This window comes from Glycine max, chromosome 20 (assembly GCF_000004515.6).
Source record: "Glycine max cultivar Williams 82 chromosome 20, Glycine_max_v4.0, whole genome shotgun sequence".
Lineage (NCBI taxonomy): Eukaryota > Viridiplantae > Streptophyta > Magnoliopsida > Fabales > Fabaceae > Glycine > Glycine max.
The window spans coordinates 29555868-29627956 of record NC_038256.2 but is presented as its reverse complement, the minus strand read 5'-3'; the positions used below and the strand labels follow the sequence as shown (position 1 = coordinate 29627956).

Genomic DNA, 72089 nt, shown 5'->3' with positions numbered 1-72089 from the left:
TCACAATTTAAATTAATCTTGATTTCATAACTGTAACTATATATTTAAATCAATGACATATTTGTGAGCTACAACCGACAATAATTGTATAAATTGAGTAGGGATGACAATAGGTAGAATCTGGGTAAGATCCTATCATATCCGCCCACATACCCACATTTAAAAAAATAATCATATCTGATCCCATACCGTGCAGCTAGTAACTTCAATCTTCATCCTCGTACTCACTAGATACTTATATACTCTTACCTGCACCAATGACAAGTATTTTACTTATGTATAAAGTTAATAATCAATAAAAATGTCTTAATTAAAAAATTACTACAAGTAAATTGAAAATTTACACTTAAGTAACTCAACCATGATATTAAAAGTACCCACACATAATACTACTTATGATCCTATATATAAGAAACAATTATTTAATTCATCACGACCAATATAAGTGACTAAATTAGTTAATTTGTCATATATTTTAATTTCATTTCAATACTATCCATGACATTAAATGATTTAATAAATGATTATTTTTCAAAGATAATTTTTTAACCAACAAATATATATTGTTTTGTTGATAAATCAATAAATGCACCCACTTTCATGGGAAAAAGAGTGTATATCATTAATAGACCTCATAGTTAATTATGGGTAAAAATAAAATTTAGCAATAAAGTAGTATGATGTTTCTTATTTTTAAGACCAAGAAAATGTGGTATTAAAAACAAGCAAAGATAACAATGATTCCTCCAAACTTATGTCATAATTAAACAACATTAAAAATATAACCATCCAATATTACAAAATTTATTAAATAGGTTTAAATCTACACTACTAATTTGAAGCATCAAACAACACAAAATACCATTTCACAAGTCAATCTTAAAATAACTTGTTAGCAAAGTCATTAATTTATACATAAAAAGTAAATAGTAGTTCGATATTCTTATGTAGAATGTGAAGCAAATTTAATATAACAATGTTGAATTAGGATTCTTTATTCTTTGTTAGATTGTTATTGCTAGTCATAAAATTAGGAAATTATAATTATTTTTTAATTACATTAATATATAAAATATATGACATACATGTGCGGGGAGGGGTGAGATGGTACTATAGTATCCCCGCCCCATCTCTAGTCCCAATAAGCAGATAATTATCCTTCCTATTTGCAAATACTTTTATAGATACCCACAAAATTAGTGTCTATTTTGTCATCCCTATCCAAAAGACATTGTTAAGATGCACTTAAAGACATTGATTAAAAACAACACAAAAATAGAACAAAAGATATTGTTAAGATGCACTCAAAGCTTAGCCACAAGATGAATGATCATTTGATACAAGTGCATATATGTTGCTATATAAGAGTTTTCTACATTATCTAAAACATTTATTGCAAAAATATAAAAAAAATTAATTATAATTAACAAACTAACATTATTACTTACCTATAAATGTTGACTAAATAATTTAACTATTTAAATTTTTATTTATTTTTATTTTTAATACATAACTTTAATTAATTAACATGATTTTTATTTGATATATATGTATGTTACTATTGAATATAAAATATTAGCATTATAATTATTCTAGAGTTTAAATATTTTTTTATAGTTTCTAAAACAATATTTTTAGAATAATCCCTTTTTTAATATTTCTATTTTCATTTTACTCTTTATATTTAGAAAGAGTAAATAGGCATTTTAGTCTCTGACATTGTGGCCCTTTTGCATATTAGACCCTAGCTTATTGAAATGTTAAAAATAGTCTCTATCTTTGCATAAGTGTTGCAAAAATGGTCTTTGTTGTTAAATTCCAAAGTAACGCTGTTAGTGAGGTGCATTGTTGGCAATTCAGTGTCACGTAGACTATCCAACGTGGCACTGAAGTCTGCATTTACAAATCTTCTCTCACGCCCACTTGATTCTTCTTCTTCCTCAAATAAATTAGGGTTTATGAAGCTGCTATTCTCTCACGCTCAGTTGCTTTTTCTTATTCTTCTATCACACTCACTTGCTTCTTCTTCTCTCGTCTGTAAAGGTTATACCCTTTGCTTCTTCTTGTTCACTTGATTTCTCCATGTCTGCAAGTGGCAGTTCTTGTGCATTTTTTGATAGAACCATTCGACAATGCCACCATGGAAGACATGCAGCTATTCGAACTACAAGAACAAGGAGGAACCCAGGAAGGTTATTCTATACTTGTGCATTGCCCCAAACAAACCCAGATAACTGTCAATTTTTTCAATGGGTTGAAGAAGAAAACCAAGTTTCTAATCCTTCTTCTGTCATAAGAGAATCAATGCTAGTGGCTGATTTGAACCTACAAATTGAAGCTTTGCAGAAGAAAATAAGAAATTTAACAAACATTGTGTTGTTAGGTTTTTCATTTTTAATTATAATGCTAGTTTTAGGGGGAACGTATTTTAGGTAAAATTTGTAATAACATATGTTGATATTGTAACTGTTGTTTTGCTGAAGAATTTGTAGTAGGAAGAAATTTGTTGCTACTGTCAGTTACCCATTTTAATTAAATATAATTTGTTGCTGAAATTTGCAATTTAATCAATTCACCTAAACCCAGTTCAATTAAATATAATTTTTATTTATTAAATAAAATTTGTTGTTGTATAGCCAATTGAATTAAATATAATTTTATTGTTATTTATTAAATAAATTTTGTTGTTGTATAGCTTGTTGAAGTTATTGAAGTAGCAAATGTATGAGAAATTTTGAAAAACCAACTAGGAAAAAAAGCACTAAACCAGGTGGTCCTAGTCCAGCTCCAAAACAGTGTGTAAAGTATAAAAGAAAGAGAAGAAATAGACATTAAATCATGTGATTATTTTTCAAAGTCTAGAAGTTGATGTAAGGTTTAACAGTGGTCTTAGTCCAGAGAACTGCTAGCAAATATCATTTGACACTTCCTAAACCAGAGAACCAATATGGTTCACCCATAATTTCATTTCACATACCAAAGCATGGTAGTTACAAGCAATTGTTCAGCAGGGCAAGCTTTCACACCATATAAAGCTTTCACACCATATACCAAAATAGATAAGTAAAGCTTTCATATACAAGTACCATAATGTTTACATTGCTCAAGCTTTCAAAATATCCAACTACTGAATCCTAATAACAAAATAAAAATTAGTGATATACAACTACACATCCTAATAACAAAATAAAACAAGAAATGGGTCTTCAGTTTTCTTCATTTTTTATACTGCATCATCTTTATCAGCAACCTTCCTTTGTTTGGGTCTTGTTATGTTTAGCTTTTTCCTTGCTATTGGTGGAACAACATCTCTCTACTCACCAGCACCAGCATCTTTCTGCTCACCAACACCAGCATCTTTCTGCTCACCAGCATCTCTTTGCTCACCAACACTAGCATCTCTCTCTTCACCACCACCAACATCTCTCTGCTCACCAGCACCAGCGTCCACATTAATACCTTTCTCTCCACCACCAACATCGACATCAATGGTGATCAAGTACAAATAAATTATATGAATTAATTATAAACATTAAATTCCAAAATTATTCAAAATTATGGTAACCATGTTGGACCAAGTATAGATGAATTAAAACTTACCTTACTCATGGCCAGGAATAGGTACATCATCTAAATCATCCTCATTCTCAACAACTTCTGGAATTGGATGACATTCCAAGTACAACATCTGTGAATCTTCTTCTAAAATTGGATCTACTTCATTATGAAAATAAACGTTTATCTCATTCTCATTTTCCAAAGCATCCCTCACTAAGTATAATATATCTCCATCTGTTGTACAACTCCTTAACCCATGATTAAAATCTAAGTCCTTATCAATCAACCAAGAACAATCTCCTATATTGCTATACTTCTTACAAGCTTTCACCAGATCATATAAGATAAATGTGTTCATGCAATCTGTAGATATATCCTCTCAAACGTCAAATTCTTTGCCTATATATTCAACCTTTCCATCACTGGCACGTGGAGTGAATCTTCCTCCATGGTGCAATATTAAAGTTATATTGTCATTCATTCTACACAATCAGAAACCACAAACATTGTCATATATTAGGAAATGAAAAACCTAACTCAAACATAGGCACATCACACAACAAAATGCAATGTCATCTATAAAAACAGAGCATCATAAATCAAAATAATAAATTACCATAAACCTCACTGCGAAGCGCGAAGACAATGCAAATGAAAACCCTTCAACATATAAAACCCCAAATGAATCCACAAAAACAATGCAAACAAAAATGAACACAAAACAACCACGAACCTGACTGCCAAGCGCGAAGACTCACAATCACCAACAAAGGGAATGCAGTCGAGGAAAGAGCAAAGTGCAAACAGTTAAAAAAAACCCTACAAATCACAGTAAGACAGTGAAACCGCGTTGTGGGGGGAAATGCGTTTACTTCATTTTTGAATGCTTTTTAACCTAACTTTTCCTAATTTTTCAATTTGGTCCTTGCCACATGGGATTGCTGACATGGACTCAAACTTGCCACATGGGTTGCTTACATGGACTAAGGTTTACCACATAGACATTTGACTAACAGAGGAAATTAGATTTTAACAGCAGGGACTTATTTGCATAATGGATGTAAAGATAGAGACTATTTTTAACATTTCAATAAGCAAGGGACTAATATGCTAAAGGGCTACAAAGTCAGAGACTAAAATGCCTATTTACTCCATTTAGAAATGAATTTCCATAAAAAAAAAGGTTTACACTATTAACTAATTACAAGTCATTGATGGTGTGATTTTAAATATAATTATTGTAAAAGTTAACAAACTTATCATATATGATAATTTATGATTAGATGATCATGTAAATATCCTATACACTATTAGTACGCACTATTTAATCTTACACTTATCATAAATAATGTGTTTTTAGTTCCTCACTTAATTCCAAAAATATTAATTATATTTTCAGGGATAGATTATTATCATATTTAAATATTGTTGAAAAAAATATATTTAAGTCATTTTTAATATTTAAATTTTAAAATCATGATAAAAACATGCAAATCAAACTAAGTAAAAATCCACTAGGGTCATTAGGTGAATGGTTGGGATATTATGCATGATAAAACTTTAGTGTAACCATTGAAAAAAATTACGATTGAAAAAGATAAAACTTGTAAATTCAATTTTTGTTGTGATGCAAAAGTTAATTGTAAAATTAAGAGTGTCAAAAGAAACACGACTGGAAAAAATGTCTTCTACGACGGTTACAATGTACATTCAAAGACGGTTGAACTGTCTTTGAAGCCAACGTTATCAAAAGTCTTGACTTTTGAAGACAGTTTCATAAAAAATCATTTTAGAAAAAAGTACCCTTCTAAAACGGTTGTTAACTAAAAATCATCTTAAAAGAGTACTCTTCTAAGATGATCATTAGTTAAAAATCGTCTTAGTAAGTATACTTTCTAAGATGGTTTTTAAAAATCATCTTAGAATCATTTTTTTAAAAAAAATTAAAAATTAGTGAACATTCTAAGATGGTTCTATATTCTAAGACGATTTTTTAGAGAACCGTCTTAGAATGTCTTTTTTAAAAAACAAAAAAAAGTTAAAAAATTTCAGGATTCTAAGACGATTTTTCTAAGAATCGTCTTAGAATGTATTTTTTTAAAAATAATAATAATAATAATAATATCATTAAAATAATTTAATATCTTACTTTTATTCATAACACTAGCAAGAACCTGATTAGAAATAAATTACAAAATTCACCTATAGTGGTTCAAAGCACATGCAACATCATGTATGAATGCAACATCTGCTAGCCGTGATTAATCATAAAATAAACAATAGGTCCTGAAGAAATACACACCGCAACATATGTATATGAAAAGAACTTTTTATTAAGGCCTTGTTTGAATAAACTTCTTTATATACACTTATAGGAGAAGAAATAACAAGGTAAATTGAACTAAACTTTTCATATAAGCTAAAATCAACTTATATACTTAACTTTTTTATAAACATAGGCTAACAACAAAAAAGTGGAACCACTAATAAGATTGACACAATCAATTAATCAAGCTTAAGGCACGAAAGAAGTATTCCATTTCAAGCTCAAGCACAAATTAAAAATAACTAAATAATATTTTTTAAAATAATATTACCTTTTATAAAAATATATGAATTTCATAATTTTTTAAAAGATTCAAAAATTAAGCCAATATAAACCACAAATCTTATCCATTTACTTGAGCAAATTAAAGCCTTATTACTAATCCGGCCTCTACCAACTACACCCAAAGAGTCATACACCAACCCACCAATTAATCCTTCCTTCAAGCATTATCTCACAATGTCTTCAAACCTCACCATTGAACAAAGGCTCGAGTAGTTGCAAAAGGCAAAGGAAATAGCACAACCCCAACCATCCAAAAAGGCCAAAATCCAACGGGTAGCACATCATCTCTGAGACTGAAAGCATTTCACCAAGCATTACGTGTCGAAACTAATCTCATTGGGTCCCATCCATCAAAAAGGCTATTGAGTATTGACAAAAGTTTTAATGGAGCTTGAGTATTGCCTCTAAGTTCATAGACTCTCCTGCATGTACAAAAACTCAAAGCTTAAGTATGAAATTGATTAACAAGTACATATCAATAGCCTCTAATGATAAGTCACCTATGAACTTTCTTAGTCCTAGCTCTAACTATAATTCTATGATGTATCTTTGTCGAATTTGGGTCAGGTGCTGGTTGAGATATCTTCAATCCTTCTCCCTTCATAATTTCAATGTATCTGAAAAAAAAAACAGGTGCCCATGTTAACTCATTCTCTTTGACGAGAGCACAAGTCTGTCATTAGGTGATTGACTGTTTTTAAGAGAAGAACAAGATAATGACTAAGTATGTGTTTGGATCAACTTGTTTTAGAGAAATAATCCCTTATTTTTGTTAGCTTCTTAAGAGAGCTTTGAAAAACAAAAGTATTTCTTAGAAGAAAGTTGTTCTAAAAAACATTCTAAGAGGTAGTTATAGGTAAATAATCTATTAATGCACAGGAACATACCAGAATCTATTATAGCACTAGCTGCAATACTTGTATATGGTTCAATATGAGTCAATTTACATATTTCTTCTAACTCTGACCTCTTGTTCAAAACAAGTTCTTCCATTCTGCTTGCTTTTAGTTTGGCAAGGCTATTCACTTCTGTTGAAGCCTAAAAAAGGAATTTTCAATCTAGGAGCTCCATCTCCACAAAATAAATTGCAAAGAATGAAAAAAACAATAAAGGGTGAGGGAACTAAAAGAAGCTTCCAGACCTTCTCTATAATTTTTTTTGAAAGAACACCTCATTCAGTTATTTCTGATTCTAAGGTTCCAACATGAGAAGTAATATGTTGGTCTATCTCTGGCAAAGCCAAGTCTTTCAACAAGTCCCAACTTATTCCACCACTTAATCAAATTATAGTAACAATTATATGATGTGTATTCAAACCACATTTTCTTTTTAGATGGAATTAAAGGCTTGCTCTTTCAACAAGTCCCAACTTTTTCCACCACTTAATCAAATTATAGTAACAATTATATGATGCGTATTCAAACCACATTTTCTTTTTAGATGGAATTAAAGGCTTACTTCCCTTACCCTGTCATCCCTTTTCTATTGCCTCAGCCTCAAAACTTAGTCTCTCTTGAGTGAGCAACTTTTGACATATCACTAGCTAAGGTTCAGCTATACCCTTATCGTTAAGGTTCAACTATCCTATTATTATAATTTTTCTGATCAAAAGTATACATAGTTTCCATGTATAGAGTTCAATAAAAGACCACAAACATTCACATAATTGAAAGTTCCTGTAATTTATGTTCTTAATTTATGAGAGGAAAATATAAATTCTTTAATAGGAAACACACTAATTATTATCATTTATCACGTGAAACAAGTAATGGTTATGGTTTTAAAGTGTAATTATAATTTTTTAAAGGACAAATGATCATTTATTTACCTTTTAAATGATATAAAGGATCAAAATAAATTTTTAAAAGATTAAAAATTAAATTGAACTAAATAAAAAAATAGACCAAAATGGCCATTTAGCCTTTTTTTTAAAAATTGATTCACTTATCTAGTAGGGAAACATATTATATTAATAGCTACAATATTTTTTTAAAAAAAGTATTAATAATGAGTTGGCCTTTAATGGAACACACTAACCATTATAATTTAGCACGTGTAGTTAAGAAAAGGCTTTAGACTAATTGTAAATATATAGATTTTTTCGCATATGTTTCAGAGAAACATATGTTATATTAATAAATTGTTTCACTTATTAATAGTTACAATAAAATACTTTTTTAAAATTACTAATAATGAGTTAGCCTTTTATGGGGAACACACTAACCATTACCATTTACCACGTGTAGATAAGAAAAGGCTTTACGATAATTGTAAATTTATAGATTATTTCACTTATCTTCCAGAGAAACATATATTATATTAATATCTACAGTAGAGGACTTTTCCCACTTACTTTTCAATCCCGCCAAGCTAATACATGTTGATATCTCCATCTCTAGGTTACGGACAGAGAAGTTATTTAGTCTTTTCTTAGGTGCTTAGTTAATCAATTTTGATGACAATTAGAGCTAGTTTCACACTATTTTATTTTAGTTGCATTGATATACTCACGGTATATACATAACTTTTCCAATAGGCACATATCTAGCACGAAAAGCAGGAATTCACCCTTTCACAATAATTCCATGCCATAATATGGTCCATATCAGATTGGATTGAGAAAAACCTTAACAATTTAACACTATACAGATAATAATAAAAAAAAGACATTGTAGATTGTATCCATGTGAAAAGCTTAGCACAAACAAAGAAAACAAGGACAATACTCAATAGTTGACCATCATAAACAAACCTGTAAGAACCTTATGCTGAGAAAACATTAATGATCTAATTCTCAATGACCGACCAATACTAAACATGTTATTGTTGTCCCCCACAGTTAACTGCATGCACAATTATCAAATTTAGAAAAATTAAGAAACATGCATAAATCAGAGAGAGCCACTCTAAATCATTTGATTCTCTATATATTCTAGATAAAAACAAGGGTAAAGAACTAATATGGGACAATAGATATGACATTATCATCAAGATAGCTGAAGGATTAATTTACCTGCATGATTACTCCAACATTAGGATAATCCGCAAAGATATAAAAGCCAACAACATCTTATTGATAAAATGCTTACAACTCCAACTCCAAGAATGATTCCAACAATTAGACCGATTTTATTGTTGTTACTACTAGGAGGTTTGTTACTAACAGTAGGTATGAAATCTGTACAATATAAAAAAATCTATCAAATTCAAAAAATATAAATTTTGAATATCTAGCTGATAAGGGATTATGCATCATGAAAGTTTAGTAATTAAACATCTAAATTGACAATTATTTTTCATAGTATTACCTGGGATAGCATGGATGGCTTGAATTGAGGGCCCATAAATACCTTGAGCTGGTATGCACCAAGTACCTTTTTCAGTCCAAAAGAGATGAATCTCAAGATAATTTTCTATCACTTTGTATTCACAGTACAACTATTGTTGGAACTTTGTTAGTATTTATTACCAATAATGCAATTTTTTGACAACTAATAGCATACCATCGTTCTATTAGTGATAAATGCAAACATAACATTTAATTCAAATTAATTGATTTATTGTCCCTATAATCACGACCATGTTGTTTCCTTATTATAGGAGGAAATCAAGCTCTATCATTATGACTACCATTATCACTTTAATTCTATTTTATTTTGTCTCCTTGATTTTGGCTAATGATTGCCGCTTATTATTAGTGTATCAACTATTTAATCTGTATGTTGTATATGTAAATTGTGACAATAAAACGAATCTTTTCTTCTTGTATGGTATCAGATTTGCCTTAGCCTTACAGCACCTTAAACACGATCCTTCTATGGCACCCACCACTTCCACTACCACCATTGAGTTAAAAGAACTCATGGAATTCAACAACAATTTTCAGTTTCCAATTAAGCTTACTGCTACCAATTACCCTGCCTGGTACAAACAGGTTCGCTCTACTCATTGTTCGTGACCTTGAAGGCTATGTCACCGGAAAAATTGTTTGTCCACCTGTCACCGTTGGTTCTGGCGATGCTGTAGCACCAAATCCTACATATTCCTTATGGATTCAGCAAGATAAGCTCATTTATCTTGCTCTTCTTGGCTCGTGCCATTTTGAAGCACGATCTGTCATGGCTGCTGCCAACACTTCTTGCAATGCTTGGGTAGCCCTTGCACGTGCATTTTCTAATCGATCTTAATTTAGAATCATGTCTCTTAGAGAACGTCTCAGTTCTATCACCAAAGGCACCTCCTCGATTTCCACTTATCTACTGTTAATTTGCAATATTGTTGATGAGTTGGCTCTCATTGGCCATCCGATTGACGACCTTGAAATGGTCATTCATACTCTGAATGGTCTAGGACCCATATTTCGAGAGTTCACTGCCTCCATCCGCACTCGTGATTCACCAATTTCCTTCAATGAATTATATGATAAATTGGTGGATTTTGAGATGTATTTACAACGTGAAGAACGCCTCTCAACCAACATCCCCGTCACTGCCAATGTTGTTCAACATCATCAACATGATCAAGGTCGTGGGTACTTTTCCCATGGTCGTCAACACAACCATCATGTTTCCTCTAGCAACAAGAAATCAACCAATCTAATCACCTATCAATATTGTGAAAAGCCTGGTCACTCCACAAAGCATTGCTATAAGATTCATGGCTATCCAAAAAAGCCACGCCAACCAACTGCTAATGTTGTGCAAACAACTTCATCTCACTCACCTCCACCTTCATCTCACTCACCTCCATCCTCATGGCTCTTTGACTCAGGTGCATCTCATCACATCACTAATGATCTAACAAACTTGACTCTCAAGGATGACTACCATGGATATGACAATCTTCAAGTTGCAAATGGTAATCAACTTCTTATTACTCACATTGGCTCCACCACTATTCCCACTAATGGTTCTCCTTTAAAGCTTTCAGATATTCTTTATGTTCCAAATGTCACTCAAAATTTGATATTCGTCTCTCAACTGTGCCAAACTAACAAAGTTTCCATTGAATTTTTTCCTTGGCATTTTGAGGTAAAGGACCTACGAACGTGAGAGCTTCTTCAGCAAGGATTGAATGAAGACAATGTGTAGAGGTTTAACCCAACTACACCCAACCCATTTGCCTTCTTCATCTGCTCCAATTCATCCATCAAGCTATGGCACCAACAACTTGGCCACCCAGCATCCCCTACTCTCCTACATGCACTCAAATCCAACCACATTTCCTTTTTTGGTTCATTAGATAAATGTCTAGATTGTCTTTCCAATAAGAGTCATAAGCTTCCATTTTCTAGGTCCTCTATCTCTAGCTCGTATCCATTAGAAATTGTGTACTTTGATGTTTGGGGGCCTGCTCCAATAAATTCAATTGATGATTTTCATTATTATGTCATTTTTCTGGATCATTTCTCCAAGTATGTTTGGCTCTATCCATTAAAATTAAAATCTGATGTTTTCATAATTTTTCCAGTTTTTAAAAACTTGGTCGAAAGACAATTAAACTCCCAAATCAAAACTCTTTACTCTGACAATGGGGGTGAATTTATTAAACTTCGACCATTTTTACAAAATCATGGCATCTCTCACATGAAAACCCCACCTTATACCCCTGAACATAATGGTGTTTCTGAACGTAAACATCATCACTTAATTGAGATGGCTCGTTGTCTACTACACCATGCATCCCTTTCTCCCATTTTCTGGACCTTTGCCTTCCAAACAGCAGCCTATCTAATAAACCGCTTACCTATACCAGGCCTCAATATGACCACACCACACCACATTCTATTCAAAACACCTCCAAATTACAACAAACTCAAAATCTTTGGGTGTCTTTACTTTCCCGGGTTGAAACCATACACAAATAATAAACTTGAACCAAGGTCAGAACCATGTCTATTTCTTGGATACAGTCTAACAAAAAGTGCCTATATTTGTTTCAATTTTAAAAATAATAAATTTTATCATTCTAGGAACCTTCAATTTGTGGAAACTGTTTATCCATACTCCTCTAAATCAAACATCTCATCCATTAATTCAAATTTAAATACCCAACCAACCTCCTCCAATTCTCCTCCATTAATTCCATTAATTTCCATTCCTCCCCTTCCAAATGAAAACCCACCTAACCTTCCCCAGTCACATGAGTCAACCCTGAGACAAGTCATTTCTCCTCCCAATAATAACTCACCTTATATCACCACTTCCTCACCCAATATTAGCCAACCTGTCACAAATGAACAAGTCTCCCATATTCATAACCCCACTAGATTCCCTCATTTCACTTAAGCTTCCACCACACCCACCATTAACTCACCACATGGCACACCCCAACATCCTGCCTTACCCTCTCCCAAACCTGTCCATGTTTCATCTTCTTCTCAATCACTTGCAATGGAATCACTCTCTCAGTCTTCTACATCAACTATATCTCAACATCCCATGGTCACTCGTGGAAAAGCTGGAATATTCAAACCAAAGAAATTATTATCAGTGAGCAAATATCCAATTCTACCAGTTGAAGAACCAACTAGTGTATCCAAAGCACTACAATGTCATCAATGGAAGCAAGCCATGTCGGAAGAATTTACCGCTCTCATGAACAATGGTACATGGTCTCTAGTCCCCAGTCAACCTCATTTTAATGTCATTGGAAACAAATGGCTGTTTCATTTGAAAAGAAATTCAGATGGATCGATTGCTCGTTACAAAGCCCGGCTTGTAGCTAAAGGGTTTCATCAATGACCAGGCATTGATTATAAAGACAAATTCAGTCCAGTTATCAAACCTCAAATAATCAAAATAGTTTTGTGCATTGCGCTTTCCAAGGGTTGGAACTTAACACAAATGGATGTCAATAATGCCTTTTTACATGGAGTTATATCTGAGGATATTTACATGTCTCAACCTTCTGGCTTTATTCATCCATATTTTCCAAATCATATATGCAAGCTCCATAAAGCATTATATGGTTTGAAGCAGGCACCTCGGGCATGGTACCAGGAATTAAAGTCCTTTGTTGTTGCCTATGGATTTTTCAATGCTAAATCTGATTCTTCACTCTTTATTTATAAACAAGATCATGTCTTTGCTTATTTTTTAGTCTATGTTGACGATCTTCTTCTTACGGGAAATGATGTCATTTTCCTAGCCAAATTCAAAGCAGCTCTTGCTACAAAATTTTCTCTCAAAGATCTTGGGACGTCGAGCCACTTCCTTGGTGTAGAACTTCTTCCTACCGCTAATGGCATGTTCTTATCTCAACAACACTACATTTGGGATATCTTGCAAAAAGGTAACATGATTGATTGAAAGCCAGTTGGAACTTCAATGTCTACTACCTGCTCACTTAGCTCACACGATGATACACCTAGTTGTGATTCAACTTTATTTTGCAGCATCATCGGATCCTTACACTATTTATCCATCACCAGGCCAGATGTCGCATTCGCCGTAAACAAACTTTCGCAATACATGCAGTCACCTACGACTACTCACATGCAGACACTCAAGCATATCCTATGCTACCTCAAGTATACCATCTCACATGGTCTACAATGCGTTGCAACCAAAAACCTTGATCTCACTGCCTTTTGTGTTGCAGATTGGGGTGGTGATACAAATGACAAAAAGTCTACAGGTGCCTATATTGTCTATCTTGCTCCAAATGCTATATCTTGGTCTTGCAAGAAACAATCCACATTTGCAAGATCCTCAATTGAGGCTGAATATCGCATCATTGGATTAATTGCTTCTGAACTTCTATGGCTACAACAACTACTATTGGAACTTGGCATCAAATTAACCAAGCAACCAACTATCTTTTCAGACAATATTGGTGCCACATATCTTTGTGCAAATCCAATTTTTCACTCAAGGATGAAGCACTTAGCTATTGATTACCATTTTGTTCGTGACATTGTTGCCAAGGGTGAACTCAAAGTGTCTCATGTTCCTTCCAGTCATCAACTAGCAGACTTGCTAACTAAGCCGCTCTCCTGGCCACGCCATGAGTTTCTCATCACCAAGATTGGCGTCGTTACCTCCTCCTCCATCTTGCAGGGGCATATTAGTGATAAATTCAAACATAGCATTTAATTCAAATTAATTGATTTATTGTCCCTATAATCACGTCCATGTTGTTTCCTTATTATAGGAGGAAATCAAGCTCTATCATTATTACTACCATTATTACTTTAATTCTGTTTTATTTTGTCTCCTTGATTTTGGCTAATGATTGTCGCTTATTATTAGTGTATCAACTATTTAATTTGTACTCTGTATATGTAAATTGTGACAATAAAACAGATCCTTTCTTCTTATACGTTCATCATTGAACACATTTTATTACAAATCAAACTCTTGCAAAAAAATAGTAATTAATATGTCTTATATCTTGAAACAATGGTATACTCAGCTTTTGCTTTTGGATGTGTAGGGGTTATATGGCTCCAAAGTACCTAGCACATGATCAATAAACAGAAAAAGCAGACGTATATAGCTTTGGAGTGTTATTGCTAGAAATAATTACTAAAAGACTGAACATCAAAGCATCAGAATATTCGGACAGTCTAGTTATAATATTAAGTAGCTCAATATAAGTTAGTTTGTCCTAATAGTTTTTCAACTAGTTAAGACAAGATTCCATGGTGAACTGACTTGTACCTTTCTTTCATTAATTAGACATGGAAGTATTTTCAGTCAGGGATTGCGGAACAATTAATTGATCTAGTCTAGTGTTGGATGACAACCATAGAAGCAATGTCCAAAATGAGATTTTAAGAGTGTTGCACATAGGACTTCTATGCACCCAATACCTTCGATGGCTTCCCAAGGAGTCTTAAATCCAAGCCCAATGGACTTCCAAAAGCGATTGATACCTTTCCCAGGTCTCTTTTCCTTCCCAGTCTTCTTCGAGTTACAAAAGGGACCAAAAACAACACGCGATTCAACATCAAAACATCATAATGGAAAAAACAAAAACAAAAAAGTGAAGCATTTTCTCAAACACTAAGCGTACCTATGGTAGCTTGTTTTGAGACTTGGTCAGCCATCTTAATGACATTGTCCCAGGTGACTTTGGCGGAAGAAAAAGATGGCAATGTTTGATCCAAAACCTAACAGGGAGGGTAAGAAGAAGATTCAAATGATGATATTGGCAACAAAAAATTTCTCCATAAATATTAGTTCAGTTGAGTCACCCGCACTCAAGATCCAAGGGTATCCTACAAAAACAAAAGATCCATTAACACAAACACCCCCCCCCCCCCAAAAAAAAAAAACTGAACCAAGTAGTAACTTACTCAAGGCTTGTTCTGTAGAGAACCTTCTAGAAGAGTACCTACAAATCATTTTTCTCAAGAGATCCTTGGCAACGAGGGACGCAGTTTAGAAGATTCTAGAAGGAAACCTAAGCTTATCCCTAAGCACAACTTCAAATATCTCCGCAGCAGAGTCTCCATAAAAAGGGGGAATCATCGCCAACATTATATACAAAATCACCCCATAGCTCCACACATCAACCTTCTCATCGTACTCCCTCTCCAACAGAACCTCCAGCGTCATGTAGTACGTCGTCCCCACCATGCCGCTCATGCTCCTCCCGTCTTTGAAACACTACGCCAAACCAAAGTCGATGAGATTAAGATTGTCCGCCGAATCAAAGACAATATTGTCGGGCTAAATATCACGGTGGGCGACATCGAGGCGGTGGCATTATTCGATGGCTTCTAGAAGGTTCCTCATGAGGGAGGCGGCTTGGGACTCCGAGATGGGACCATTGACCATGCGGTCAAAAAATGTGTGGGGCTGGTAGAGAAGAGGTTAAAGGATTTAGGGATTTTGGCACGAGTTCAAACTCGAGTTTCAAAAACGTGAGTGCTGGGGAAGTGCTTCACTCGATATATTAAAATTTTACATGCACAACAACGACGGTTTTAGGTAAAACCGTCTTTAAAATTGTTTCAACTAAGATGGTTTTGACTATAACCGTCTTAAATTTGAGTGTCTTTACACCACTTATTTATGAAAATGCCACCGATAGTTTTTTTTAAGATGATTTTGATAGAACCGTTTTTGTTCTAACGTCTTAAAAGGTTGCTTTTGTAGTAGCGAAAATGAGTGTAAGAGATTCACATGATTTATAATATAAACATAATTCATAAATAGATTAGTTGAGAGTTTAAACTTTTCTTCTTATCAATATTGCAATGCCATTTTAACGAGTATATTACAAAAAAAAATTAAATTATAGTTATACTTAATTGTGAACTTATTTTTTCTTACCCCCTTAATTAAATTTGTATTTTTTTTATTTTCGGCTCGAAACACATTTGTGTTGAGACTTTTTTAGTTGGACTTGAGGCCATCACTTGACCAATTGACACAAAATGACAATTAGGGTTGATTTTTAGTGAAATGACGACGCTAATTTTTGTTATTCTTGTATTGAATGATAATTAATATCTTCAACCAATAAGAGTAGATCAAGTGGTAGGGTTTATTTTGTACAAAATGATTAAATTAACAACCACCTTAATAACACATGAGAGATATTCATATCGTGTGAAATCATTTCTTAATAATAATTGTTGTATGAAGTATGGAAAACCAATAAAAAAGATATAATTTTCTAACTTATTCTTTATCTCTAAATCTTAAACTATTTCGTACTCTTACAATTTGTGTGAAGAATAATAGTAAAGGGCATAATCATTGAGAAGTTAAAAAGTAATCTTTTTTATATCTGAATATTAATTGTTTTTTAATTTATATATATGCATATGCTATAATCTTAAAGGATCGATAGATGAAAAGGAATGGTCATAATGAAAGTAGCAATCCTTTTTGGGTTCTGTGCACGTACATGTTACCATTCCTGGTATCATGATGCAAGCAGAATTATCCACATGCACGTGTTATGCCTGCTATGTCCATGCATTAGACATCACGTCCTGGGACTCGTAACAGTTTTACGTTGTTGTAAGGGATCTTCTAGTAGGTGTAAGTCTATTTCTATGTTGGCAAAGATTTAATTCATCCACAGCATTTTCGTTTAAAATAGCATATTTGCTATATTGGTTTTTCCTAAGAAACGGTTAATTGAACGAAAATGAGTTTGATTGGCCTCACAGATAAAAGTCAAGCTTGTTTGCACGAATTTAATTTAATAACTTACTTTTTACAAATTATTTTAAGTATCTTGTGAAAATAAGTTACTTAAAATAAATTATATGTTATAAGTTTTTTTTCAATTTCATTGTTCACTAATCTATTTGAAACTTCATTTTCTTCTTTTACTTAATTTTAAAAAAAAATTATTATTTCAACATTCTTACAAACACTTTGAATTAATCTTTTATGTCATTTGATATTTATCACTTAACTTATCAATTAATCTTACTAAATACTTTTAATTAAATAAGTTAGTTTATAAACTTCTAGCTATTCAACTCCTAAGTTATAGCTTATAATAGGGGTGTTCGTGAGCCAGTTCCGGACCAGTTTTGACCAAATTTAGGATCTAACCTAATCAAATTTGATCGGTTTGGTTCAGTTTAATTTTCACAAATTTTTTAAGTCCAACTCAACCCAACTCATTCATAAACATTTTAGTTCAGTTCGGACCAACATGTTACCCATTTAAATTTGATCTTTTTTTCTTAGAACTACTATTTTATATCATGATTCATCCAAATATCCAATACAATTAACGCAATATTGTTAAATGTCTTAAAGCAATAAAATTGATTCATTTAATACCATCAACATAATATTCTAACACCTTAAGAAGTTTCAACACTAGTAGTCTCAACACTTTAAGTTTCAACACTTGGAGTCTCAATATTAACGGTATTTAAAGTCGAATCAAACAACTCTACAAATTTAAACACAATAAATTAATTGATATTTCATACAAATATAAAAAATGAAATAAGAGATTACACACTTGATTCAATTTTTTCCGATTCATTTATTTCAACTTGCAAGTCATTAACAATTTGTACTAAATGCAGCCTCAGATGATACAGTAGATACAAGAATGACTAATAATATATCTCTAGCTATACAAGAAAAAAATATAATATTTATATGCTTTCAATTTTCATCAATTCAAAATGTCAAACTCAGAGTGGTCATCTTCAATATCATCCTCCAAATACCTATCTAACTCATTTTTTTGCACCCCACCCTATTTTTTCTTCATTTTCATTCTAAATTCATTTTTTTAGTTTTAAATATATATATATATATATACATATATATATATATATATATAAAATAAAATTTATATTTTAATTACAGGTTCATGGGTTGGGTCAAAATGTCAACAGATCTATAAGTCTAAACTCGTAATTCAACCCATACATAAACGGTTTTGATCAGTTCAATTTAGTTTTGACTCAAATATATAAATGACTCAACCTAAACTATTCAGATCGGTATAGGTCAATTCAAGTTCACGGGTGACCTGTACCCGTGAATACCCTTAACTTATAAGCTTTCAATTAACTTGTAAACTTTTACCCTTAACAGTTAGTTATACCAAACATATGTAATGTATAATTTCATTAATCTCAAATATGAATATAATTTGCCCTTAGTGATGTATTAACTTGCTAGGTTGTCAGGATATTAATTCTTAAGCATATTCTATTGGATAAAGCAATTTTAAAGAAATGTCCTATTAATGTTCTCTTTTGAACACGTTTAATTAAAATAAGCAAAAAAAAAGTATTACTTTCAAAATCTAATCATTCCTATACAAGTCCTAAATTCAACTGATCGATTTGATAAAAGAACTCATGAAAAAACTATTTCAATTCCAAGTGCTAAGAACTCACTCCTGGATGTGTATAGCGAAAGAAACACAAGATAAAAATTCCCAACTGGTGGTTAACCAGAATGGACCAAAACTTGTAAAAAATACTTAAGTTTCACAAGAGAGCCAAAGGCCTTATGTATTATACTTAATAAAAAAAAAATCATTCATTTATGTTGTACTTGTCGGTGACAATTTTGGGATGAGCAAAGATGGATTTTAACTGGTTTGGTACAGTTGATTTGTCAAAATTGTGAGTATACTCGCTAGCTTGTAGAATCGTACGAGTTTCGGGAGGTCTACGTGTTAACTCGCACCAAAGATCGTATGATTTTTAGCGGAAAAATGTGTGTCGTCGTTCCACATCAATCTTTTTGTAGGGATGAACAAAGACATTCTCTTCCTCTATACGGTCTGCTCTCAACACTTTCATTGTCGCCAACTGATATCCCCATCATCGTTGCCGGATGTTCGCGTCCCCGATCCCACCATCGCCATCGCCCAACGTTCACATACCCGATGTCACCATCGTCATAGTCAAAGAATGTGTTCTCTATTTTTGTTGCCTATCAGTGTTGCGTGTTAATTTTGTTTGGTGCGCTTTGGTGTTGGGACTTGAGTGTTTGGTGTGTGTTGTGGTAGCTTGTTTGGTGCATGGAAGGAGATGTATCGGGAGTGTTTGGTTGATCACTTTTTTACCAAGAAATCTGACCCACATTTGAAGAAAAGATAAACATATTGATAAGAGTTTATTAGTATTTTTATAGCTTTATCATTTTTTTCCCACTTTATTTCTCCCATATTTCTCTTGAACCAAACAATCTAACATCCTATTTTATTTTCACTCTATTTATGTTTTATCCAAGACTTAAATATATTTTTAATTTCTAATAAATTTTTGTGTTTGTTCTCTAATAAATTTTTGTTTTACATTAAATACATATCTTATGAGAACAATTTTATTTTTGATCCTAGACACTTTTGTTTAGTCTCACAACTACAAAAAGAAGCTTCTACATCGGTTGAAAACCGATATCTACGACGGGCCCCACACCGTCTTTGTTCCAGATGTCGTTGTATGTCGACAACAACAACATCGGTCATCCTAGGACCCGTCTTTGTAATGCAAGAATACAACGTCAGTGGCTATAAAAGAATAGACGTTATAAAAAAGGATTCAACGACGCACATATTAGACAACCCGTCGTTGTTTTGGTCCATTTCAACGTCGGGTTCGCAAGACTCGTCGTTGTTGTTGTCCATATCAACGTCGGGTACCATACTGTAATGTGCTTTTGAAGTGCAGCATTATCATAAAAACATATGAACATTGCTTTTATTATTACGAATTGCATACCATAATTTTACTGTTATGCAGGCGTTCAACAACAATGAGTGCAAACGGATACCATAATTTTCAGATTCAGAAGAAACGCACCTTTGTGTGCTTAGTTTGAGGGTGTGACCTTCTTCTACTTAGTTCCAAATAGCACCCTGCAGTTCAAACATGTATACTATAGTAACTTGTTTCACACAATTAATTTTTTTCAAACACTACTACCGTAACATGAACAATGAGTGGAAAGGGATACAAATTGGGAAATAGGGTTTTTGTTTTATGTTAAGGTACAACCACAAACAATTCAAATACTAACAATTAAACACAAAAGGGCAACATTTTCACAAAAAATACCAAGACACAACTCAAAATAGTGGACATGCTTACCTTCACCAACACTGGAAAGGTCTGAAAAACCCACGACTTCGCCTGCGTCGCGGTAGCGGTGGTGGGAGCAGCGGGTCACAGGGACAAGTTCTTCACGGCGACAACCTAAATCTCAGGCTGGTAGCGGGACGGACTTCACGGCGGTGCTAGGTTTTTCAAGGGTTGCAGTCGAGGCGCTAGGTTTTTCGAGTTGTAATTCAGGCAAGCAAGGGCGCTGGTGCTTTGTTGCGAGAATATATAAACTCAAAAATCTACGACGGTGATTCGTAACACCGACTTTGTATTTTTTATTTCTACGACGGTCCAGCCATCATGACCGTCTTTGATGACTTCAACAACGACGGGCTTAAATACAAACGTCGTTGAACATGAAACGCTGCACATAAAAACTTTAATAATTACGGAATTGCCACCGTGTTGACAACAACGACGGGTTCTTCAGGTCCGTCTTAAAAACTGTGTCGTAGAAAGGCCTTTTTGTAGTAGTGTCTCTAATAAATTAATAAATTTTGTATTTATTTCCTGATAAATTTTTTCATTTGTTATTAATTAATTGAAACAAACAAAATTCGCTATTTTATCATTGAGCAAATACAAAATTAACTAATTTATCATAAATTAAAACAAAATATATAAACCAAAAACAAAATTATTTTATTAGGAATTCAACACTAAACAAAAATTATTAAAAAACAAACGCAAAAATTAACTATTTTTTAGAGATAAAAAACATATTTAAATTTTTATATAATTATCTCTCTTTTATTTCTATCCAGTATATTTCTCTCTTCACCACCAAACTCAACAAAGATACAAGACATTTTTGTTTTGAATTTGGTGTTTGTGGTACTAGAATACTAACGAGAATTGGTGTAAGTGTGTAACCAACAAGATTGATAGCATATTTATGCCAGGAAATAATGTTCAATCACGCGCTTTATAATTAACTTCTAATATTATGCCACAAAAGTAACAAAAATATAACATTATTCCCAATTGTTCTACAACTCGAAAGGCAGTTTTGCAAAGCTAAAAAATGAGTAGACTAATGAGCAAGTTCGTATTTAAATCTTCATATTTGCTGAGTACGCTATCCTAAATACTTTTATATGAATCAAGAGTTGTCCAACCTGCTAATCACTTCTCTTTGAATCTGTGGAATTCATTGAACAAGCTTTATCAAAATATAGGCTTAGTTATGACCTCCTGATCATTTCCAATGACATAGACTCAATGCATACTTTGAAGTCACCTATGCCACTGATTGGAAGCTTTTAATCTGTTAGAATCACTTGTTAGAAAGCATCTTCTCAATTTGACCATTTTGGTTGTAAGAATCCACAATTTTCTTAGCATATGTAGGCATGTGCTTATCAGCCCTGCATTTCAACAATACAAACAAATTATCCTTAATATCAAAGTAAGGGTTGCCATAAATTATCCTAACTTGAAAGAAATTGATGATTCTACAATACTGAGAGATACAATACATACAACTAACTTATGTTAATTGAGAGAAAATAAGGAAATAAAATTAAATAGATTATGTACAAATCAATTCTAATCAAATCTATCCTAATTACATGATATTAGGAATGAAATCTGAACAATAGGATCAAATCACACTAATATTGTGTTAATTAGATTTCACAACATCCTACATACCTTTCCTTTCCCCACATACGATTCACATGAAGATAGTTGCGAATGGTATGATAATCAAGTGAATAGCGTGCAAATTCAAGACCCTTTGGACCAACCTGAGCATAAAAGCTAGAGCTAAAATATAATTATATTGTGCATAATATACAAGTATCAATGGATAAATTGGTATGAATCTTTTACCAAGTTTAGTATAAAAGCCAACAAACTTCCAATAAACTTTGGGGCAGGCTGAGAGGGACCTCTTCCTGGTCAAGAATTTCAAAAAAAGAAGTAATCAATTTTGAAAGTTTACAAGGAAGTACGGATCAAAACAGATAGAGGAGATACTCTTAGCCTAAGATAACAATATAATAACTGTCATATTCTACCATGGATAGATCAATCCATAAAAGCCAATTTTATCACAAAACACTAAATGTGAGACCTATGCCAAGAGCCAAGACAATACACAGAAAACCCTATAAAATAAATACATTAAATAGTGGATGTTATATACCTAACTTAGCTTCATCATCAGCCTTAACAGTCTCCATGACAAATGGTCGCCTATTCCCCTGAATCAGATGGAAAAAATCATACTATTTATTTTAAAATAATAATAATATGCTTAAATGGAACAGAGCTGGTAATTTACAGTACTAATTGTTGGAGTAATCTCCAGTAATTTCTCTATAAGACTCAACATCTCTCTTCCACGTTTATTCCTGTCATATCAAGAGCAAAATATGCAAGACTCAACCCCCCTCCATGAAAGAGTAATGCATGATTTCTTAGGCCAATAAACACTCATGATAACTAAATAGCATAAATGGGGCATATGATATTATGCAAAAAGAGAGAGAGAGAGAGAGAGAGAGAGAGAGAGAGAGAGAGAGAGAGACATGTTTTAGTTAGCAGTGTTACCTGACTGTAACATATTGTGGATGTTGTGTCATGCCGATTCCAGAATGTTTTGGCACACCCATATATCCAACCACTAAGTCCTGAAAATTATTTTTCTACTGTCTAATAAAAGTTTCTTAGCATGAAAACTGAAAAGAAGAACAACCAATGTAAACATCAAGCAAAATGTGACACCCTCTACCCCAACATATATATAAATAAACAAAATATATAAAAATATCGGTAACCAAATTCACACCGGTAAAAGGCTCACATTCACTTCACTATTATCAATTAAAACTTATTAAAACATATTCGGCTCAAAATAAAGCCATCAAAATTTACATAGATATTTTGTTAAATCAGTGAAATAAAATAAAATAGACTAACATCATGCAATTAATATAAAAACTTATGTCCCACTATCACATCCTATCAGAGCGTTGTGTCTCGAAGTCCTTCAGCACAATGTTCCTTAAAGCAATTCATCTAGTCATCTGCTCCCCCGAACACAAAGTTCAAGATCATCACAGGATCCAAACACAAACAACACACGGGGAGTGAGTTATCACATTCCTAACTAATAGAGAAACAAGACAACTAGATATACATGTCATATAAACCAAATAAAACTTACTTACACGTAATTCACGTAATTCCACCACTTTGTCATTCACAGTTCACTTTTCATCCATCAATCACACTTTTCAATCATCAATCACATTACACAAGAATCACACGCTCTGATCAAGACATAATAATACATCAATTTCATAATAAACAATTAGCAAGCGCATGAGACAGTTATGCTAAGACTCAAGCCTATATGTAATATGGTACCATGTTAGTGAAAAACCACCCTGGGGCACTTAGGAGTACATAACAAGACACACCACACAATGGGTTTTTCAGGTCACTCTCACTAAGTAAGATCATAGGGAGACCAGTCAAGGTCACGATGTTTTGCGAGAATGCTTCAACCATATGGGATCAGCATAGGCTTAAAGGAATACTCAAACCCGGTGACCCCCAAGGCCTACACTCCGAAGAGTCCGTCAGGGCCTCTCCCTCCTGATTCAGGTCCAACCCCTAAAATCATTTTAGCACACAGACACTGCTCGTGAATTATACAATACCCACGACCTCACACTCGTGTGTTAAACACGTACAACATATTGCGTTACAATTTAACATTGGTTCCTAAATAGGAAACCTACACTTTCTCTTTAACACTAGTTTCTAAATAGGAAACCTACATTTTCTCTTTAACACTGCGCATTTACACTTTTCTCAAGATAACACTGGTCGGGTTATTGTATAATTTACAGCTTACAACACCAATAATGTCACATCAAAAGTTAATCACACACTTATTCACGACCAAAACTCATTCACAATTTCATATCTCATGATGTCACAATCCATCATCACATGTTTTCACGTATCTCACAATTCAACATTTGTTCTACTTTACACTTTTACTCAATCTCAATAACAATATTATAATCTCAAGGCAACATATTATTCCACAATTCATCACATATTTCATTTATAAGCACTGCTCATGAATTATACAATACCACGACCTCACACTCATGTTTCAAACATGTTTGACACAATTACGCTATAATTTAACACTGGTTCCTAACTAGGAACCAACACTTTCTCTTTAACATTGCACATAAACACTGGTCGGGTTATTGTATAATTCATAGCTCACAATATAATTAATGCAACATCAAGTGTTAAACACGTCCACTTATTCACAATCGAATATCATGTCCACACTTTAACATCTCATAACATCACATCAACCATCTCATAACATTCCTAATGATATTCATAAGGTACAACATACACATGTTCATCAAATTTAACCATAATATTCTCAAACTCCAACACTTAATAATTTTTGGAATCATACTATAACACTCTACAATATTATTTACATAAATTATTAATATAAATAACTACCTCTATATATATAAACTAGCATACATCATATTGAATCACAAATTTCAAAGTAAGCTTTCAATGCACAAATTCTAAAATAATTATATGAACACTTTGGTCAATTTCAATTATGATATTAATTTTTTTAATTATATATAAAAACCTAAAAAGCAAGAAAAAGAGAAAATACAAAATCAATATCTCTCTCTAAATTTTTCCTTACTTTATTTAATCAATTCATATTAATTAAAAAAATGTTCGATTTATAGGGTTCACGCTCAACGCAATAGCATATCAATTTCACAACAATTGGTCTGTCAAACATATATAATTCACTGTAATAATTATAAGGATAAAATGAAAATTGCAAAAACACCCCAAAACTCATTCCAATTTATATCTCTAAGGATCTCTACACATGTTCTCACTAATCCCCAATTGTGAATAACTCATCCCTTACCTCTGAGCAGGCTCACGTGTCTTCAGTCAGCAATAGCAGCATCTCTAGCGGTTCCTTGAGATTCCTCCAGTTATTCCTCTGACTGTCCCGATAAAATTCCCAAACGTCAGAGAGACGGAGAAGAGATTGAAGCCTCCACTTATACTATCTTCATGCGATTCCTTTTTCTCCCTCCACGAATATTATCTCGCAAATCCCAACGGTAAAAGTGTGCGCAATTGAGTTTCGAACAACATATCCAAATTTTATAAAAATCCAACGGTTAACGAAACTGGGATTGTAGTTTTACTGAGACTATTTTGGGTTTCTGCGGGAAAAGAGAAAGCTACGGTGCGAAGGATATTTCTCTTAGCTCCGACATGGTTTTACAATTCCCAATGGTCAGAATTCTCAGAATTGGGTTGCAAACGTGTTGCTAAAATTTCACGACGATCCAACGGTAAATGAGTCCGAGATCGTCATTTTTATGATACAGGTTTGATGGGCTGCGGGAAAAAGAAAGAGTTTTGAGAAGAGAAGGGAAAAAATGAAAATGAGGCCAAGAGAAGACACCTGACTTAACATAGCTATTTATACCTAGGGTACTCAGTCTATTATTTTTTCTATATTTATTTATTTATTTACTAAAATGCTTTTTAAATTTATTTACGAAAAAATTGGGATGTTACACAAAACAAGTCTAATAAGGACATGGCAAATTGGCAAATGAACAACAATTCTTAACATTTCACCCTCAAGCACATGCATGCACATACACATATACACTCAGAAAATAGAAAGTAATTGGATGTTGGTCTGTTGGGGCTTCTTGTTATATATTAACAAGATCAAATTGAGGTAGTATCAAGCTTGAAAATTTAGTTTTTACAAGAGGATAAAAAAATACATATGGGTTTTAGGAAATGGAGAGAAGTGAGCTAATACGAAGCATCTGGAAGAAAGGACATAATGAATGACATAAATCAATACAAAATATTTTTTCAAGCATATCCTACAATATAGTAAAAAAACACGCATATATACAATATAATATCAAATCAATAAGTTGTCTTAAGTCATAAAATGGGGGCATGTAAGCAAGTGAAAACATAAAAATAGGTACATGTGGTTGGTGATACAACCTATTTTACACTCAAGTTATCAAGTCTTAATATTTATGGAGTAATTAATGAAAAACAAGTTTGACATACTATTTTACACTCAAGACAAAAATTTCAAATACTCTAGCATCATGGAAAGTGATTAAAGAACAAATGGTGAAAGAATTTGGCATATGAACAGTTTGTACTTTGCAGACAATTTCACGAACAATCAGAAGCAATCAACACAATCCTCCTAAGTTCAAATAAAATATGCATGTCGAAAAGACAAGATGGTCAAGCAGATAAGGACTTACAACTAAAGCATTTGTATAGTCAAAACAACTGCAGGAAAAAAAAAACTCTGACAACTTAGTGCAACATATAGCGAAAGAGAAAATAAGAAATTAAAGTAAAAATAAACTTGTAATTCTTATATATAAATGTCAAGCCATCACATTTAACAAATTAAAATAACAACAAAAATTACCTGTAACAAGATGGGGCAATAACATCAACCAAATCATTTGTTGGCAGACAAAAATAAGGAACCTGTTTAAGGTAAAATTTGAAACTGAACGAAGTTGCTTGCCTGTGAAACCCATGGACACAGTAAAATAAAAGGGAGCTTTTTATACCTCTTCTATATGACCATCCAAATGCTTCAAGTGAACCTGCCAGAATGTTTGAAACAGAAACTGAGTAACATATAATAAACTTGGTCATACAGAAAGATGCTATGATAAATCACTATTCTAAATAAATCAACTGGTGGTTCTACTATAAGAAATTATCCATTTATTTTTCACTGCCTAAAAACACATTAATTTGTCCATAACTGCTCTAAACCCGAATGGAATTTTCAGCTGAAAACCTTGTAATCTTGCATAAACTCATAATGTAGAACTATTTCTGGTGATTGGCTCGCAGCTTTTAGAAACTTATCCAGCCCTTCCCTAGTACCATTGTCCACTGTGGAACAAGAACTTTAGTACAAGTTCATTTTTTCAAGGGAGTGTGTACAAAATTAAACAGATCCATTAAGAATTACTCATATTACAACTTTATAAGCACTCAACAAATGATTTATAGCGAAACACAAAACCTTTACGGCTTTACCATACCACAATTTGTTCCTAAAACATAGAGCTTATCCAAATTCAGGTGGTGCTCCACAGATCTTAATGCTGCAATTGAAGAAATTATTTTGCATTACAACATTACAAGTCACAATGGAGAAAATGATGAAAATTTGCAAAAAAAAATAAATCTTTATAGTAGTGTTACCTTGCACCTGGCAACCTACAACACAGAAAAGAAGACGCTTGACACCTGCAGCCTATTAATAATGAAAATTCAAACAGACATACTAATATAAAAGGTTTCCATTGAAGAATACAACCAATATATCTTATGACAGCTGAAATAAAGGAACCAAACAGAGTGATGCTATATGCACAAATATCATGAGCAGTTGACAGGTTGTCTTCTATTACAGTTTCATGTTGTAAAAATTAAGATCTATGTTTCATTGAACTTTCGAGAAAAAATTACTTTTATACATCTAGGACACAATCTTAAATAAACAACTAGTTTACAGATATCTTGCTCATCAGAAATATCTCAAAGCAAAGAATAATTTTTTGAAGGACCAGTTGCTTTCAAGAAAAATGCCAAATGAACAAAAACAGGAAGAACCCGAAAAACCACAAAGGAGAAAGTGAATTCTAAAAGACCAGTCTTGAAATTAAATTTAATGTTCTCAACGCCATAGAATGAATTCAATTCTCTCCAAAGCCAAGGTGCACAGAATGAGGACAACATACTAGATGTAATCATTTTGTTCCCAGAACTCATACAAAATGTCAAAACAACTGAATCTCGTAGAGAAGATCCTCAACACTATAATAATTAGCAAAATGATTTCCTCAATCGATTACAGAAAAATGAGATTACAGAAGAAATTAAAGATAAAAGTCAAAATGCCCTTGGTTCCCATTCCTATATATTGTTTCACATCATATAAACACATTTCAACCTCTAGGACAGAACCCCAATGCATGTAGTAATCTTAATCAACTTGAATAACACCTTTTTTAGAATCTGTTTCAAATTTATACAGTTTATTTGCACAAATAATTTTGTGCCAGAACACTGAAAATTTTAAATAGGATTTATCCTAGATCATGAAAAATTCTCCAATGAAAAGAGATTTGGCACACCTCAACAAGTGCGAGAGTATTGAGGTTAGGTGACAATGTTGGCTTGACACCTTTAGCAGCCAACACTTCTTCTGGTGTCCTACATGAATTTTGAAGGAAAAAAACAAAGGAAGTATTTTAATACAAAAAAAAACCAATAATTAATAGAAATTTAACTTTTCATCTGACAAAAAAAAAATACAAACCTTGCTAAAACAGGTCTAGGAGCAAATTTGTCATCAGGATCACTATGATATAAAAAGTTACATCAAAGTCATTAACAAAGAAAAAGTCAGTTTTAGCAATAAAAAACATTAGCATCTTATTTCACTTCTAAAATCCCAAATTTGTTCCATTACCTTTGTACACAAATGACAGCCTCCACCATGCCTGATTTAAGCATTTCTATTGCAATGGTTGTTACTATCCCAGTCCATTGAGCTCCTATAAACAGAATGAATTTGATATGTAAAACAAGTTAGTGTCAAGAACATATGAGTTCCTTGACGCACACACTTGCACGAAAAGAGAAAAATGTATGAGATTGGAGAGAGAGAGTTTTTTTTATCACATTCTATTCTTTTCTGCAAATGTATAAACTCATTCAACCATCTTATTGAATGATCAATTGTATTATGATAAAACTGAAAATTACAACTTAACACCTTACTTTTTGTTTTTAGCAACAAACTACTAACTAATTAACTAACTTTCTAACAAATGAAAGCTAACTGACTTATCCATAAATGGATCAGGATTACTACAACACCCTCCTTTAATTTTGATCCTCAATCAACTTTAATCATCAGTTTACTTCTCAGTTCTTCAAACTTGGCTTTCTTCAATGGTTTTGTCAGTAAATCAGCAAGATTATCTTTTGATTTGCGGTAGATGAGCTTGATCTTTCCTTTGTTAACTTTGTCCCTGATAAAATGATACCTAGTATCAATGTGCTTGTTGTTCCCATGATTTACTGGGTTCTTAGCAAGACTGATTGCTGACTTATTATCAATCAGCAAGCAAACTAGTTCCTTCTTTTGAATCTTCATTTCTTTCAGCATTTTTCTCAACCATAGACCTTGACATGCTCCAAGGGAAGCTGCTATATACTCAGCTTCATAGGTAGATAATGCTACTGGATCTTCTTTCTTCGAGCTCCATGATATTAGAGCTCCACCATACATGGAACACATAGGCCGCAGTGCTCTTCCTGTCATCCTTGTCCCTCCTCCAACCTGATTCAGTATAGGCAAGCAGATTTTGATTTGATTCATTTTGTCCAAAATGTAGCAACACTCCATAATTAGTTGTGCCCTTCACATACCTTAAGATCCTCTTTGCAGCCATCATGACAAATCTTAGGTGCCTTCATAAACCTGCTTATAGTGCCAACACTATAAGCTATGTTAGGTCTTGTATTACACAAATACCTGAGTGAGCCAACTATTTGTTTGTACAAAGTAGCATCTGCTAGTTCTCCTTCATTATTCAAGCTCATCAATAGTCCAATTTCAGTTGGAGCTGCAACTAGATTGCAATTGCTCATCTGAAACTTCACAAGCAAGTCAGCTGCGTATTTACTTTGATGCATCATCACACCTGCTTCAGTTTCCTTGAATTCAATGCCTAGGAAATAGGATAGTTGGCCCAGGTCAATCATTTCAAATTGCTTCATCAACAGCTACTTAACTTTGTTGATTTCTGACATGTTGCTCCCAGTAATCAATAGATCATCCACATAGAGGCACAATAGGATTAAATCTGCAGTAGTCTCTCCTTTAATATAGACACCATGTTTTGAAATACATTTCTCAAACCCAATCTGGTTGAGAACACCATCAATCTTCTTTTTCCAAGCTCTTGGAGCTTGTTTTAAGCCATACAAGGCCTTTTTTAGTTTGTACACTTTGTCTTCCTGGCCATCAACTTGAAAACCTGGAGGCTGATCAACAAACACATCTTCTTCAAGAGGACCATTTAGAAAAGCAAACTTGACATCCAATTGATGCATTGACCACCTTCTCTGACTTGCAATTGCAACTACAAGCCTTATTGTCTCGATCCTTGCTACTGGAGCAAAAATTTCACCATAGTCCACACCTTCTCTTTGTAGGAAACCCTTTGCTACTAGTCTTGCCTTGTGCTTGACCACCTCTCCTTTGGGATTCTTCTTCACTTTAAAGACCCATTTAATTGCAATAGGTCTTTTCCCTTTTAAGAGATTCACAAGGTCCCAGGTATGGTTCTTCTTAATTGAGCTCAATTCCTCCTTCATTGCTTGAATCCATTGAGGTTCTTGATATGTTTCCTCTACATTTATTGGCTCAGCACTAGCATATAAAGTCAAATGCACTAGGTCACCACCTTCAGTGATTTGATCATCTTTATAAACTTCATAATCTCTCAAATTCTGGGGAACTTGTGTCAATCTCGTTAACTTTCTCAGATTACCTTGGTCAGATGTGGCAGTTGTTACAACAACATTATTACCACCATAATTTGCTTCAATAAGGAATCTTGCATTCTTGCTTGTAGACTCAGGTTCCAGCCTCCATTTTTTAAATTCATCAAATTCCACATTCTCGCTAATTGCAATTTGCTTGGTCCTTGGATCAAACAGCCTGTACCCTCTTGTCTCATGGTATCCTAGAAATACCATTCGTTCACCTTTGTCATCCAGTTTCTGTCTCAACTAGTTAGGAATGTGTTTGTAGCAGATAGAACCAAAAATTCTCAGATGTTTCACATTGGGTTTGATGCCTGACCAAGCTTCTTCTGTAGTCACACCATTCAGTCTCTTTGAAGGACTTCTATTCAGCACATACACAGCAGTGGAAGCAGCTTCACTCCACAAGTTTTGTGGCAGATCCTTGCATTTGAGCATGCTCCTAATCATGTTCATAATTGTTCTATTCTTCCTTTCTGTTGCCCCATTGTGTTGTGGAGTGTAGGGTGGTGTGAACTCATGTACAATTTCTGCTTCATCACAAAATTCTAGGAATTCTTTTGAGGTGTATTCACCACCTCCATCAGTTCTCAATACTTTAATCTTCCTAGAACTTTGATTTTCAATATAAGCTTTGTACTTCTTAAAGATATTAAACACATCACTCTTTCTTTTGATCATATAAATCCAGGTCTTTCTAGTGAAATCATCTATCAAGGTTACAAAGTACCTGTTTCCTCCAAGGGACTCTACTTGTATAGGGCCACAAACATCTGAATAGATGATTTCAAGCTTCTGAGTTGATTTTACTGGGATAAACTTCTTGAATGGTTTCTTTGTCTACTTTCATTCCTAACAATCCCTGCATTTCTCATGTGGTTGTTGTAGTTGAGGAATTCCTTGTGCCAACTTGTGCATTTGAGCAAGATCTCTGAAATTCAGGTGTCTAAGCCTATAGTGCCAAAGCCATTCTTCCGTGTTACTTACAGCACTAAGACATTCGTGCTCAAGTGCTTGTGTTCCAACCTTGAAAGTTCTATTTTTGGTCAATGGTGTTTTTATGATTAGATTTCTAGTTGTCATATACCAGCATCATCAGGTCCTCCATAGTTATCTTAAAGCCTTTCTGAAGTAACTGACCAAGACTTAGAAGATTACTGCTTATGCCTGGAACATAAAGTACATCCTATATGCAAGTTTCTCTGTCATCTTTCCTCTGAATCAGGACATTTCCAATTCCTTCAGCAAGCATGGTGTTGTCATATGCAAATCTCACTTTGCTTTTCATCCTTTCATCTAGACACACGAACCAGTCTTTGTGACCAGTCATGTGTGTAAAGCATCCTGTGTCTAAGTACCATTGACCCTTGTCATCAAGAGTTGTCTCGTTTGTCACCATCAACAAAACAGGTTCAGAAACTGAATCTGCTCCTTCTGCAAGTTGAGCCTCATCAACCGAATTTTTATCCTTGTACCAGCAATCAAAAGCATAGTTTCTCTTCTTTCCACAATTGTAACAATCTACATTCTTCTTGTCCCAGGTCTTTTTTCCTCCTCTCCCTCGATTTCCAATATGTCCTCCTCTATTGGAACTTTGGTTGCCATTGTTTTTCTGATCTAATCGCTCTCTTAATCCATAGTTCCCTCTTCCTCTAAAGTTCTTGAATTTGCTTCTCTTTCCTCTGGATGATTCATTTCCAAAGTTCTTCAGGTTTTGTTGAGCCACAAGAGCTGTTTCAACAGGTTTTGTACTACAATTATTCCTTTCTTGCACTCTTTGCTCATGGGCTTTAAGGGAACCTTGTAATTCATCAATGCTCATGGATTCCAAATCCTTTGATTCCTCAATAGCAACCACAATGTGGTCAAATTTTGGATTCAAGGATCTTAATACTTTTTCAATCAGCATTAGATTAGTGAATTTCTCACCACAACCTTTCATTGAATTAGCAAGAACTTGTAATCTACCGAAGAAATTTCCAATACCTTCACTCTCTTCCATCTGCAGTAGTTCAAACTATTTTTTTAGGGTTTGTAAGCGCACTTTCTTGACTTTATCTGCACCAGCATAAGCTTTATTCAATGTGTCCCAGGCTTCTTTCGTGGTAATTGCACCTACGATCTTCTCAAAGTGGGTATCATCAACACACTGATGAAGAATCACAAATGCTTTGCAATCCTGTTTCTTTAATTCTTTGAATCCAGCCTTTTGTGCATCAAGAGCGTTGTCTCTTGGAACTTCTACACCATTCTCAACGATGTCAGTTAAATCTTGGAAGCCAAACAAGGCTTTCATCTGAACTTGCCACCTGCTGAAGTTCTTGCTAGTGAGAACTAGGAGATTCGCGGGAAAATGGCCATTGGAAGCCGTGGTTGTGCTTAAAGATCCTTTCTTGATCAAACATTGCTCTAGATACCACTATTAGTGTCAAAAATATATGAGTTTCTTGACACACACACTTGCACGAAAAGAAAAAAATGTATGAGATTGGAGAGATAGAGTTTTTTATCATAATCTATTCTTTTCTGCAAATGTATAAACTCATTCAACCATCTTATTGAATGATCAATTGTATTTATACATCATTGTTAAAGACTGAAATGATAAAACTGAAAATTACAACTCAACACCTTACTTTCTATTTTTAGCAACAAACTACTAACTAATTAACTAACTTTCTAACAAATGAAAGCTAACTGACTTATCCACAAATGGATCGGGATTACTACAAAAAAACATAGTCCAGAAACCTGGGCTACTATAATATCACTTGGAAAAAAGGAGAACTTCTGATAATATGCCAAATGCTACTGCCCCTCATGGCTTTGTGGTTTGCAGATATGATATGAAACCATCAAAGCGTGGGTTTGAATTGGCATCAAATCATTATGCTGAATGCTAATGCCAAATAAGGAAATGTTTTTATGTGTCCACGCAACAAGTTAAAAGGTATTCTTTAAATCTTTTTGAATTAAAAAAAAAGGAAAAAAAAAAAAAAATATATATATATATATATATATATATATATATATATATATATATATATATATATATATATATATATATTCTTTCTTAATACCCAATAGGTTCTTAGACAATCATGAAAAACTTTCCCCCTTTAATCTTCAGACACTTTATGAAATTGAAAGCAACAATTTTTCTTTTAAAAAAAAGGAAAGTAAAAGTCATTCTGACTCTCAGCCTACTAGAAGTGATCAGTGAACTCATCGTCATCCCTATTGGGAAACCTAGTCACTTAGATTTTCTATTGACTATCAAAATTGCACAAATTAGGTGGTTAGAAAAAATGTGAATCATACATGTTTTGATGATGCTGAAAAGAAATCACTTGATAATGATTGTCCTCATAAAAAATGGGGAGAATGTGAATGTATGAATATATGATTTTAATGATGCTAAAGAAGAATCAAACAAGGTTTCTTCAAAGCATAAGCATTGCTTTAAAATTAATACAAGTTTGCTTCAACAAACAAAGTCTTGCCTCAAAACAAAGTGTTTCCAAGACATCCAAGGCTCTGGTAATCAATTACCAGACAATGTAATCGATTACCAGAAAACAAGTTTAAAAAATAGTTGTTAAAAAGGGTTTTGAATTTGAATTTTTAACCTGTAATCGATTACCAAACGTTTGTAATCGATTACCAACAATAGAACTCTTGAAATTCAAATTCAAAAGTCATGATCTTTCAAAATATAACTATGTAATCGATTATCATAAATCTGTAATCGATTACCAGTGAAAAATTTCAGAAAAAGTTATTTGAAAAGACACATCTCTTTAAACCATTTTGAAAAGACACGAATGGCCTATATATATGTGTGTCTGATTTCAAAAAGCAAGAGAGATATTCCAAGAGAACTTCATTGTCAAATGTTCTCTCAACAACTCTTGGGCAAACACTTGCAAATTTATTGAGAGTTTATCCAAGAACTTCAAATTGTATTATCCACTCTAAAGGAGATAAATCTTTATGTTCTTCTCAGAAAGTCAATTGTAATCAAGAGATTGATTGTCTCTTGAACTGTGAGTTTTTTTAACACAAGGGAAAGGGATTCCTTGGATGTTCAGAAGTCGTAAAAAGGATTTTTACAAAGATAGTGAAAAATCTCAAGTGGGTTGCTTGAGGACTGGACGTAGGCACGGGAAGTGGCCGAACCAGTATAAATCGAGTTTGCATTTCTCTCTTCCCTTATCTCATTTATGTTATTACAATTAATTTTGTCTTGCATATTTAAAGAACATTATTAAATTGATTGTTGTTTCTTCTTCTGCATTATGAGTCTATCATTTAGAAGAGGGTTAAAAGTTTGTTAGTGGGAATTTAAAAACTTAATTCACTCCCTCTTAAGTTATTGAAACCATTTGTTCAACAAAAAATACAATAAGGGTCATTTTATAAAATATAAAGCATAAACATCCTCATGAGTCATGACATCTTTGTTTCCCAAAGCAGCATAAAATATAAAATCAGAATTCATCAAATTGGTCTCCAAATTTTATTTTATTTTATACTAGAATTGGTCTCCAAATTATGCATTAGGTTATACCCTTTTTTTTTAATTATATTGTGATTCAGTTCTTAAATTAGTCAAATTTGTTTCACATTACTCTATTTAATATTTTCCGATGGAAAAAATAAAACAAATTTGAATAATTCAAGGATAAAATGAATGAATAATTATTTAGGGACTAAATTGCTAGTTAGGCACATCTCCAAGGACCAAAGTATCATTTTCCATGTAAAGAAAATCTTTAATTCTAATCAAACATTGTCTTGTGTCTAAAAGCTCAATAGATTATAAACATCAACATATGAGAAAAATCCTATTTTCTTGTACCTACTCTAATTCCAACATATTCCTTACCCCTTAAAATTACTGTAAAGGACTACATAAAATGAAGCAACGAATGGAAAACATTAGATCTTAACGTGTTAATGCATCAAATTAAAAAGGCAATTTGAGGGACCCAAACTGAAATCCATGCAAACTACAAACCACAAGAAACAAAATCTTATATATCATTACTAAAAATTACTTCAAACTTGCTAGCCAGGAACAGTTGTTTAATGATGTTGTTTCAACTCTGGGAACTAGATAATTTAATGCACGTGAAATACACTGCACTTAAAGACCCTCAAAACTGATACAACATCAAACTCAGAAGAATGAAGAAGTAACATAGACCTAAAAAACATGAGTCTTCACATTTCAAGTCAGAAAAAGTACCTTCCGCAGGTTGAAGTTTCCGAGCATATAGCAGTTCCTCATATACCCCTAAGTAGGTTTCATCCATGTTATCAGTTTTCCTGCCTCTACCATGAACAACAGGCTCCAATCTCTGACAGGGAAAACAATTGTGGAGCATGGAAGCAACTTTAGTTAGGCAAAATATTTTCCAATAAAGACTATATATCAGCTCTAAAACCTCCAATCAGTATCAAAGCATGCCAATAAAAAATATTTAGGCAACATTGGAATTAGGCATACAAAATTTGAAGAAGTTTAGTGTGTTTGGTTTGATATTAGAGAATTGATTTTGGGTCTAGAATTGATTTTAGATATATTTTTACATGTTTGGTTTTACGTTACAAAGATTTCAAAATTGATTTTAAGTCTATAATTGATTTCAAGTTGAAGCAACTTTGAATAGCTTTTCCATTGGATCAGAAAATTTATACTAAGTTTTACTCCTAACTTGATTCAATAACTAATTCAAACATAAATCACATCACTTCCAAATAAATTTCGCAAAATTAATTTCATTCAAAACCAATTTTGACAACGCTCATCCAAACACGCATTTAATTTTCATAGCCAAAATGACTAACAAATAACTGTTGCACATAGAAAATTCAATTTGACACAATTTCTTATCAGCTTCACTAGAAGTGGTTTCAAAACAGCAACAAAAATGAAAATTTTCAACCAACCAGATGAGGGAAATTGACAATGACATAACACGGATAAGCATCATTTGTTGTATCATCAATTTGAAACATTTTATTAATCTTATATCTAAAAGAACAAAAAGGGTGCCAGTGCCAGTGCCCTAGTTTATGCATTGCATCAAAGGGTAAGGATATACAAGCAATGGAGTTAAGAAAGAGACTTACTTCAATATTAGACATTCCATCTCCCAAGAAAGCACACGCGTTCTTGACATGGGCAATATAATATGTATCACACAACCCACAACGACTGTCACAAAAGAATAATAACAAAAATAAATCATGATAACTAAGAATAACATACCAAAAATAAAATAAAATGGGGTAACACATAACACACATATAATTATATACCTGCAATGATCTTTTGCTGGGTATGTGCCACCTGGTGGGATAGGTTTGGACTTTGTCCTCCAGTCCTGTTTCAAAGAGGTGTCTGCTTCACAAAAAGGAAGAAAAGAAAAGATGGTTAAGAAGAGAAGAAAAGCAAAGTATATATGCAACTATGCAAGGAGAGAATGAGAAATTGAAGGGTTTTTATGAAGGGATGTACCTTTGGATGAAGAAGAACGAATGGTGAGGGAAATAGATAGAGAGGAGAGCTTGGCATAGAGGAATAAGGAAGACATGGTTGAGTTGAGTTGAACCCAAAACTGAGATTAGGTGAGTGAGAGAGGTGACTTAGATTGTTGTAGCTTCTACTCCACTAGTTAATAATGATGTGGCCACAACATGCCACGTCCTAAGAAATATCTTGTAATTTTTCTTACATTTTATTTTATTTTGTTTTGTTATGTTATATTTTATTTTCGGTTACTTGTAGAGTGTTTTTAGTGAAAATCAACAACCTCATGTTTAATATATTTTTAAAAATATTTTTAATTAAGTAAAAATATTAAATATTTTTTAAATAATGAATGTTTTATTTTTTAGTATATGTTTCTAAATGGTGCACGGTAAAAACTACCAAAAAAATCGAGTGAATAGGCAATTTAGTCCCTGAGATTGTAACCAGTTTGCATATTAGTCCCTGACTTAAATTTTAATTCATAATAGTCCCTAACTTTACCTCCGTTATGCAAATAAGTCCCTGCTGTTAAAATCTAATTTCCTCCGTTGGTCAAATGTCTATTTGGTAAACCTCAGTCCACGTAAGCATCCCAATGTGGCAGGTTTGAGTCCAAGTCAGCAATATTATGTGGCAAGGCAAGGACTGAATTGAAAAATTAGGTTAAAAAGAAATTAAAAATGAAGTAAACCCATTTTCCCTTTCACTGTCTTACTGCTTGTAGGGTTTTTTAACTGTTTGCGGTTTGCTCTTCCCTCCCCTGTATTCTCGTGATTGTGAGGGTTCGCGCTTTTTGTCAGGTTGGTGGTTTCGTTCATTTCGTTTGCATTGTTTTGGTGGTTTGATTTGGGGTTTTATATGTTCGAGGGGTTTCATTTGCATTGTCTTCGCGCTTCGTAGGGAGGTTTATGATCCTTTATTATTTTCGTTTATGATGCTCTGTTTTTATAGATGACATTGCATGTTGTTGTGTGATGTGCCTATGTTTGAGTTTGAGGTAGGTTTTTTTATTTCCTAATATATGACAATGTTTGTGGTTTCTGATTGTGTAGAATGAATGACAATATAACTTTAGTATTGCACCATGGAGGTAGATTCACTCCACATGCCAGTGATGGAAAGGTTGAATATATAGGCGGAGAATTTGACGTTTGGGAGGATATATCTGCAGATTGCCTGAATGCATTTATCTTATATGATCTGGTGAAAACTTGCAAGAAGTATAGCAATATAGGAGAATGTTTTTGGTTGATTGATAAGGACTTAGATTTTAATCATGGGTTAAGGAGTTGTACAACTGATGGAGATATATTACACTTAGTTAGGGATGCTTTTGAAAATGAGAATGAGATAAATGTTTATTTTCATCATGAAGTAGATCCAATTTTAGAAGAAGTCCCAAGATGTTGTACTTGGAATGTGATCCAATTCCAAAAGTTGTTGAGAATGAGGATGATTTAGATGATGTACCTGTTGCTGGCCATGAGGAAGGTAAGTTTAAATTCATCTGTACTTGGTCTGACATGGTTACCATAATTAATTAATATGATTAATTTTTACTTGATCACCATTGATGCAGATGTTGGTGCCGGAGAGCAGAGAGATGCTGGTGAGTAGAGGGATGCTGGTGAGAAAAGGGATGGTGGTGAGCAAAGGGATACTGATGCTGGTGAGCAAAGAGATGGTAGTGAGCAGAGGGATGCTGAAGCTGGTGAGCAGAGAGATGCTGGTGGTGAAGAGAGAGATGTTGCTGATAGTGAGGAGGAAAAGGAAGTTGACAGTGATGAGTGGTTTATAAATTTCTCTTATATGTTGAATGAAGTTGAAGCTGAAGTTGAGACAGATGGTTATCATTCAGAGGAGCTTAATATCCCCATTAGTAGTGATGATGAAGATGAGGATGTTGAAGTTTATCCTCAATATAGTCAAAGTAGTGGAGTTGGTGAACAGAAGTTGGAATTAGGGATGGAGTTTGGTACTCTAGATGAATTTAAATCTGCCTTGAGGGAGTATAGCATATTGATGGGCAGGGAGTTTGGTACTCTAGATGAATTTAAATCTGCCTTGAGGGAGTATAGCATATTGATGGGCAGGGAGTTCAAGTGGAAGAAGAATGATAAACAGAGGGCTAGAGCAAAATGCAAGAAGGCATTTTGTGATTGGGAAATCTACTGTGCAAAGAATGAAGTTAGAAACTCTTTTCAGATAAAGACATTTAAGCATAACCATAATTGTTGCAGAGAAGTGAACAACAAACAAGCAAATAGACAGTGGGTGGTCAGTAAACTTGAGGGCAAACTCAGAATGCAGCCAACCCTTAAATGTGTTGAAGCTTTGGAATATTTCAAGCAAGAGTTTGGAGTGCACATTGAAGTTACAAAGATGTGGAGAGCCATGAAAGAAGCAAAGCAATTAGTGGAAGGGAATGAGAGGAAACAATATGCCAAAGTATTTGATTATGCACATGAATTGTTGAGGAGCAATCCTGGATCAACAGTTAAGATCAACATAGTGCCAAGTCCAGAAGGTCCACCACAATTTCAGAGGCTATATATTTGTCTTGCTAGCTGTAAGAAGGGGTTTGTTGCTGGATGTAGACCATTCATAGGTCTAGATGGATGTTTCCTATAGAGTGCATTTGGAGGAAACTTGCTCTCTGCTGTTGGGCTTGATGGCAATAACCACATCTTTGTTATTGCTTATGCTGTTGTGGACATTGAGAACAAAGACAATTGGAAATGGTTTTTAACTTTGTTGCATGAAGATCTTGGGGATTACATACAGAATGGGTGGAATTTCATGTCAGACATGCAAAAGGTATGACATGGTGTGATTTGCAATTGTTATCATAAGTTAGGTATTTAATTGAAGTTAATGACATAAGTTACGGACTAGTCCATAAGTATTTACTACTTTGCTACAATTTTTCAAGGACTTATTCCAACTTTACAGGAAGTCATGCCTGGTGCACCTCATAGATTCTATGTCTTGCATCTTTGGAAAAATTTTACAAAGCAATGGAAAAGCAAGGAACTTAAAGGAATTGTGTGGCAATGTGCAAAATCCACTACTGTTGCTGAGTTTGAAGGCCATATGGCCCATTTGAAGACAATCAACTGCCAGGCTTGGGAGTATTTGAATAAATGGCCCAAATAAGCATGGACAAAAGCCCACTTCAGTACAATACCCAAGGTGGACAATATATGCAACAACACTTGTGAGGTATTCAATTCCAGAATTCTGCAGTATAGATCCAAGCCTATTATCACAATGCTTGAAGAAATTAGAAGTTATATCATGAGAACCATGGCTGCCCGCAAGGTTAAACTTTCTGGAAAGCCTGGACCATTATGTCCAGTGCAGTATAAAAGACTAGAAAAAGAATTTCATTTTGCTAATCAATGGACTCCCATTTGGTGTGGTGATAACATGGGCCTGAGATATGAGGTCCACATGTGGGGGAATAAGGTTGAGGTCAATTTAGGTGAATGGACATGCACTTGTGGAGTATGGCAACTAACAAGTTGTGTTCTTTATAGTTTTTTTTTTTCATTCCTAACCTACATGTGTGCTGATTTTACAACTTTGATGTAGGGATGCCATGCCGACATGCCATTGCAACAATAACTCACAAAGGAGGGAAGCCTGAGGACATGTGTCATGAGTGGCTGTCAATAGAAGCTTATAATAAGACATACCAGCATTTTATTGAACCAGTCTAAGGACCACAATATTGGGCCCAGACACAGTATGCACACCTTCTTCCACCACATAAAAGGGTCCAAAGAGGAAGGCCAAAGAAAAATAGAAGGAGATCTGTAGATGAGGACAATGTCATAGGACATAAGCTAAAGAGGAAATTGGCTGAGTTTACATGTGGAAGGTGTGGCCAAACCAATCATAACATTAGAAGCTGTAAAAATATTGGAGTTCCTGTTAGGCCAAAGAAATATGTTGCACCATCAACTTCAAATGAGGATGACCACCTATTATCTCAAGATGAACAAGCTTTGAATGAGGCTGAAGAAGCTGCTGCTCATGTTCAACAAGATCCAGTGGAGATTAGTTTATCTCAGCCTCATTTGTCACAAGATAGTGACATGGAGTTGATGGTAAATATTTGTCACAACAAAGTAGTTTTATCTCAACCTAATTTGTTGCAGCACTCCATTTTGATATATTACAATTATTCATGTTTGCCATTTGCATGTAGGTCCCTGCAACTATTGTTCCACCAATAGCAACGAATAAGCTAACCATAACAAGAGCCAAACAAAGGAAGGTTGCTGATAAAGATGATGCAGTATAAAGAAAACTGAAGAAGCATTTTTTGTTGCATTTTGAAGGTTGCTGATGAAGAAAACTGAAGAAGCATTTTTTGTTGCATTTTGATATTAGGATGTGTAGTTGTATATTTTGAAAGCTTCATTGGCATGTGAAATGATGTAAACATTATGGCCTACTGAACAATTGCTTCTAACTATCATGATTTGGGATGTCAAACATTATGTGAAATTGATTTAATGTCATGTTTCTTCTCTTTCTTTTATAAATTATACACTGTGTTGGATTTGGAGTTGGAGTAGGACCACCTAGTTTAGTGCTACTTCAATAACTTCAAAAAGTTATACAACAACAAATTATATTTAATAAACTGCAAATTTCAACAACAAATTTCACCAACAAATTATATTTAATTGAAATGGGTAATTGACAGTAGCAACAAAATCTGCTATTACACTACAAAAGCTACTTCCTACTACAAATTCTTCAGCAAAACAACAATTACAATATCAAAAGCTGCTATTACACATTTTACCTAAAATACATTCCCCCTAAAACTAACATTACAATTAAAAATGAAAAACCTAACAACACAATGTTTGTTAAATTTCTCATTTTCTTCTGCAAAGTTTCAATTTGTAGCCTCAAATCAGCCACTACCATTGTTTCTCTTGAGACAGAAGACGAATTAGAAAGTTGGTTTTCTTCTTCAACCCATTGAAAAAATTGACAGTTATCTGGGTCTGTTTGGGGTAATGCACAATTATAGAATAACCTTCCTGGGTTCCTCCTTGTTCTTGCAGTTCGAATAGCTGCACGTCTTCCATGGTGGCATTGCTGAATGAAACTACCAGAAAATGCACAACAACTGCCACTTGCAGATATGGAGAAATCAAGTGAACAAGCAGCAGCGACTGAGCCTCAGAGTAGAAGAAGAAGAAGCAACTCAGCGTGGGAAGAAGAAGAAGCAACCAGCAGCTTCGTAAACCCTAATTTTTTTGGGGAAGAAGAAGAAGCAACCTTGCGTGAGAGAGAGTTTATAGATGCAGACCTCAGTGCCACGTTGGACAATCTACGTGGCACTGAATTGCCACCTATACACCTCACTAACGCCGTCACCTGAGAATTTAACGACAGAGACTATTTTGCAAAACTTATGTAAAGTTAGGGACTATTATGAATTAAAATTTAAGTCAGGGACTAATATGCAAACTGGTTACAATCTCACGGACTAAATTGCCTATTCACTCCAAAAAAATCGGTGCTTTGAAATGTTTGTTTACAAGTATTCATGTCCTGATTACATCAATATGATGGAGATGGCAAAACTCAAGTTTCCGTGTACGTGGAGATTTACTTCCAATGACTTATGTCAAAGATAGTTTGTCTTTTAAAATTTGTTTGTTTCTTAAGTATATTTGAACGTAAACGTCTTCTAACTTGTAAGTATACTTTAAATGCAAAATAGAAGAAAAAATATCAAGCATTAATAGATTTTAAATGAAAAATTAATAATTATATATTATTTTATTCATTTTCAAAAAAATTACCTTTTTTAGAAGAGAAAAATTACGACTAAAAATATGTTAGTTATCAATTCGCTGTGGGTGAACAAATTTTATTTGGACCGAGTTAAATATTACTTGGACACTCAAGCTCACTTTCTGTTGTTGCACTGATACATAATATAACATGTCTCAGCAGCGAAAGACTTTGGGAATTGGAAAGACTACTGAGAATCAAAATAAAAATACAGAAGCTTCAATATCTACATAGGATTTAGGTAAGTTTGTCTTAATTGTAGATTAATATGTAGGTTAATTGGATATCAAGAACCTTCAGTTTAGAATCATAAGAACTGAGTGCTTAACTGTTAACTGAATTAGGTTCCACATTTTTAATTTTAAATTGTGAATGTAATGAATTAGGCTCTACATTTTTTATTTTAATTGTGAAAGTAATTAGACATGTCAAATGAAACTTTTCAAAAACAAAAACACCCCTAGTTATCCATAAACATGTGAGACTGATAATTTTCAAAAATACTTAACTGAGATATGTAGATTTAGATAATTATTTAATCTTTTATCTTATTTAAGATTTTGTTTATGTCTTTTTATGTAATTTTTTTATTTTTAGTTTGTTCTCTTTAACTTGTCATTTTGTTAGATTTTATATGTTTATCGATGGACTATTTTATAGGATATTGAATTGCATTTTTTGGAGTAAGGTTTAATGAAAGCTTGAAGTGAAAATTACAACAAATGTGCTTAAATTGGAATTGGAGGGTCCAAATTGAAGTTCTTTTATGGAGAAGATAAAAAAAATTGCAAAGAAAAAATCAGCTTTAGCCAAACAGCTTTTGGCATAAACTGAATTTATACAAAAGTGCAAAACTGCAAAGCTGCAATATCTCTTTAAGCCCAAAATTTTGACTTAAATAAACCCTCGCTTAAGTTGAGATTTTTAGGATTGTATAAATAGATATTCACGCTAATTTTTAAGGACACATGTTCCTCACTTTTTAAAAACATCTCCTTTATTAAAGTTCTTCTCCAACTCTCTTCTTCCATTGATCTTCCACCTTTCTTGCTTTTGGATGCTACTCATGGAGATGGGTAGCTAAGTCCTTCGTTGTTGGGATTAGATTGTATCCGAACCTTATGCTCATGTATTTATTTTGAAATATTGTTATATATTCATCTTGTTCTTCAATGTTAGTTTTTTGCTTCTATGCTTCATGCTTGTTATGGATTGGTCACTCATAGTTTGATTCTTGGATGAGATTGCTATTGGAAAATACTTCATTTATCTTGAATTGTGGAAAAATGTCCATTAAACCTTAGATCTAGGAATATGATGAGGGGTAATGATTATCTTTGGATCATTGAAATTAAAGCAAATTTCTTTGTTAAATGTGCAAGGGATTGACATTTAATAGAGGAATTTAGGTCTTTTCACCTAGGCAATTAGGGATTAGAATATTATTTTTGAATTGTGACCGATATTAACATTGGATCACAAGTTGAATATCATGTTTTAGCGTAAAGAGAGTTTGGTTTGGTGATATCTAACCCCAACAACCTTTGCCATCTGAAATTCATATCATTTTATTATGTGTTTATAAAAAAATCCCAAAAATATCGTAACTTATAGTTTTGTTTTGCTTTATTTTTATTGTTGAATGCTATGTTCAAATCATCATTGTTTAGTTGTTAGTTTAGATAGTAAAAACTTGAAATATTTGTTAACCATTGTGCAAGTTTTCATGGGAACGATAGCTCTTATTTATTGAATACTACTTGACAACTTCGTACACTTGTCAATAAGTCAACAAGTTTTCTAGAGCCGTTGTTGGGGACTTGTGTCTCAATACTAGGCAATTTTGCATTTTTCTACTTATCTAAGCTTTATTCTTTCATTCTTTGAAGTTAATTTCTTTTATTTTGTTATATTGTGCTAACTTGTGTGGTCTAGTCTTTTGTTTTCTAGTTCTTTGTGTTGTGTTGTACTAATTAAAAAAAAACAAGGAAAAGAATCCCTTTTTATTATGGGTCTTTGCATATAGGGTGAAACCTTTGAAGAACTTGATCCATGGAAGATATTTGGAGTAGTATGTTCAGACAACGAAGGCTTCTTAGTAACCAATTAGAGATGTTGTCTAAGCATCTTGAAATCATGCAATTAGGGGTCAGTCACTCACAACCTATCAATTGTGATTTTTGTGAATGAGAGCATTTTAATGATGATTGTCATCTTTACTTCATGGAAAGTTCTTAGTGGGAACAAGAGTTACACCCTTACAATCAATATGAAGGAGAAAGACTCTCTAATCTTGAGAATATGTTGATGCAATATGGAAACTTCCTAACTTTAAAGTCAATCAAAACTCAATTCAAAATCTTGATATTCAAGTTGGTAATCTAACAAAAGAAGTGGCTGAAATGTCTTCTATGGCCATAATGAAAGAAAATCTACTAAAGGTTAAAAGAGAGTCTTGAAGAGGAGCATGACTCAAGGGAAAAAGGTGAAGAAAAAGAAGAGAAAGATGAGGAGAAAACACAACAATAGTGGGAGAAGCGCTCACAAGTAAAAATTCAACAAGAAAGTTTTCCCATGTTAACATCTCTCCCCACCAATTGATTGACAGGAAGAAAGGCATGAAGAACTTGATAAATCCTTAACTGTCGTTTTTTCCTTGTTCACCAACTCTTGCCTTGCAATGATATGGAAGTCGCTTCATGGATACATGATTTTCACAGAGTTTCTAGCCAAGAGAAAGTGCAAGGAGGATGTGTTCTATGTGACCTTCATGCCACCTTGAAGGCATTTGACCCATTAAGCTAATGGTGTTAAACAAGCGCTTATTAGGAGGCAATCCAATTTTCTAACCTTTACTTTTAAATTTCCTTTTGTATTTTTGCTTAGTTTTTGCATCTTCTATTGTTTTATGTGTTCTTTGGTTGTGTTATGTTATGCTTAGTTCTTGATATTAGTTGTTTAGTTTGTTTGTCATAGTTAGTTTTAGTTTTTAGCATGCTTTGATTTGTGTTTTGAATTTGAGTTGGTACTTGGTAGTTGTAGTTATTTGTGTGATTTTCTTGTGAGTAGTTCTTTGAATTTCATGTGCAAGACTTGTGGTGATTTTGGGTTTGAATTGTGCAATTTTAGTTTGGTCATGTCATTGCTTTGGGTTGGAGGCATGTGCTATTTTGGCTTTCTTTGAACACATAACCTTCAAATGTTGTGGCTTGACCTCACTTGATGCTTATCTTGTGCTTAATTGCATTCACATTCATGTTTTGTGTTAAATGTAATTAAAATCATGTGTTTTGATGCTTGAAAGTGCCATTAAGTTTGAAAACCTTTGTGTATATTTTGGCACTTCTCTTTAGGCTTGGAATTGATTTTTAAAAGTGTAAAATTATGCTTTTACTTAAGAGTTACCTAGTCATTTTTTAAAGGTTAAGTCCAATTATGCATAGCAAACTTCATTTATGTGCAAATTCTCTTTTTCTGCATAATTTTCTTAAACTTGAAAAAAATTGGCTTAAGCCCAGCCCCCTAGGAGAAAAATGCTACATTCAGTCTATTTTTCACTTAAGCTAATGGAAAAAAGGCTTAAGCAAAATTTTCATTAAAATAAATTTCCAGCTTTTAATTCTTCCAATTGCATCTCCGTTCTCACTCTTTCTCTTTCTATTTTCTTCAAACCTTTCACCATTCCCACTTTCTTTTCCAAACTCACCACAATTGGCACACATTCCCACACCCAATCTTTTTCTTTCTCATTTTCATCCAAAGTTTTTCATCTTTGCGAGTTCTATTTCACGTTTTTTTCTCTCTTCTTCCTTATTCATGTTTTGTTCATTCACAAGCTTATTCATAGTTTTAATTTCTTTATTCTCCATGATTTGCATTTGGATTTGCTTGTTTTGTTCTTCTTGTTAGTTGCGTGTTTTTAGCTATTTTTCTCCTTTGTTTTAATTCCGTTCCGTTCCTTTGTGATTCTCTGTTTTGTTAATTGTCTTCCTTTCTTTTGGGGGGTTTAGGAATAGATTCTACCTATTGGGGTTTCCTTCCCTTGGCATCTTAATTTTTTATGCTTTTTGTGTTATTTCCTCTTGTTTTTCAAATTTGGGATTTTACTTATGTTCAAATGACTTCAATTCACTTTTATTTTACGTGTGCCTTCTAAATGTTTGATGAAATGCCTAAGCCAAAATTTCTTTGATTTGCAACTTTTTTGTTGGTTTTGAGACTCGGTGTCACTTTCTCATGACTTGGCCTGTTTAGTGCTAGTTTTATTTTTGTTGAATCTCATTTGTTTTGCTACTTTCTTTGTTAGTAGGTGTTTTTCTTTCTTCATTTCCTTTGTGTTTTTAGTTTGTTTTCTTCTTCTTTTATTGTTAGCTTGTGTTTGTCTAATAACTAGTTTATTTTTATTGTTTCAATTAAGTTTGTGGTTTATAGTATTAGAAGGTCATGTTTGCTTGTTGGGTTTATTGTATACTTGTGCTCTAATTCTTGAAGAAAATGCATATCCACTAAGTGTTTGTTTTATTGTCCAAGTTTTACTTGGTCTTTTTGTGTTTTGTTAAATGTGTGTTTGTTTGTCTCCTTAATTTAATATTTATTTTTCTTCTTTTCTATAGCTACAGTACTTGTTTAACCTTTTTTCTTTATTTCCTTTTTTTCTTAATTTGTGCTTATATACTTGTTGAGTATTAGTTCTTCTGTTAGTGTTTATTTTCATCATTGTTTTGGCTTTGCATTCATGTGTTCAGTTAGAGGAGACCATTTGTTACATTCATGTTGTTCTTTTCTGATTTATGATTTTGTAACTTGTTTATTGCATCATTGGGTCTTTGGTGTCATTTGATATCTGTTTGTGGAGTAATCTTTTATTTGTTGTTGTTGTTATGTTCTCTGCTGGTTTTATCTTTTAGGGGTTTAATAACCTTGTTGTTTGGCTGGGGGAGCAGCCCTCTTTTATAGGGGGGGTGATGGGTTTTTAGCTTAATGTTAGTAGTTAGTTTGCATGTTAATTATTCATGTTTTGTTGGGTTGAGATAAATTTCATCATTTTATTATCCTAACATGTGATTGAGGTTTATGGACTTTGGATTGATTTGAAGCATGTGATTGAATTCTTGGTTAGTATAACTTGGATACTTTTGTGATTTTCAAGAGATCAATGAGTGTTGCATAAAGTTGTTGTTTGCCTGTGAATACTTTAGACCCTAAAGAGGGATGAGTGTGTTTCTTGGACTAAGTTGATATACTTGTGAGTTCCACCATTGGAGTTAATACATTGGTTTTCCTTGATTCTTTCTTTTGACTATCTTGCAAGCATGTTGGATATGATCAAGGCATGTTTTTCTTTATAAGTCACTAAACCAAAAAGCTAAACCATTCTTGATTTTTCCCTTGTACCCCTTTGAGCCTCAATGTGAAAAATTATTCTTTCTTGAATCCCCAAAGCCAAAAGAGAAAAACGAATGACTTCCCTCACTATTAGGATAGGAGAGCAATTGTTGAATGAATGGGATTTCATTGAAGTTTGGGGGAGTTGTGTGTATGCAATGTGGGTTTTGATTAATGAAGTTTCAACTCATGTTTTTGCTTGTAAAAAAAGAATTGTTACTTAATGTATTTCTCTCTTCTCTTCAAAAGGTAAAAAAATGTTAAGAGAAGAAAAAAAAAAAAAGATAAAGAAATATCAAGCAAACCTCATGGTGACAAGTTCTTAAACTGTTGATTGATCATGGACTGGGGTGTTTATTATTTTGGATTTTTCTTTTGTTTAGGAAAGAGAAAGAGATCTGAGAGATTTGATGTAATGCATGATATATTTGTTCTCCTAGCCTCTTGGTGCTTTGATGTGATCTAGAAAAACCATGCTTTCTTTGAAGCTCGGCCACATTACAAGCTTCAAAAGTCCTCAGTGATCTAATTGTGTGCTTGAATTGTGTTGAACTTGAGAAGTATAGCAAAACTGAGTTGTGCAATTCCAATGTGTGTGATTAAGAGACAAACACTTGAGTGCACTTGTGAGTGAGTGAAACACTTGATTGGTGAAGAATGTGTTCTAATTGCATCAATGATTAATTGTCGTGCTTGTTGTTTTCCTTGAATTCTGAGCTTGTGTATCCTTGCTATGGTCTCGTAAGGAGGACATCACTGTGAATAATTAAGTCCTTGTCTCATTCCTTTTTTATGATCTTGGTTCTAAAAAATGCATGTGTTGGATATGTTAGGATGGGATGGATCTCAACCCATGTCAAAGTGTTAGTTTGTTACTTTTGCTTGAGTACAAGCAAAGTTTTAAGTTTGGGGGAGTTGATAATTGCCAAAAATATTTAATTGAGACATGTGGATTTAGACCATTATCTCATCCTTTCTCTTATTTAGGACTTTGTTTATGTCCTTTTTTATTTAAATTTTTAATTTGTAGTTTGTTCTCTTTAACTTGTCATTTTGCTAGATCACATATGCTTATTGATGGACTATTTTATAGGATATTGAATTGGATTGAATTGCATTTTTGAGAAGATGAAAAAAGCTACCAAGGAAAAATCAGTTTTAGTCAAATAGCTTTTGGCTTAAGCTAAATTTAGACTGAAGTATAAAACTACAAAGCTGAAGTATCTGTTTAAGCTTGAAATATTTTGCTTAAGCAAACCCTCACTTAAGTGCAGATTTTTGGGACTGTATAAATAGATTTTCACGCTTATTTTTTAGGACACATGTTTCTCGCTTTGTGAAAACATCTCCTTTACTAAAGTTCTTCTTCTCCAACTATCTTCTTCCATCGTTTTTTCATCTTTCTTGCTTTCGGATGTTATTCATGGAGATAAGCAGTTAAGCCCTCCATTGTTGGGGTTAGATTGTATTCGAACCTTATGCTCTCATGTATTTCTTTTGAAATAGTGTTATATATTTATTTTGTTCTTCAATGTTAACCTTTTACTTTTATGTTTCATGCTTATTATAGATTGGTCACTCGACTTGATTCTTGGATGAGATTGTTATTGAAAAATACTTTCTTTATCTTGAACTATGATAAAATATCCATTAAACCTCAGAACTAGGAATAGGATGAGGGGTGATGATTATCTTGGGATCATTGAACTTAAAACAAGTTTCTTTATTAAATGTGTAAGGAATTGACATTTAATGGAAGAATTTAGGTATTTTTACCTAAGGAATTAGAGATTAGAATATCATTTTTGAACTGCAATTAATATTAACATTGGATTACAAGTTAAATATCATGTTTTAGCATAAAGAAAGTTTGCTTCTATAATATCTTAATCCCGACAACCTTCATCATGTGAAATTCATATGATTTTATTGTGTATTTATCAAAATTCCAAAAATATTGTTACTTATAACCTTATTTTGCTTTATCTTTATTATTGAATGTTATGTTTAAATCATCATTGTTTGTTTGTTAGTTTAAATAGTACAAACTTGTGATATTTACTAAGTATTGTACAAGTCTCCATGGAAACAATAACTCTTATTTAAAGAATACAAATTGATGACTTATACATGTCATCTTGTCAACACAAACTCTCTTCCCATTCATAATGGGTAAATGCTGTTTTCACTACTGAGCAAATATAATGTTCATGAGTGATTTGAAGTTGAAGCACTTAAAAATAAATCAATTATGTATCTATAATCATCTTTTGCACTTCTATTTAGCAATATACATTCAACAAATGTTCTCACATCTCATACTTAACAACTGATCTCTGACTCTCACACTATGCTTCTTGGTACAGTCTCTTTCATAGCCAACTATTATACTTACAAAATTTGGAATTCAGTCAAAGAGATAACACCGCAGAAGAGATTTTATTGCCATCTTCGAAAATAATTGCAGCTGGATTCATCGATCAATAAGCAGCAGCTCAGAAGAGAAAATCATTTCTTTTTCAAGAATTTGTTGTATAATTCACTCAAAATTTACAGATCACGACCTCCAGTGGGTTGAGGAGGTTACAAGAACAAAATGCAACTCGGTAGACTTTTGTCAACATGTTACTCGTGGATCCGGGGTTGAAATTTGCTGATTCTTTACCTTGCATACTAGGAAACAGCTTCATGATCCATCCTAACAGTTGAGTAAGACTTTGGTGACAACAAATACAAAAGTCTAATGTAAATCCAATCAAAGAAGTTTGCTGGTTCTCCGTCTTGAAGTTCCACCAGGAAAGAGCTTCATAATCCATCCTAACACCCTTTCCACGACCTGGTACCAGAAAAAGCGATATTAATTCCTTTTTTATTTTGAAGTTTTCTAATCCTAATAATATTAACAATCATTACTATTTAACAGGTTTTCATCACAGACTAACTACTTCCACCCAAACAATATAGTCTAGGTCTGATGTTTTTCTAGATACTTGCACTCCTCACAAGTAGTGAAGCTTTCAATTACAAAATAGTAGGCTGGGATTGATCGTCAAGACTTCCAAAATCCATGAGGGAGTATAAATAATGTGTACTAGACATGCAAGACAATAACAAGTTCACGTAACCAAACTAAAGTAAACTGATCATAGGTTACCTCATCACCCTCATCTGCATATGGGGTGTTCTCATACATAGCACGAGAATCTGGTTGCTTTGCAGAAACATTTTCATTGACCATGCTTTGAGCAGTCAAAAGCTCTAATCTTTGTGTCTGGACCTCAAGCTTTCGGGACAACTCCTTGTTTATTTCCTTCATTCAGGAAAAGAAACAGCATATATTGCATGGTTAGATTAAGATGCAATCTGTTAGAAACCCAATCACAGATAAGAGAAAACAGTAGTGTCAAACAATCACTACTAATGAATTGAATGCATAAAAGGAACTACAGAGGAATCACAATTCCTACTGCCCCCCACATGCTTATTGGCAATACTTTTTTCCGAATAATTTACAGGATTTTAGATACAAAAGAGAAAGTAAAGATCCTAAGGACCCACGGACTTGGATATGTGATAGATACAGGGTGTAAAATGCAAAACACAAATATGTAGTTCATACAAATAATTAGATCAAGTTTGGAAAGATAAATACAAACCCTAACCCACTGATACAACAAGGCTACTTACTAACCTTAACTGGAAAAAACAAATTAAGGATGTAACCAAAAAGCAAAAGAAGAAATAAATAAATTACGAAACAACAAAATTAAGAAACCATTAAATATTTACTCCTTAAAAAGAATTTATTGGTTTTGGTTCTCATGTTTTAATATGGTTCCTAAAACCACTTAATAGCAATGTGTCATGCATTGAGTTATACCACGTCAACAACTATTTTGATGTGGCATGTGACATGGTAATGTTAAATCCTGTAGTTGTTACGTAATGACAACCGGCAAGGATTGTTTAAAAAAAAAATTAAAATTTGCAAGGACCAAATGTCCAAAACCAACAAAAAAACTGAAGGACCAAAATTAAATGAAGTAATATACAGGAACTAAATACATATTTTATCCATTAAGAAATGTTGGAAATATTAATATTTAGGAAGTTGCACTGCACCCATTTATTATTAGCCCAGGTAATCATAACCATTCTGAAACCTATAATCATAAGTATTATTTTTAACTAAAATGTACATCTTGTTGACTTAACTATATAGGGCAAAACAAGTTCTAATATTTTAGACAATATTGTTTCTTTCTAATAGCAACTTTTATAGAAACCTTTTTCAAAGAAAAAATAATTCATATAATAGATGTAACAACATTGCAATTTTTTTTCCAAAGTGCTCTCTCTACGGTTGTATAAATAATAGCAAGTTATGCCTAAAACTATAGAGTAGAGAATCAGAAAGCAAATGCTCCCTGATTCATATAATTGCATTCTAATTGAATTACCTTCATCCTGGAACACTCAGATGATTCAGATGTCAAGGCTTTTATCAATTCTTCTTTCTCCAATGCCAGCTACACAAAAAAAAAGGTAGACAGGTGAATATGAGGGCTTGTTTGACAACAATTTCACACTACTCTAATATAACCTGGAAGCTGGATGGGTGACAAAAGAAATTTTCCAAATAACTAATAAGCAACAAGAGGTAGGGTATATATTACCCACCAAATTATCAACAGACCAAATCCTACCTCAGAAATAAGTGCATTAATGTTCTCAATCATTCTCATCTGATCGTGAGGAATATTCACAGTTGAAACTCCAAAAGATGAGTGTCTAGTTTCAGTAACAGAGGACAAACTAGAGGCCTCAGCAGCATTATCATTGATTTCTGGGTTGGAAGAGTTAGAAGCAGGATCTTCACTTGCTGCATTACATATAGATATATGAATATAACTAGATACTAAACCAATAAAATACAAAAAGTAATAGCAACTAGTTTAATCAAGAGTATCATTTGCCAGTCATGATTCATGAGAATCAAAATCCTTGAATGAAGAGAACAACATACATTTACATCATGTGATCTAAACCAACTAAGGGAAAATACCAACAAGTTTATATTGGCTATAAAGATTTCAGAAAGACTACAAGTTTATATATGCTGGAAAGATATTATACCAGATGTTGGTTATTTACACAAGACATTCGTGCAATAAGAAACATAAAAGAATATATTTTATAATAAAATAAAATGAACCTAAGCTAGGCATATTATATATTCATATGCTTTGTCTGCAAAACAACTTCATAGACTTGTTATTTTCTTTTCTTTTCTTTTTCTGTTTTAAGCATATTTTGTTAGTGGATACAAAATAGAAGCATTTCATTCTCTTATTTTCATTTAGAATAATGGAATAAAAAGAAAAAGGCTTGACTTGCAAGATTAATATGCAAACTTGCTCAATTGATGCCAAATACACAGCATATGTAAATTGAAAAACCATGAAGAATGCCAAGAACAGACAGAGTAATAGTGCTAATTGAGTCAAACAAACCTAAATCGTCTGTAGATGTAGAAACATCCCTTTTACTTGTTTGACTCTCAATAGACTTTCCAATTCCTGAAGCCTTTCGCAGCTTAGAAAGCAACATCTTCTTTTCTGTATCAGTGCAATGGCAAAGAAAGAACATTGATTTCTGAGTTCATATGATTTTACTCAATTCAAACAAAATTCGCTTGCAATTTTGAAAGATTAGCCAAAATTTGTTTCATATTTAGTGGTCACACTGAACGGTTAACTACGATTTTTTAGCACATCTCCAATATTTTCACTTCATAAGGAAAATAAAAAGTAATTCAAAAGAGAACAAAATGATTTAATTACATGATATCCACCAATAAAAAGAAACGGACCAACAAAGAAATCCACTTAACTCTATGTATATCCATAAAATAGTGAAACAGACAAAAGCCATAAACATGAAATTGATTATGCAGTATGCATAATGATAGTTTTCCACATACCAGAAGAACAATAAATGCAAAAAAGTCATCAACAACTTAAGTCCTGAAAATATCATAGCAGACAAACGTTTACATTTGCATGCAAAAGATAATATTTTTGTTTGAAAAACAACTATTAGATAAAACAAAATACTAAAATAGTGCATATATAGAGTTGTGGATATGAATGTTCAAAGTGTCGCTGTGTCGGATACATTTCCAACACCAACACTTGTTTGACAATTGCCTGACACTTCTTATTAGGTGTTCAATTTAAAAATGATTTTTTGTTGGCTTGAATACTTAAGAGGACACCTTTACAAAATCAGACACTTGAAAAAACATAGAATTGGTTTAAAAAAATGAATATACCATCAATTTAAATATTTTGTTATATGTTACTCATATTTCATTTCATTAGAGCCTCTCTTTGTTTGTGTGTATGCGGTGTCCCTCTATCCTATATTTTAGACATTAACTGTGTCGAAGTATCTGTGTCCATTTCATGTCGAGTGTCCGTGTCAGAGTTTCAGACTTGACAATAACAAAGTTAAAACAATGTTACAAAGCACAAACAGGCTTTTTAATACAATAAAGTATCAACCACCAAAGTGAACCTGACAATAGTACTGTGCCTCTGAACATGTAACATTTGTCTCAATAATATAAAACTTGAGGACGAGAAGCAAGATACTCAAAATTGGAATTCGGAAAATCAATATATATATATATATATATATAGCGAGAGAGAGAGAGAGAGAAGCATCATATGTGATTTTCCTGTAAGCATTGTTGTTAATGGCGGATGGCGGTTCATGGCGGAAAGTCAAAAATCCGCCATAAAAATATGGCGGATGGCGTAGCGGAAAATGGCGGATGTCATGGCGGACAAAAAAATACGAAAAAAAAGGGACTGTTAACAGTAGAAAGGGGTGTCAAATAGCAAAAGGAAAAAAAAGCTGTAGACACAAAAATGGGGTGTCAAACAGCAAAAGGCCCAAAACAAAATTAAAAAAAAAAAAAAGATGAAGGCTGACCCGCGAGCTTGTCTTCTTCGTCTTCTTCGGCTTCTTCGTCTTCTTCGCGAGACAGAAGGAAGGCCGTTCGTTGCCGGAGCTCGTGCCTTGCCGGGGCTCGTCGCGAAGTCAGCCTTCGTCTTCGTGTAAGGGGTGTCGCGGGCGGCGGCGGCTGGGTGTGCGGACTGTGGGTGTCGCCTGTCGCGGCGGCGGCTGGGTGCGGCGGGGTGAGGGAGGACGCAGAGGTGCGGGAGGGACGCAGGGGCTATTCTAAATCAAGGTGCGTGGGTCGCTTTTAATTGAATGAATAACCGGGTAGGGTTGGGTCGGGTCGGCCCAACTCCTACCGCGGACAAAAACCAAGCAAAATCCCGCCATTTCCGCCACCCCGCCATAACCGCACCGGCCGCCATGGCTATGGCGGCCGCATGGCGCCGCCATCCCAAACCCGCCACGCCACCGCTATTCGGTGGCGTTTTTTCGCAAATCCGCCACCTAAATCCGCCATGGCGCCGCCATGGCCGCCATTTAACAACACTGCCTGTAAGCACTATTACAAACTAGAGCATTTTAAATTAGGAATAAATTTGAGATGACAAGAAACAGGATAGAAGAAAGACTGTAACAATCCAAAAACACTTTCTTTTCTATTTCCTATTCCCATTGTTAGTTGATAGCCCCTTTTAACTTTTAGACAACAACAATAACAACAAAAGCAGTATCCCCTTTTAACTTTTATAAACTTCAAATAAGAATAGGCACCAACCTTACCGCCTCAATAAACATTGGCTAATCAGCAGGCCAGATATAAGTAAAAGTTGCAACTTTGAATGAAACATTAAAATCTATGTGAATCAAAATGCAGAAAGAAAATAAAGTAGTCTGATTACCCTCTTGAAGAGCCTCGATGGTTGACTGCAAATCATGGCGGTCTTTGTCTAGGCTAGACATTTTCTTTCTGCAATATTTATTATGAAAAGTTATTTTGATATGCCCCAGAATGAAATATATTAAAATTCCCAAGAATGAACAAAGGAAGGAAAATAAGAGCTGACATAAGATCAAATTCCATCGGAATTGAGGTAAAATTTTATTTAAATTTATATAAAAAAAGTGCAGTGTTTTTAACCAGATAGTTTGGATATTAATCCCGAAGTAATTGTAAAGGTTCAGAAAAAGTAATAGAATACAAGCTGTCATGTCTGGCTGCCCAACCAAACATTGAATTAGGGTGATTCTGCCACAAAGAAAAAGTGAAAGGTAATTTCAAGTGTTACTGTCCCAATCACCAAAAATTACATGTGGGTGAATATTCCCAAACATAGAACTCATTGTTTCAAAAATAGTTTTATAGCATTCTCTCCATACAAGAAATTTTAATATTTTATTGGGAAAAGTAAGCAGGTAAGAACTTCAAGGAAAAGAAATATTCATACAAGAAAGAAACGCATGGGAGGAAGAAAAAAGGCAAGACCAATTATTTTCAAAATTAGTTCTGAAATAAATTCCACTTAAGCAACTGTGCCCTACACCAATTACCCAACCATGCAAGAAAAGTAGGGTATGAAGAAGTTTCTTAGAGGCTTAGGCAGACAATGAAGGATAAGGGATGGCATTGCTTGTTTTTTCTTTTCATTTTTTGGCTCAAACATCACAGCACCTCTTCAACTCTTCACCAAGACCTCAAATTTATTTCATTTTTTCCCCTAATTCTATGCTTTGAACTCTGTTCAACGATTTCAAATATTCCGAGATAAGACAAATTACCATCAAATTTAGATATTAACGACCAGAGTATCATTCAAGAAAAAAAGCACGTTAACACAAGAAGTTTCAATTGTAAGCATTCAAATAAATTCAGGCAGAAACAATGGTTGAATATTCAACAAATCACATTCTTGTCATCTATAGTTAATTTGAAGCTTATTTAAAACCTCAAAAATACCTGTATGAAGAAATTTCTTCTTTAGCATTTTCCAACTGCTTCTCGAGCTTTAGCTCACTGGATCTTAGTCTCAGTGCCTGTCATGTTTGATGAACACAACGACAAATTAAAGCTATAATGTAATATATTTCCTAAATTTATATGCAAAAATCTACCTAAATGAGTTCAGATTGGATTACCAAGAGTGTGATTGGTTTGCATTTTCATTTTTTGTTTTCCTTTTCATTTTCTGTTTTCATTTTCAAAAGATTAAAATTCTGAAAATATGTTTGGTTTGACTTCTTGTTTTCTGTTTTTAGGAAATAAAAACACTGAAAATTTATGATATATTGACTTCTTGTCTTTTTTGTATTTTTAGATTTGCTTGAAATTATATTCCTTGCCATCGCATTTTCATTTTACCCAAAATGAGGTTCCTATTTTCAACTGAAAATGAAATTTTATTGTTTTCATTTTCTGGTTGTTTTCTGTTTTTATTTTCACTGAAAATGTTTTCAAAAATCCAACCAAACACATTTTCATCACCATTTTTTGTTTTCAATGAAAATGAAAACAGAAAATAGCTAAACCAAACACCCCCCTAAGGTGGCACTTGGTTTGTGCGTTTTCCGTTTTCATTATCATTGAAAACAGAAAATGATATTGGAAATGCATTTGGTTATGTTTGGGAAAATATTTTTCGTGAAAATATTTTCAAATACAAGTTAAAACTCAAAATGAAAAGAAGTTGTTTTCTCGTTTTCTTTGAAAATGAAACTGAACACTGAAAACGCAGTGACATTATGGTAAATAACTTGTTTTCAGTTGTTTTTGACTGTGCTCTCCTCCTCGACAAAGTACCTCTCGCAAGGGGTGGAGGAAGGTCCAACGGCTCCCCACTAAGATGATGACAATGAATAACAAGCAATGTTGTTAATGGCAGATGGCGGTTCATGGCGGAAAGCCAAAAATCTGCCATAAAAATATGGCGGATGGCGTAGCGACAAATGGAGGACAAAATATATATATACATATATATATATATATATATATATATATATATATATATATATATATTTACAAAACAATAAATAAAAAATTAAAAAAACAATGGATTACATTCAAATAAACTTAAAAAGTTTCATGAGTTCACCCAATAACCAACACCAAATAAACTCATTCAAGAGTTCAAAATAACAAAAGGATAAAAGCATAATGCAAAGTGCAAAGTAAAGGTTGCAGCATTAGATGATGGTTCAGCCATTGTAACTAGTAGAAGAGGGCTGTACAGATAAAAGAAAAAAGCAGAACCAAAAATTAAAAAAAAGTCAAACAGAAGAAAAAAACCAGAACCAAAAATTAAGTGTCAAACAGAAAAAAAAAAAAAAACAGAATCAGGGTGTTGCCGTCGCCATCAGTTGCTCGCTTGCGTGGTGTTTGGTGCTTGTGTGGTGCCGTCGTCGACTTCGGGTGAGACCGTGAGAGAACTCGCACTGGTGCGTGGTGCCGTCATCGCTAGTGCGTGCTGCCTGCTGCTCGTGCTGCTCACGCTGGTGCGTGCTGCTCGTGCTCGTGCTGGAGTTCGCATGCTGCTCATCCCATTTTGATTCAAAAACTGGGTTTAGGGTTGGGTCGGGTCAGCCCAAGACGACCCAATCTGTAATTTTGGGAAAATTTTCAAAAAAAATAAGTTTCTTCAGCCATAACCGCCACTCTGCCACCACCGTTAAGCCTATGGCAGCCGCCATGGCGCCGCCACTTGAAACCCACAACACCACCGCTATTTGGTGGCATTTTTTCAAAAAACCACCACACCATAACTGCCATTTGACAACACTGATAACAAGACAACATGAACGGTATCACGTGAAGAAAAGAGTGTCCCAACCATGAGTGTCACCAGGTTGTTGACTTTGACAAAGTGCTTAACCCCAACAACAAAGATGATGTTGTGCTTTCGAGAGTAAGCGATTCAATAAGGTGGTTGGCAAGGACGGACGATAAAGGCCACCATGAGGTGAATCCGATGGAGCAAATTGAAGTGGTAACAGAAGGGTGGCAGAAAGCGAGGATAACTAGTTCATGAAAAAATCCCCTCCCCCTTGATTGTTCAATTGGCAGAATCATTCATGGGGTATGTGTTGGAGGTTGAAATCTTTTATTTTTCCTGGCAAAATTGTTCATGAGTATGTAGAAACTTGAGTTCCAAACTAAAAAATGACTTTTGCAACACATGGTTGATTTATACACGGTTGCAGGGGGGAAATGAAGATGCACTTCTTGTATCTGATAAAATGCCACAATGAGAAGCTATTTCGGAGCGGTCATTTGACGATAAATAAAAAGCTGAGATGGGTGGTGCTTCGCATAGAGAACATTACAAAAACATCCTACATATATTGCAGTAGCATATATTACAAAATGTTTTATGAAAATGTGTTGTTGTACGGAATAAGTGTTATTCATGGATTGGCTTATCTATGGTACACACAGAGATCCCAGAAAACACTTTCTACAACATAGCTGGATCAAGGGAAATAGGCATTCTGTAACTAGATAAGGCTATTTGGTGTGCTGTTGTTTGGGGTATATGGAACCAGAGAAATAAGATAGTATTCAACGAGGAACAATGGAATTTGCATCATTGCATGTGGTGCAGGGCATGGTGGTAACAAACTCCTGGTGTTGGCTATTTAGCAAGTCCCCTGGATTCAACTACTCATGGGCTACTATACCCAGGGAATGCTTGACAGGGTTGTGAAATGGATCAAGGGTGGGATTTTTGGTCATTTGTTCTAACAGGGCATGGCAGCATACATACATACTGGCAACAACAAGGATTTGGAATTAAAGCATGTTGGGATAGGTAGTCATAGTTAGTCTATACTACTTACATGGAATTATAGGTTCTTGTGCAGTTTATATGATCTGATATAGCAAACTAGGGGGGATTATTAATTGTAATTATTGTGGGATGGATAGTGGTGGGCCTTTTGGTTTCGTGAATCATGGTTCTTGACTTAGTTATGTGGAGAATGATTTCAGTATATGTTGGAATCTTTCTCTGTATATAACTCTGTCAGTTTTTTTGTAATGAACGGGTATCCCTTATACACAATATCAATATATTTCCTTTTGCTGATTAAAACAAACAATGTTTTATGAAAATTGATTAAACCAAACACATTTTCAATATTTTCATTTTCAGAAAATAGAAAATAAGATGTCAAACCAAACACATTTTCTAAATCTTGAAAATGAAGATGAAAACTGTTTTCAGGAAATGAAAATAGAAAATATTTTCTCAAACCAAATGTCAGCTAACATTTACAGCCCTGTGTTTAGGTGAGATAGACATCCCATAGTTCTGTACGTCTTAAAATATGCATACAGAAATATTTGTTTAAACAAGTAAGCCTTTTAAGGCTTGAAGTATGGACATTGCACTGGTCCACTTTACCTTGTTTTGAAATTTAATTTCATTATAAATTATAAAAAGTGGGGTTACCAGTTACCACTCCATTATAGAGGCTTTATTAATAAATCAAATGCCAATTCTCCTAAAAGCTTTCACTTTTTTGGTGGAGGCTCATGAATGGTTTTACATCTCTATTCTAACATTCATATATAGAACATGAGTTCATTACACATAAACAAGACCCAACCTCTAATATAAAATTATATTCAAAGAATAATACTTATGAAAGTAATACATATAAGAGCAGAACAGATGTAGGTAGCAAAACACTAAAATTATTTTCAAAATTATATTGTGATATAACTTTTAAAGTTCAGAGAGAGAGAGGGATCGAGTTACTCCAAGAGTAACTTTGAAAGACTTATTGCCCATCCTCACCATTCATTTTGACAATAATGAATTGTATAATATATCTGAAGATTGAAGCATAACAAAACAGTCAAATTAGTTAACATTTGTTTCATTAGTTCAATTCATTTCATGATAATTCCACCCACAAATCATTAGGAAATATTAATAAAATCCTATTTCTTAATTTTTCATTTGCATCCGTTTTGAATAACATTTTAGTCATCAATTAATTTCAGATGATTTAGAGTAGTTAATTAAATGTCAGAAAATGACTCAACATGATTAAGAGAAAAAAAATTCAACACAAGTTTCAATTAACAACTTGATTTCAGAAAAAAAAAAAAAAAAAAAAAAGACGGGAAATACTTTATCCTCAAAAGTACAAATGGCAAAAATACCAAGAAAAATCAGTACCTTCTCCTCTAAACCAATAACTTCAGATGCCAATAACTTGGCACGCTCATCAGCTGCATTACATTCTAGTTGTGCATTTGTATATTCACTCTTGATAGCCTCAAACTCAACCTGTTCACATGAAACCAGTCTATTTTCAACCAAAGACAATCAACAATAAATGTGGTAGAAGTTAAACTTCTACCACACACAGCTTAATGCACTAAAAACTCTAGTTCCAAAACAGGACCATGACAATCTTAGATGTTGGGAAGAACACACTGAAAAAAAATCATTGATATGGGAACCCGATATCAATATTTTCCAGATAATGGAACAGCGCAAAAGATTAAAGACAGGCACATAACCACAGATACTTTTATGCAAGAAAAAAGACTATGGAAGACAACTCTCATTGTGGAAAGATTGTATAAAAGGATCTTGATGATCATGAACAACTTTTGTTGTTTTAGCACCTTTCTTAGAAAGTGTGGTGAGCCAAATGATCCTCTCAGTGGTGCACTATTTCAAGAAACCAAGGATATCAATTGAAATTGATGGGCTTTAGAAGAGTGAAAACAGTTATTGTGTATACTAAAATATATCATACATATTCCAGACAAGAATGACACAAAGTGTCATCCAATTAATCCAACCATAAACTTTCTATAATACTAAAGAAATGGGACAGGAATCACAATGAGCTCAATAAGAAGCCCAATTCAACAAACTCTGTAGGCATTGCTTAATTCGATGCCTGATTATCTCCGCATCAAGTTTTATATGAGGATAATTCTATTATGAGTCAAGCTTAAACCCCCTAATATTCAACTCAATAGATTGTGAGCCAGCTCAATTGATATATATAATATTTTTGAATTTTTAACATAATAACTTGACAAATTGTAATAATAATTAAATTTATATAAATATTTTCAATATATGATTTTTAGTAATATAAATGGAAGCAAGTATGCAAATGAACTAGCAAAGCTAGACTATGCATGAGTGTATAATGGAAGACCAGCACAGCCAAAATAATTACGCTATTAGATAGGGATTAGATAGTGTTGATACAAACCAGTCGGGCTTTGATATCTTCTTGTAAATTCTCCATGTCTGATTTCAATTGGTCGACGACACTCCTCTATAAAAACATAGAAACAAAAAATTGTGACTACATACAACTATTTTACCATTAAAGTTAATGTGAAGCACCAATTTAAATTCGGAATCTGGTTTAAGTAATGCCAATATAACAAAGATCTAAGTACTAACACAGTTAACAAAATAAGCTGGGACTAAGAAAAAAGTACACCAGCCTTGCAAGACATTTACACTAATTTCTGCAACCTACAACTAATTAAGTTCCTTTTATACACCCACAATCACACAGACCAATTATGTTCAAATGTTTGATCTCATATCAAAGGAGTACAACACAAGTAACCCAAAAGCCACTAACTTCAATAGTCATAACAATAACAATGACTGCTCCTATTATTAGAAACCTATTGTTCTTCGTAATTAATTATTAAATAGCTCAACATGAAATATCATAATATGCTCAATAGATAAACATATTATGTTCTGTAACACCGAAGCGTGTTTTATAATTATAATTGTAATAACTAATTGTTTCAAAAGGAAGATAGACAACAAAACAATGTGGTAAAAATTAAAAACTGCAACAGTATCAAAGTTGATTATTCTTCAAAATGATATACTGTAATCCATTACCAAACCTGTTGATTATAATTATCAGTCAGAGTTGAATTTTCAGTAGCTAGTGACTCTGCTAAAGTTCGAGAAGCCTCAAGAGCGCGTCGCAAAGAAAACTTTTCTTTTGTTAGATCTTCGATATGCTGCAGAACAAAAACAGGACAAAAATTTAAACCAATATAACACTTACTTTTTTTTTTGAAAGGAAAATAACACTTACTTATTTTTCACAATTCACATATAATAAAGGCATGGAGAAACTAAAATGTGTATAACATAAGTGCTTTCTCATAAGAATCATTTCAATACAACATAAAATTATTACAATTTCATTTTTAACACATTAGAAACTTTTGCAAGTTGAGAGACATACAAAGACCTGCCAAGCAAACAAAAAGCGGACAAAAGTATAAACCAATATAACATACTTATTTTTCACAATTAACATATAAAAAAGGCATGGAAAAACTAAGATGCGTACAACATATGAGTGCTTTCTCATAAGAATCATTTCAATACCAACTAAAAATATTAAAAGTTCATTTTTAACGCATTAGAATTAGAAACTTTTGCAAATTGAGAGACATACAAAAGACCTGCCGAGCAAACACAGGTAAATGATAATGTGACTACAAAAGTTTTCCCAGAGAAGAAAGGATAGACTGAAAAAGTACAAAAGAAAAGAACCAATATATTCATTTTCTGTCTCTGTTTATAGAACCAATGCGTATCATTTTCATTGTTGTAAGTACACCACTGCACTGATAAATAAAATATTTTTAACTCCCACAAACCAGAGAAAGAATCATAATCGACATTATCAAAGAACAACACCTCCCACCCCCCTTAAATAGTGAGATCACATCCCTTGTGCATCACTGATAGAACACCAATTGACAAAGTAATAATGTAATATTGAACACTGAAATCACACACAAAACAGCAATACACTTGCTGTCCCAGAGACCAAAGTCTTGTATCACACACAACACAAGACAGCATAACCTTCAGTCCGAGAGACAAAAGTCTCCTACAGAAAGTATTTGTGTCCACAAAATGCAAATAACTTCACACTGCCTAATTACACGGCCTACTATCAGATATATACTCCTAATACTTAACTACCAACAGTTATTTTCTACAAATAGCTATCATCCTGCAGTTTCTAATACAGAAATGTTCTCTAATATATTTGCTATTACAGAACAACTTATTTTCCATCACATATACTCCTAATAATTAACTAACTCCAATCCATTAATAGAACTAACTTGGAATTGGAACTTAGTTCCCATAAATGACATACTAATTACTTATATTCTGCTGCTAACACGGATAAGCCAATATGATGAACAATTGATATTCACATTCCATTGGTTTAACTAGACAAGCATAGAAATTACACTCATGTAAAGGCATATCTTAGTTCTGACCTATTGGCATTCCTTTCACAACTTAAGCACAAAATCATCAAAAGATTTCACCAATTCCAATTAAAAATTAGGTACATTTTAGCTCATATTTGGCATATCATAGATATCCCCAGCAACCAAATGCTCTTACAGCTACAAACAATTCTGTAGCTAATAAATCAAGCACAAAACTCAACCATCAAAACCAATTCATTTTTTTATACTAATTCATAAAAAACACATACACAAAGTAAAGCACTATAACATCATATAACAGGCATCAAGAAAGTAATGTCATGACCATAACTAGCAGAGATCACCTGTTCTAAAGCAGAAAAGTCTTCATTTTGTGAAGATGAGTAATAATCATGCTGCTTCTCCATGCCATTTTCCCTAGTGCTTGTCATCAGTGCACCTTGATTGTCATTATCAACAACTGAAGGGGTTGTCAACTGCTCAAGTGAACTATGAACATTTGCAGTTGTAAAATTTGAGAAAAGTGGCATACTTTTTGTCTCTTCAGACGGCTTATGGAAATAAGTAGATCCTGATATGCCATTGCTGCTTGATTCTAAATGATTGGACATTGAGGAATCTTGCTCAGATTGATGAAATGGAGACCCCAAAGAAGGTCTAGTGACATTAAGAGAATCAAGAAAAGATGGACGTGACCTCTGAGAACTAGATTCCGTTGGCAACGAATGTATTGGTGTATGATTAGAAGAATTTCTTGCTTCATAACCTGTGGAATCATATTTTAGCATAGTTGCACCATGAAGACTAGGCAAATTATTATCAGAGCTAGTAATGGTCTCTCGAAACTTGGAACTAAAAGAATCACTGAAACCTGCAATACAACATATATTATGCACAACTCTATCAGCAAAGAGCACTCTATGCAATTGTCAGGTTATGGTAAAACAGGAAACAAATTATAAAAATTCGAAACTACAGAAGCAAAGAAAAGAAAAAAAAAATGTTACCTCCAGAAAGCAAACTATGTGAGTAGCCACTATCAAAAGTGCTAGAATTCATTGGCTTGATTTGCAGTGGAGTATCAACAGAGTTCTGAGGTGTGATTTTTGAAGGAAAATACGAAGAGAAATTATCAGTAACTGCATAATCCTTCAAAGAACTGTTACTCTTGTTTGATTGGTTGTCATTCACCCCATGAAGACTAGATTGACTAGGATTACTATCAAACTCTTGACTTTCTTGCGAGCGTAGAGGAACGCTTTGGTGGTTTGTTGTCGCATATGGAATTCCATCAACACCAACAGCATGAATTCCATGTATATCATTCACCTTATTTGTCTCATTGTTTTGACTAAAATCAGCAGATGTGGTAACAGAAGAAGCATTATATCTCTTACATTCATCAATATTGGAATGTGCCTCCCCCAGACTTGTAGATAACATATTAAGATCATTTCTGGCAAGAAAAGTACTACCAGCCAAAGACCCTTGATTACTACTTTGGCTAATCAAATTCAGGTTCTTATCATTCCTCATCCCCAAAGTTGATGTGCCAGTAACAGATCCCCCAACACCATCAGACGTGCTAACTCCATCTGACTCGTTAACACGTACATTTTCAACTTCAGAAGATTGTTTTTTATTCAAGCTAGCATCAGAATTGTGAACTTGGCCAGAGGAAGCAGCCTTCTTGGTCCGCTCAGCAGCTTTCTTTTTACGAAACTCCTCCAGCTGCAAGACCCAAAAAAGTATGAGATTGATAGAAAAAAGGCAAAAGAGAGAACGGCATTTTAAAAGTAGTACAGCTACAAACTACAAAGTAGCACAACACAATAAATTAGACATAATACAAAATAAATTAATAATGCAATAAGTAGTCAAATTGCATAGCAAATATAAGAAATCTATTAGATATAAAATCCATTCATGTGTGCCTTCACATTGAACTTAGGCTTTTGGTATAGTTCTTGACATGGTCTCAAAGCCTCTATGACCATGCGGTCTACAGTTTGATCCTTGTTACACCAACCTGATTCTTATTAAAATTTCAACATGAGTAAAGCTAGACATGAGTTGCCCAACTTGAAGCCCAAAGGGTTATTGCTCAATGGGAGGTGTCAGATATATTAAAAAAAAAATCATGGGTATTCACCCAATAAGAGATAGCTGATCCTTGACATAGAAGCTGGATCATGCAGAACCATCACAATGACAGTCATACACCAATATAGAGCCTCTAGCTAAAAAATAGAATTAAAAAACACCATTTTTTTCAAATAGAGTCCATAAATTCTCAATGTAATTAACCGATAACTGTTATTCAAGGAGATTAATAGAAGTAATGAGCATTTTTATAACCAAGAGATTAAAAATATTCATACACTTTGGGTATAATTAATGACATTATGACACCTCCTCCCCTATCAGTAACATTCTGAAAGGACATATATTCTAAACCTAATATGAACACCAGAATCACTCCAGCAATAACCACAGAAAGGGACTAGAATTGATAAAGTAAATCAGGATGAGACTCAATAATTTAATTTAATTTAATGCTATATACATATATATATCAATAATTACAAAACTTAAATCCAAGACTAAAAAACAAAAAAACCTCTGGCTTATAGCACCAAATTAAAAGGAAATTATTCTTTAAAGAAATGAAAACATAGTTATCAAACCTGGATAGCAGGGCAGAGCAACCAACCCCTAAACAGCTATAGCAGGATAGCGAATAGCAGGATGACCCATAAATAAATACGTATTCACATTAAATGTCATAATTTTAAGGCAAAAATAGAAGTTAATACAAGAAAATACAGCAAGAAAGGGCAACATAATTTACATTTACATAAGGTTACCAATCTAAACACAACAGTGAAAGAATGTAAAACAAAACATAGACCCCTATGTGAACAGACAGAGACCAAAGGATGATGTTCCAGAGTTCCACAGTAGGTGGGTTGGCAGGAAACTCCATTGAAGTGCCATCATGCCATGGGTTGGCTAAAAATGCAACTAGGAGCTCTAGGTCAGATGGCTTGCATCAAAGAGAAAAGATACCTGCATCATTTAGCTTTCAAATGGACAGAGAGCGGGGAAATAGGGTAAGATGAAATAAAAAGGGGAGAAATCCCAAGATTGCCCCCCTCACTCGGCACCAAACGTTGTCATTCGAGGACAAATAGAAAGGAGTTTTGTCTCTGAGCCAATAGTGGTCACACAACTGCAATAGCAGCCATGATTCACACACTCCAGGCACAACATAAAACTGCAACGAGACAGGGTTCCATTGATTGGCCCACAGTGGTGCTATAGCACTCAATTGACTACTCTGGATGAAAAGCCACTTTTCAAGGGAACAATGCTCAATATACAACATTACTATTCAGTAAATGGCTTCCCTGGTTGTTTGATAAATTAATTAGTTTATTATTATCCCTGGTATATTTTTGTAAATTTATCACTCACCAAATGGGCATAGTAAATTTATTATATGCTTGAATTATTTAGGTATTACTGAATCTTATTTTAAAGAACATGTTTTCATTATGGGTTTAGTAAGTAGGAAACAGTAATTTTCCGGTTTTCCTAGGTATAGGATTTGAATCTTCATTCTAGTAGGATAGGCAAGAAAAGATCTTCAAACAAATGAAAAGCCCCTTTTTTAAGGGAACAAAACAATGATCAGTATTACAATAACACAATATTACTATCCGGTGAACAGGTTCCTTCATTGTACCATGCAATCAAACCGAAGATGTGATGCCAAACAAGATGATGGGTAAAAGAACAGACCAGGCTACTGAGACCAGCTAGAAAATATGGGTAATCAAGTGCCAGATAAAGGCAAGCAAAGGCATAAGTGTGGCTGAGATGAATGCATTAACGGATGAATAAACTTTTAAAAAGAAAAAAGATAACAAAATCCCCAAAAGGGGGAAAAAGATACTCTTCAAGATTTTTCATTTTTCTTTTACTCATCAACCAAACAAAACTAAATCCCTAAAAGTTTACTCCTCCAAAATTTCTGCCCCTGTTAGCCCCAAAACAAAAGGTAGCAGCCTAAAAGGAAAACTATAAGCTTTATAACCACAAAAACGGATCCTCATGCAAGTAGCAACTAGATGATTTAGCTTCCCTCTTGCATATACTTGAGAGCAGGACCCCCCAATAAGTCCCAGGCCTTCAACTGTCACAACAGACTGACACGCGATACGTAATTGAAGATTGCATAGTCCTCTTCCTTTCAGCTCCCCTCCAATCATTTTCACTATTTCCTTCCATTTACCACCCTAAACACAATCAGCAAAACAATCCAAGAGCTCCAAAATGTTCATAATGAGCAAAAAAATAAGTAAATAAATTCCATCCAAGTCCAACCACAAAAATTAAACTCTAATCCTAACCAAACAACCCACATTACTCCCACATGTACAAATGCACAACATTATAACATCAAAAACACAGCACTTAGCTAATCAACAACGCATTTGCCAATCTTCAACAAGTTGATAATCAGAACAATACTCAATAATAAACCAGATCAAATCAAATCAAAATCCATACCCGGCGCTTGCCAGCTTCAAGATGCTCTTGCTTCCGCGACGACGCGGCGGTGTTTGGCAGCACCTGAGCCGACGCCATTAGAGAACCACGAACGAACGATCTGGAACGAAAAAATATCGACAAATTCAAATTCTCAACGCTCAAATTGCCATCACCGTCGCAATGAACCCGAATACAACAACCTTAACCCTAATACAAGGAATTTCCCAGATCGCAAAAATTGGGAACGGAAACAGTGTAAAAAAATAAAATTCGAATTGATGAAAATTGGGAATTGAAACGTTGAGAGAAAGAAAGGAATCGAAATTGTGTGCTGTGTATTGGAATTCAGACACAGGGCGTCCGATCTGATCGGAAAGAGAGAGAAAGAGAGAAATTTGGTTCTCTCTCTTCGTTTTGGATTTGGGGTTTTTTTATTATTTGGCTTTTTATTTTTATGTTTTTTTTCCTCTCCTTTGCAACGTTTTTTTTTTATTTGAGATGGATGGATTCAGGTGAGGGAAGGTTTTGTTTTGAATTAATTTAGGTGCGTTGGTTGAAATGACCAAAGAGGACATGTGGATGCAATCCTGCTTCAATGGCATTTTGTTAGTTAAAGGCATCTCTAAAGTTGGGATAAAATATGTTTTTTTTCCCATTAAATTATAAAGTTCAAATTGTATTCTGCAAAACTTTTAATATATTTTTTATCCCTATAAAATTGAAATATATCACTTCAAGCAAGATTCGGATATTCAACCATACATGTATAACTTTTTTACATTAATTATATACATAAATAATTAAAAAATGTTACATTTATAAAAGTTACATGCATAATCAATGTAGAAAACTTTACACTTAGGTTAGTTATATGTATCATAATTTTATGTTCAAATTTATCTAAACCTAACTCTAAGCCTAAATTTAAAAAATTTCAATTTTATGAAAATGAAAAACATACTAAAAATTTTGAATGAATGATATTCAAACATTTCAAATTTTATGAGGATGAAAAACATGTGTTTGACCTCTAATGTTTAGTGGGGGTTTTTATTTTATTTTTTATAGCAAGGGAATTATGTCATTTCATTAATAATCAAAGATAAAATACAAGATGGAATTTGATTAAAGACATAGTTGCCAACATATGACCTTGATGCCTTAGCTAGATTATAAGCAACATGGTTAGCTTGTCACCTTACATAACTTATCATAGAGTTTGAAAAGTTTTTAATGTTGGATCAAGTGGCCTCAGAATAATTAAGAAGGGGGAGTTGAATTAATTGTTTCTAAATCTTTACTAATTAAAAATTTACTCTTCTAAGGCTTTTACTATGTTGTTAAGAAAATAAAGAATAGAAAAGAAACTTAACCAAAAGTAAAAGCAAGAATTAAAGTGCACAGCGGAAATTAAAAGAGTAGGGAAGAAGGAGACAAACACACAAAAGTTTTTATACTGGTTCGGTAACAACCCGTGCCTACATCCAGTCCCCAAACGACCTGCGGTCCTTGAGATTTCTTTTCAACCTTGTAAAATTCCTTTACAAGCAAAGATCCACAAGGGATGTACCCTCCCTTGTTCTCTTTGAACAACCTAGTGGATGTACCCTCCACTAGAACTGATCCACAAGAGATGTACTCTCTCTTCTTCTCAGTCAGCAACCCAAGTAGATGTACCCTCTACTTGTACCACAAAGGATGTATCCTCCAATGTGTTAAGACAAAGTTCTCAGGCGGTTAAACCTTTGAAACTTTGTGAATGGGGATACAAAAGAATTCTCAAGCGGTTAGTCCTTTGAAATCTTTTGTATATGGGAAAGGGAAGAATCAAAAGAATTTTCAGACTGTGTCGTTTTGAATTCTTTGACAAGGGAGAAGGGAGACACAAAAGATTTCAGGCAGTTAGTCCTTTGTTCTTTTGGAAAAGGGAGAAGAGAGACACAAAAAGAATCCAGGCGATTAGTCCTTGGCGAATTCTTTTTGGCAAAGGGAGAAAGAATGAAAAAGATGAATAGCACAAGTTTTGTTTTCAAGGTTTGGAAAACCAGAAAACTTAAGAAAGCTTTTGCAAAGGAAGAAAAAGAAGAAATTCAAGAGGATGTTCAAAGAGATTCAAAAGATGTAAAAGATTGTAATCAATTTTCTT

General features: G+C 33.7%; 3 protein-coding genes and 1 pseudogene across 6 annotated transcripts; 1 reads left to right on the top strand and 3 right to left on the bottom strand.

Moving 5' to 3' along the window:
* Positions 1-14736: 14736 nt before the first annotated feature.
* Positions 14737-20269, bottom strand: LOC106797668 (phosphoenolpyruvate carboxylase kinase 1-like; annotated as a pseudogene).
* A 1733-nt stretch (positions 20270-22002) lies between these two features.
* Positions 22003-38002, bottom strand: LOC100812203 (7-hydroxymethyl chlorophyll a reductase, chloroplastic). Its single transcript, XM_041013539.1, has 19 exons — positions 37927-38002; positions 37728-37812; positions 37539-37623; positions 36652-36763; positions 29314-29398; positions 29161-29202; positions 28976-29054; positions 28041-28092; positions 27878-27940; positions 27628-27725; positions 27392-27427; positions 27244-27305; positions 27071-27098; positions 23283-23362; positions 23014-23083; positions 22876-22933; positions 22560-22624; positions 22380-22474; positions 22003-22093 (listed from the first exon to the last, which is right to left on the bottom strand). The coding sequence occupies exons 1-19, from the start codon at positions 38000-38002 to the stop codon at positions 22003-22005; spliced, it is 1362 nt and encodes a 453-aa protein (XP_040869473.1).
* Positions 38003-39344: 1342 nt separating this feature from the next.
* Positions 39345-41097, top strand: LOC102669074 (uncharacterized). Its single transcript, XM_041013538.1, has 6 exons — positions 39345-39432; positions 39521-39550; positions 39623-39916; positions 39980-40452; positions 40573-40758; positions 40894-41097. The coding sequence occupies exons 1-6, from the start codon at positions 39345-39347 to the stop codon at positions 41095-41097; spliced, it is 1275 nt and encodes a 424-aa protein (XP_040869472.1).
* Positions 41098-51406: 10309 nt separating this feature from the next.
* Positions 51407-70442, bottom strand: LOC100811137 (protein BLISTER). 4 transcript variants are annotated; one of them, XM_014772680.3, is made up of 14 exons: positions 69962-70442; positions 66394-67117; positions 65919-66257; positions 65731-65825; positions 64022-64141; positions 63358-63423; positions 62298-62408; positions 58076-58152; positions 57021-57088; positions 54666-54770; positions 53859-54034; positions 53613-53681; positions 52307-52462; positions 51407-51988 (listed from the first exon to the last, which is right to left on the bottom strand). In XM_014772680.3, the coding sequence occupies exons 1-14, from the start codon at positions 70037-70039 to the stop codon at positions 51908-51910; spliced, it is 2265 nt and encodes a 754-aa protein (XP_014628166.1). In that variant the 5' UTR covers positions 70040-70442; the 3' UTR covers positions 51407-51907. The 4 variants fall into 4 exon arrangements, with proteins under 4 accessions (XP_014628166.1, XP_014628165.1, XP_014628164.1 ...); XM_014772679.3 differs by having other exon boundaries at positions 65731-65846; positions 69962-70436; XM_014772678.3 differs by having other exon boundaries at positions 65731-66257; positions 69962-70061; positions 70144-70436.
* Positions 70443-72089: the final 1647 nt, after the last annotated feature.

Bases quoted from the DNA above. Each gene is read 5' to 3' on its own strand.
- LOC100812203 (XM_041013539.1), bottom strand. From the start codon at position 38,002: ATGTCTTCCTTATTCCTCTATGCCAAGCTCTCCTCTCTATCTATTTCC. The intron at 37,813-37,926 runs GTACATCCCTTC...CTTTTTGTGAAG, and splicing joins TCGTTCTTCTTCATCCAAAG to CAGACACCTCTTTGAAACAG. The intron at 36,764-37,538 runs GTAAGTCTCTTT...TTTCCCTGTCAG, and splicing joins ATGGAATGTCTAATATTGAA to AGATTGGAGCCTGTTGTTCA.
- LOC102669074 (XM_041013538.1), top strand. From the start codon at position 39,345: ATGTTGTACTTGGAATGTGATCCAATTCCAAAAGTTGTTGAGAATGAG. The intron at 39,551-39,622 runs GTGAGTAGAGGG...GTGAGCAAAGAG, and splicing joins CGGAGAGCAGAGAGATGCTG to ATGGTAGTGAGCAGAGGGAT. The intron at 40,453-40,572 runs GTGCCAAGTCCA...TGTTTCCTATAG, and splicing joins CAACAGTTAAGATCAACATA to AGTGCATTTGGAGGAAACTT.
- LOC100811137 (XM_006605682.4), bottom strand. From the start codon at position 70,039: ATGGCGTCGGCTCAGGTGCTGCCAAACACCGCCGCGTCGTCGCGGAAG. The intron at 62,409-63,357 runs GTTTGTATCAAC...TCATGTGAACAG, and splicing joins AAGATATCAAAGCCCGACTG to GTTGAGTTTGAGGCTATCAA. The intron at 51,989-52,306 runs GTAACCTATGAT...TTCTGGTACCAG, and splicing joins ATGCAGATGAGGGTGATGAG to GTCGTGGAAAGGGTGTTAGG.